Source organism: Mobula hypostoma, chromosome X1, assembly GCF_963921235.1.
Source record: "Mobula hypostoma chromosome X1, sMobHyp1.1, whole genome shotgun sequence".
NCBI classification, from domain to species: Eukaryota; Metazoa; Chordata; class Chondrichthyes; order Myliobatiformes; family Myliobatidae; genus Mobula; species Mobula hypostoma.
This window is the reverse complement of record NC_086128.1, coordinates 15,540,074-15,599,638: the sequence shown is the minus strand read 5'-3', so window position 1 is coordinate 15,599,638 and position 59,565 is coordinate 15,540,074. Positions and strand designations below refer to the sequence as shown.

The window sequence follows — 59,565 nt, the reverse complement described above, 5'->3', positions numbered from 1 at the left end:
GCTCGTAAACCAGTGTGGATAACTTTGTTCGCCTCAACACTGAAAAAACTGACTGTACAAAGTTCAAAGTAAATTTATTATCAAAGTACATATATGTCACCATATGCAACTCAGATTCATTTTCTTGCAGGCATACTCAATAAATCCATAATAGAATAATAACCATAATAGAATCAATGGAAGACCACACCAACTTGGACATACAACCACTGTGCAAAAGACAGCAAACTGTACAAATACAAAAATAAAGAAATAATAATAATAAATAACCAATATATATTGAGAACATTGGTGTATACATTCCAGTCTGTAAAGCAGCCAGTCAATATACTCTCCTCTACACATCTATAGAAGTTTGTCAAAGTTTTAGATGTCATGCCGAATCTTTGCAAAGTCCTAAGGAAGTAGAGGTGCTGATGTGCTTTCTTCCTCATTGCACTTATGTGCTGGGCCCAGGACAGGTCATCTGTTGAGGACCGGCTAATGGACCTCTGGTTTCCTCCTCCTGAAGTCAATAATCAGCTCCTTGGTCTTGCTGACATTGAGTAAGAGGTTGTTGAGATGACTCCACTCAGACAGGTTTTCAATCTCCCTGATTCATCACCACCTTTGATCTGACCTACAACAATATGAAGGTATCTAATACAGAGGCCACCGAGTGTATATGCAAGTTCTTGACTTCAACTGATTCTGTATATTTGAGCATCCTAATATTGCTTTGGGTTTCTATTTTGCCTCTTGAAGATAGCTGTGATTTTTGAGATTTTGTTTAAAGTCAGTTGCATTTCTGCACAGTCATGCATTTGAGTCACATCAGTCAAGTGTATGGTGAGTGGATGGTGATCATCTGCAGTTGTGCGCCTTCCAGATGGGGTCACTACAATAACCAGAACTGAAACTACCAAATTCATTTTATAGGCATATGCTAATCCCTTCTCAATATCTAGTTATTAATTCCTGGGATCATCTTGATCTTGACTTGTGTCTTGGTACACATTGCAACGTATTCAAAACCAGTTTCAAATCTGCAGGATGTGTCTCAAATATGGATTGTAAATGGCAACTGTTGCTTATGATTAGAGCCAAGCTTGATTATGAATGTATTTAGTTTTCTACTTATAATGACACAGAATGGTGCCACTCGTTCCATCAGGTCTAACAGCTACCATGGAAGCAATCCTATTACCTTCAGCTTTCTTTTCATTATTTCTTCATACTCCTCTCTCTCAGTTGTGTCCATCCATTCCCCTTTGATTCTTTTTGCCATTAACCTACACGAAGGGGTAATTTCATGTAAGTAGCAATCAATCGAGAGGAACTCATAAATTCAAATCAAATAAATCAGATAACCAGGTGGATGCATTTAGCAAAACAAATCAAAATCCACTTAATTTTTTTCCACTGACTAAAAGGAAGCTGCAAACAATAAGTTTTAATAAGTATTGTCAAAAAAAACACAAGAATGTGAGAAGTAGGACCATGACTGTTATCATACAACTCTTTCGTTCAATAAAATTGTGACCGATCTGATCTTTGCCCCTAATCTGCTTTGCTGCCCAATCCTCAAAATCTTTGAATCCCCTATAACCCTATCTTAGCCTTCAGTGTAGAACTGGGGAGGTGCAGCTCAGTTGATCAAGTCTAGGCCAATCATTCCAATCATTAATCCTATCCTAACTTGTTTTATTTTCCCAACAACACTCCCCAGAGTCTACAACTCACCTAAACTCTAGGAGCAATTTGCAGTAGCCAACAAACCTATCAGCCTCTATGTCAATAAGACATAAGACAAAAGAGCAGAGTTAGGCCATTTGGCCCATGAAATCTGCTCCACCATTTCATCATGGCTGATGTACTTCCCTCTCGACCCCATTCTCCTGTAACCTTTCATGCCCTGACTAATCATGAACCAATCAACCTCTGCTTGGCCTCCACAGCCACCTGTGGAACACCAGCAGTCATTGGGAGCTAATCAGAAAAGGCTCCCTTTGCCTCCTGCCAATTAGCCAATGCTCTCTCCGTGCAAGTATCTTTCCTGTAATACCATGGGCTCTTATCTTGTTAAGCAGCCTTAAGTTTGGCACCATGTTAAAGGCCTACAGAAAATCCAAGTACACAACATCCACTGATTCTCCTTTGTCTATCCTGCTTGTTACTTCCTCAAAGAATTCCAACAGATTTGTCAGGCAAGATTTCCTCTTAAGGAAACCATGCTGACTATGGCCTATTTTATCATGTGCCTCCAAGTATCCAGAAACCTCATCCTTAATAATTGACTTCCTTGGTATCCACATTTCCGAGGATCTCACCTGGTCCCTGAACCCCTCCATCTTGATCTAAAAGGTGCAACAGCGCCTTTATTTCCTGCGAAGCATCAAGAAAGCTCACCTCTGTCCCAGGATACTGAAGGACTTTTACCGCTGTACCATTCAGAGCATACTCACCAACTGCATCTCAGTGTGGTATGGCAATTGTCCCGTATCAGACCGCAAAGCAGTCCAGCGGATTATCAGCACCCAATTGCCCACCATTGAGAACATCTACCATAAACGCTGCCTGGGCAGGGTGAAGAGCATTATCAGGGATGCATCTCAGCATAACCATGGACTTTTTACTCTCCTCCCATCCGGTAGGTGCTACAGGAGCCTCCGCTCCCGCACCAGCAGGCACAGGAAGAGCTTCTTCCTTGAAGCTGTGACCCTGCGGAACCTCACATCACAGCGCTAAGCAGTATTGCACCCATAGTGTACTGTCTCAGTACTTTCATATTTGTGTGCTGTAGCACTTGCTTTTTATTCGCAGTTATTTTGTAAGTAACACTATTCTTTGCATTTCTGGTCAGATGCAGAATAGCTGATCCCCTTGTGGGCTCAACCACGAACTGCTCTAAAAAGCAATATTTTAGGTATTCTACAAATGATCTCTCTTGGGATCCAGTACCAACTGATTTTCCCAATCTACCTGCATATTGAAATCCATGCATTTTCTGCCTTCCGTTGTAACTTGTAGCTTACATCCTGGCTACTGTTTGGAAACCTGTATTAAACTCCCATCAGGATCTTTTTATCCTTGCAGTTTCTTAACTCAACCCACAAGGATTCTACATTTTCTGATCCTATGTCACATCTTTCTAAAGATTTGATTTCATTTTTCATGAAGAGCCACACCACCCCTCTGCCTCCCTACCTGTCTGTCCATTCGATACAATGTGTATCCTTGAATGTTAAGTTCTTATAATCTTCTTACAGCCACCACTCAGCGATGCCCACAATGTCGTACCTGCCAATCTCTAACCGCACTACAAGATCATTGACCTTTCTCTGTGCACTGCGTGCATTCAAATATAACATCTTCAGTCCTGTATTCATCACCCTTTTCAATTTTGCTCCATTGTTACACTCCAACTCATTCCACTGACTGCAATTTTGCCCTATCATCTGCCTGTTCTCTCTGACAGTCTCACCACACACTGCCTCTGCTTGTATACCAACAGCCCCCACGCTCAGCCCTATCACTCCGGTTCCCATACCCCTGCCCAATTAGTTTAAAAAGTCGCCAATAGCTCTGGCAAACCTGCCTGTAAGGATATCGGTCCCCAAACAGTTCAAGTGTAATGGTCCCTTTTGTACAAGTCATACTTTCCCCAGAAGAGATCTCAATGATCCAAAAATTTGAAGCCATGCCCCCTGCACCAGTTTCTCAGCAATGCATTCATCTTCCAAATTATCCAATTCTTACCCTCACTGGGGCAGCAATCTAGAGACCACTACCCTTGAAGTCCTGCTTTTCAGCTTTCTAGCTAGCTCACTATATTCTCTCTTGAGAATCTCCTCACTTTTCCTTCCAAAGTCAATAGTGCCAATATGTACCAAGATCTCTGACTGCTCACACTCCCCATTTAGAATGCTGTTGACCCGATATTATACATCCCTGACCCTGGCACCAGGGAGGCAATTTACCATTTGGGCATCTCTATTGCATCCACAGAATCTTGTAGCTACTGTCACAACCATGGACTCTGCTGTAGGGTCTACGCGCCCCCGCAGGCAGCCGCAGCAAATTTCACAATGGCACTCATGAATATGCACGTGTCAGTTAATTACTATTTCATTATGGTGGTACTTAACTCCCTTCTTTTTGTTGTAGTTTTGTCGAGACTTGAGCAAAGCACAGCAACGTTATACTGTCTGCTTACATTTGGCCTGGCCTGAGAAAGTGGGCTATCGATTCGATTGACTCTGGAGACTGGCGCTACTCGTTTTATATTTAGATATTCCTTTCAGCCACAGAGTTAGCATCTCGTTTTCCATTTGAGAGTTCTAGTAAATGGCCCTGTTTGGCCCAGCGTTTATTGCTTTCTTTCCCTTTAAGATCCTGCTTGCTTTAAAGTCTGTGAACTATCAACCCGCTTCAGTTTCTCTTTCCCTACACTTGGGCCATATCCGAACGTTTTGATATCTACTGCTCTAACTATGGAATACCCAATCACTACTACGGTCCTCTTCTCCCCCCTTGCCTTCTGAGCCACAGCACCAGAGTCGGTGCCAGAGCCCTGGTCCCCACCCTCTGGTACATCTATGTCTGTGGGGGAAGCCAGGCCACACAGCCGCAACCTGCATCATCACACAGACAACATGCAACCTCTACATAAATACTACCTTAGAAATAGGTAAAAGTTTCCTTCTATTCACCCCATCTATAATTTTAGTTGTACATATGTCCCTCAGCCACCTCTGCTCCAAGAAAATTTTTTTTTCCAAAAATATTCAGAAATATTACAAAATAAAAATAATTACATACAAGAAAAAAAACAGTCGTTGACTGTGAGTCCTAATTCAATAAAGTTATTAACAATAAAAATTTTGCGTTGACTCTCTGTTCATTTACAAATGAAAGATGTTTACAATAAACCATGCATTTAGTCTCAACCCTTAGTCAAGAGTTAAGACTTATTAACAATCAAATTATCAACAATAAAGGCAGACAATGGCTCTAATACTTTCCCAAATTAACAATTCCACCCACTCCTTGGGCACCATGTTGATTATCTGTCCACACCGCTGATGAGGGTTAGTCTCCTCCCCACCCAACCCCTCCCACTCCCACGGGTGATGAACCTTAAACTGTGGTCCTTCCCCACCGGGCCTTTGCGGTGGCCGCACCAAGTTTGAGTGCATCCCTCTGCACGTACTCCTGCAGGCGAGAGTGTGCCAGTCGGCAGCATTCTCCCATGGACATCTCCATGTGCTATCCCAATCTATCCAATCTCTCTTTTATAACTAAAATGCTTCATTCCAGGCAACATCCTGGTGATTCTCCTCTGCAATCACATCCTTACTATAGTGTGGTGACCAGATTTGCACATACCACTTGAGTTGTTTTCTAACCAATGTTTTACTAAGTTTTACAAAAACTACATTTGCTTTTACATTCAGTGGCTCCTTTATTAGGTACACCTGTACACCGGCTTGTTAATAAAAATATCCAATCAGCCAATCGTGTGGCAGCAACTCAATGCATAAAACCACATAGATATGGTCAAGAGGTTCTGTTGTTGTTCAGACCAAACATCAGAACAGAGAAGAAATGTGATCTTTGACCATGGAATAATTGTTGGTGCCAGACAGGATGGTTTGAGTATCTCAGAAACTGATGATCTCCCAGGATTTTCACGAACGACAATCTCTAGAGTTTGCAGAGAATGGTGTAAAAACACAAAAGCATCCAGTGAATGGCAGTTCTATGGGCAAAATTATCTTGTTAACGAGAGAGGTCAGAGGAGAATGGTTTAAGCTGACAGAAAGGCGACAGTAACTCAAAGAAACACACGTTATAACAATGGCATGCAGAAAAGCGTCTCTGAATGCACAACACTTCGAAGTGAAGTGGATGGGCTACAGCAACAGAAGGCCACGAACGTACACTCAGTGGCCACTTTATCAGGTACAGGCGGTAGCTAATAAAGTGGCCACTAAATGTACATGCCCTTTATGGCTGTAGCGGGACTTCTCTACTTCTGTACATCCTTCTATATGTCTACAATCCAGACCAAACCCCAAGTTTTCTTTTAATTACTTATGGTACCCGCCTGCCCGCTTGTAACTCCGTGATTCATCTCCAAGGACACACGATTCTCATTATACAGCAACAGTCTGTATTCTTGCTCCATCTTGCTCCAGAAACATTTCGAATGTTGAAAGGGTTGGACAGAGTGGATGTGGAAAGGTTGTTTCCCTTGGTGGGTGAGTCCAGGACAAGAGGCCATAGTCTTAGAATTAGAGGGTACCCAGTTAAAACAGAGATGAGGAGAAATTTTTTTAGCCAGAGGGTCCTGGATTTGTGGAATTCGTTGCCACATACAGCTGTGGAGGCCCAATCATTGAAGGTGTTTAAGGAGGAGATTGACAGGTATCTAATTAGTCAGGGTATCAAGGGATATGGGGAAAAAGCCGGAAATTGGAACTGGATGGGTGAATAGTTTAGCTCATGGGGGAGCTGCGGCGCTCCTTTGTCTTGTGATCTTGTGATCTTGTGATTTAAGCAATATTCTGATTTTCTGCTCTTCCTGTCCATTTGGATAGCCTCACATTTCCCTACATTATACTCAGTCAGCCAAGATTTTACCAACTTACCCTTTTGTACTCTGCTCACAACTGGTTTTCTCACTCATCTTTATATCATCAGCAAATTTGGCTATCATATACTTGGTTATCTTCGTCTATTGACTTAAATTTTAAATGGTTGAAGTTCCAGCATTGATTTTTATGGCACCCCACTCTTTCGTCAACCTTAAAACAACCTAGTTATCCTTACTCTCTTTTCCTTGTGATTTAGTCAATCCTTTATCGATGCTAAAGTGTATTGTCCCCAAACAATAGCCTGGATATAGGGTGCAAGTTGAATCAAGAGCTATGATTGGCATGTCGCAAAGGTAATGCTACGGTTGTTATGGGGATTTTAACATGCAGGTAGACTGGGAAAATCAGGTTGGTACTGGACCCCAAGAAAGGGAGTTTGTGGAGTGCCTCAGAGATGGATTCTTAGAGCAGCTTGTATTAGAGCCTACCAGGGAGAAGGCAATTCTGGATCTAGTGTTGTGTAATGAACTGGATTTGATAAGGGAACTCGAGGTAAAGGAGCCATTAGGAGGTAGTGACCATAATATGATAAGTTTTAATCTACAATTTGAGAGGGAGAAGGGAAAATCGGAAGTGTCAGTATTGCCGTTGAACAAAGGGGACTATGGAGCCATGAGGGAGGAGCTGGCCAAAGTTGACTGGAAAGATACCCGAGCAGGGATGACAGTGGAACAACAATGGCAGGTATTTCTGGGAATAATACAGAAGGTGCAGGATCAGTTCATTCCAAAGAGGAAGAAAGATTCTAAGGGGAGTAAGGGGCGACCGTGGCTGACAAGGGAAGTCAAGGATAGTATAAAAATATAAGAGAAGAAGTATAACATAGCAAAGATGAGCGGGAAGCCAGAGGATTGGGAAACTTTTAAGGAGCAACAGAGGATAACTAAAAAGGCAATACGCGGAGAAAAAATGAGGTACGAAGGTAAACTAGCCAAGAATATAAAGGAGGATAGTAAAAGCTTCTTTAGGTAAGTGAAAAGGAAAAAAATAGTTAAGACCAAAATTGGGCCCTTGAAGACAGAAGTGGGTGAATTTATTATAGGGAACAAGGAAATAGCAGACGAGTTGAACAGGTACTTTGGATCTGTCTTCACTAGAGAAGACACAAACAATCTCCCAGATGTAATAGTGGCCAAAGGACCTAGGGTAACGGAGGAACTGAAGGAGATTCACATTAGGAAGAAAATGGTGTTGGATAGACTGATGGGACTGAAGGCTGATAAATCCCCAGGACCTGATGGTCTGCACCCCAGGGTCCTTAAGGAGGTGGCTTTAGAAATCGTGGACACATTGGTAATTATTTTCCAATGTTCTATAGATTCAGGATCAGTTCCTGAGGACTGCAGGGTAGCTAATGTTATTCCACTTTTTAAGAAAGGAGGGAGAGAAAACAGGGAATTATAGACCAACTAGCCTGACATCAGTAGTGGGGAAGATGCTGGAGTCAATTGTAAAGGATGCAGGTCGTGCATGCAGCCTGTTACAGCTGCTCCAACTAGTTTTCTTACTTTTTTCTTCTTACTTTCTTAACTTATTTGCTGTTTTTTTTTCACGGTAATGCGTTGAAGCCTCACCCTCTCTAACATGCTGGTGGAGAGAGTTTTATTTGGGTTTTTAGCGCTGGAAATAGTTACATTCGGACACGTTTCATTAGCGGAGCAGCAGTATGGTCACATTCAAACAACAGGAATTCTGCAGATGCTGGAAATTCAAGCAACACACATCAAAGTTGCTGGTGAACGCAGCAGGCCAGGCAGCATCTCTAGGAAGAGGTACAGTCGACGTTTCAGGCCCAGACCCTTCGTCAGGACGAACTGAAGGAAGAGTTAGTAAGAGATTTGAAAGTGGGAGGGGGAGGGGGAGATCTGAAATGATAGGAGAAGACAGGAGGGGGAGGGATGGAGCCAAGAGCTGGACAGGTGATTGGCAAAAGGGATATGAGAGGATCATGGGACAGGAGGCCCAGGGAGAAGGAAAAGGGGGAGGGGGGAAACCCAGACGATGGGCAAGGGGTATAGTCAGAGGGACAGAGGGAGAAAAAGGAGAGTGAGAGAAAGAATGTGTGCATAAAAATAAGTAACAGATGGGGTACGAGGGGGAGGTGGGGCCTTAGCGGAAATTAGAGAAGTCGATGTTCATGCCATCAGGTTGGAGGCTACCCAGACGGAATATAACGTGTTGTTCCTCCAACCTGAGTGTGGCTTCATCTTTATAATAGAGGAGGCCGTGGATAGACATGTCAGAATGGGAATGGGATGTGGACATCAGTGGATAAACTGTCTCCAGAGACAGAGACAGAAAGATCTAGAAAGGGGAGGGAGGTGTCGGAAATGGACCAGGTAAACTTGAGGGCAGGGTGAAAGTTGGAGGCAAAGTTAATAAAGTCAACGAGTTCTGCATGCGTGCAGGAAGCAGCGCCAATGCAGTCGTTGATGTAGCGAAGGAAAAGTGGGGGACAGATACCAGAATAGGCACGGAACATAGATTGTTCCACAAACCCAACAAAAAGGCAGGCATAGCTAGGACCCATACTATAAGCCTACTGACTCTCACAGTTACTATAAGCCTACTGACTCTCACAGCTATCTGGACTATTCCTCTTCTCACCCTGTCTCTTGCAAAAATGCCATCCCCTTCTCGCAATTCCTCCGTCTCCGCCGCATCTGCTCTCAGGATGAGGCTTTTCATTCTTGGACGAGGGAGATGTCTTCCTTTTTTAAAGAAAGGGGCTTCCCTTCCTCCACTATCAACTCTGCTCTTAAACGCATCTCCCCCATTTCACGTACATCTGCTCTCACTCCATCCTCCCGCCACCCCACTAGGAATAGGGTTCCCCTGGTCCTCACCTACCACCCCACCAGCCTCCGAGTCCAACATATTATTCTCCGCAACTTCCGCCACCTCCAACGGGATCCCACCACTAAGCACATCTTTCCCTCCCCCCCCCACTGCATTCTGCAGGGATCGCTCCCTACGCAACTCCCTTGTCCATTCGTCCCCCCCATCCCTCCCCACTAATCTCCCTCCTGGCACTTATCCGTGTAAGCGGAACAAGTGCTACACATGCCCTTACACTTCCTCCCTTACCACCATTCAGGGCCCCAAACAGTCCTTCCAGGTGAGGCAACACTTCACCTGTGAGTCGACTGGGGTGATATACTACGTCCGGTGCTCCCGATGTGGCCTTTTATATATTGGCGAGACCCGACGCAGACTGGGAGACCGCTTTGCTGAACATCTACGCTCTGTCCGTCAGAGAAAGCAGGATCTCCCAGTGGCCACACATTTTAATTCCACATCTCATTCCCATTCTGACATGTCTATCCATGGCCTCCTCTACTGTAAAGATGAAGCCACACTCAGGTTGGAGGAACAACACCTTATATTCCGTCTGGGTAGCCTCCAACCTGATGGCATGAACATCGACTTCTCTAACTTCCGCTAAGGCCCCACCTCCCCCTCGTACCCCATCTGTTACTTATTTTTATGCACACATTCTTTCTCTCACTCTCCTTTTTCTCCCTCTGTCCCTCTGAATATACCTCTTGCCCATCCTCTGGGTACCCCCCCCTTGTCTTTCTTCCCGGACCTCCTGTCCCATGATCCTCTCATATCCCTTTTGCCTATCACCTGTCCAGCTCTTGGCTCCATCCCTCCCCCTCCTGTCTTCTCCTATCATTTTGGATCTCCCCCTCTCCCTCCAACTTTCAAATCCCTTACTCACTCTTCCTTCAGTTAGTCCTGACGAAGGGTCTCAGCCTGAAACATCGACTGCACCTCTTCCTACAGATGCTGCTTGGCCTGCTGCGTTCACCAGCAACTTTGATGTGTGTTGTTAGTATGTTCACATTGTTTATTCTAGGGACCAGCTGATTGAGTTTATGCCGGCCGGTTTAGTGAACAGAGCGGCGGACACCCCTGCTGAAATCTGGAGGAAAACACACAGAGGATGCAGAGGGGGATCACAAAGGCGAGGAAAGAGGACCAGGTCGAGACAACAGAGACTTATGGAGAAGAGGAGTTATAAGCCGTGTCTTCTCTTTCTCATTATGGGCAATGTGGGATTGCTGGGTAATAAAATGGACGAGTTCACGGCACTAGCCAGGAGTCAGAGAACATTTCGGGAGTGCAGTGTTATGTGTTTTACTGAAACGTGGCTGCACATGGACATACCCGACCAAAACCTTTCCATGGAGGGCTTCCAGACCGTTTGGGCTGACCGGAGGTGCACTGAGAGCGGTAAGCATAAAGGAAGGGGGGCTTGCTGTTCTGGTTAACAACAGATGGTGCAATCCTGGTCATATTACAATCAAGGAACGTGTTTGTAGCCCGGATATTGAACTTTTTGCTGTTGGACTCCGGCCATATTCCACCGAGATGCAACACTGGTTGTTCCTGCCTCTGGCCATCGGACTTTGCAGCTCCTCCCGTGGAGGGTCAGACACCCTGAGCCAATGGGCTGGTCCTGGACTTATTTCCATCTGGCATAGTTTGCATATTGTTGTTTGATTGTTTGTGGTTTTGTATTGCTATATTTATGCTCTATTCTTGGTTGGCGCAGCTGTAATGAAACCCAATTTCCCTCGGGATCAATAAAGTATGTCTATGTCTATGTCTAAATAGCAGCACATTTGGATGGCAGTAACAGGATTGGTCAGAGTCAGCATGGATCTACGAAGGGGTAATCATGCTTGACTAATCTTCTGGAATTTTTTGAGGATGTAACTATGAAAATGGACAAGGGAGAGCCAGTGGATGTAGTGTACCTGGACTTTCAGAAAGCCTTTGATAAGGTCCCACATGGGTACTGACATGGATAGAAAATTGGTTGGCAGACAGGAAACAAAGAGTAGGGATTAACGGGTCCCTTTCAGGATGGCAGGCGGTGACTAGTGGGGTACCGCAGGGTTCAGTGCTGGGACCACAGCTGTTTACAATATATATTAATGATTTAGATGAAGGGATTAAAAGTAACATTAGCAAATTTGCAGATGACACAAAGCTGGGTGGCAGTGTGAAATGTGAGGAGGATGTTATGAGAATGCAGGGTGACTTGGACAGGCTGGGTGAGTGGGCAGATGCATGGCAGATGCAGTTTAATGTGGATAAATGTGAGGTTATCCACTTTGGTGGCAAGAACAGGAAGGCAGATTACTATTTGAATGATGTCAAGTTAGGAAAAGGGGAAGTACAACGAGATCTTGGTGTCCTTGTTCATCAGTCATTGAAAGTATGCATGCAAGTACAGCAGGCAGTGAAGAAAGCTAATGGCATGTTGGCCTTCATAACAAGGGGAGTTGAGTATAGGAGCAAAGAGGTCCTTCTGCAGTTGTACAGGGCCCTAGTGAGACCACACCTGGAGTATTGTGTACAGTTTTGGTCTATAAATTTGAGGAAGGATATTCTTGCTATTGAGGGAGTGCAGCGTAGGTTCACAAGGTTAATTCCCGGGATGGCAGGACTGTCATATGTTGAAAGATTGGAGCGACTGGGCTTGTATACTCTGGAATTTAGAAGGACGAGAGGGGATCTGATTGAAACATATAAGATTATTAAGGGATTGGGCACGCTAGAGGCAGGAATCATGTTCCCAATGTTGGGGGAGTCCAGAACCAGAGGCCATAATTTGAGAATGGGGGTAGGCCATTTGGAACGGAGTTGAGGAAAAACTTTTTCACCGAGAGTTGTGGATCTGTGGAATGCTCTGCCTCAGAAGGCAGTGGAGGCCAATTCTCTGGATGCTTTCAAGAAAGATTTAGATAGAGCTCTTAATGATAGTGGAGTCAAGGGATATGGGGAAAAGGCAGGAACAAGGTACTAATTGCGGATGATCAGCCATGATCACAGTGAATGTCAGTGCTGGCTCAAAGGGCCGAATGGCCTACTCCTGCACCTATTGTCTATTGTCCCCAGTTAGCCCGGAACATCATTTCCCTCCATGGATACAACCTGACCTGCTGAGTTCCTCCAGCATTTTCCATGTGCTGCACCTGTTCCTGTCTGAATGAGAAACCTTTAATTGTTAGAGAGAGATGCTTTGAGGTTTCTTTAAATATAATTGAACACCAAAATCTTTAAAATATTATCAAAAGTGTTATCAATACAAGTCACATCTTCTTCCGCAAGGCCTATGGAAGTTTAGTTAATGATTATATTCAAGACAAAGGTCCATTCATTTTTGGATGTTAAAGAATCTAGGATTACCGTGCAGAGATGTGGTACAGAGGTATATGATTGACCATCATGTTACTGAGTGATGGAACAAGTGTGAGAAACTAAAGAACCCAATCCCACTCATATTTTCTATTCAAACTTTACTACCACATTCCATGTATTTTTCTTGAGGAGAAGGAACCAGGTAGCTTTGCTTTCTATGAACTGTAATCTGAGAGTGATATTGATGTTCATGGGTGTTTACAGTATGGCTTTAACCTTGTTTCTTCAAGTAAACTAAGAACCCTCAAACCCTTTACTGTTTGGTTTCTTACATAATGACAGCCATATAAAGAACATTCCAGGAATCATTGAATAAAAGAAATATATGTATATACTAATTATGAGGTGAAAAATCAGAAATTGTGACACATGTTAAAGGTAAGCTACAATCTAAAATGGGAGCTGAAAAAAACAGGGAAAAAAAAATTTTGCTCTGCATGATTTTCAGTTCAGGAAATGTGGTAAATAAAAAACAACAAATTTTGATGGAAGAAAAGACATCTTTCATGTTTGATTGAAAATGATGTGAGCAATAAGGAGATAAAGAATCATGAAACAGATCCATTTGAAGGTAGTCTTGTTTATTTCTTATTTTAAAGCAACCAACAATTCAAGTGATAACATATTGAAAAGTTTATTCTGAAACCTACCTCTACACATTTGCATCTTGTTGTCAATCTCTCAGAACCAAAGTGACAGCAAGTCAAGCATTTACTAAATCATTCACATCTTAACACTATAATATACCGCTTCTTAGCTATTCAAAATTTCATCCAATATATTGTTACTGAAATTACATTGCACAATTCATGTGAATCTATTGGTTTGTATAGCCTGTGTTTATCTAATAGATTGATCAATAATGAAGAATATCAGCATATTGGACCAGTCACTCCCTAACAGAGATCTCAAGACATATGCAAGGGATTTTACAGTGCCAGCATTTAAAAAATGAACAATTCTCTAAATTTGCAAAGCTAGAATTAACAGAACTGAACTCTCAAATAAAGATGGCAAATGAACAAGAGAAGGAAATAAAATGGTTTAGTTGCTCAAGACTCATAATTCATTATTGCAAAGCACTTATTGTTGATGAAACTGTAACACCATCCAACTGCTCCACTGTTTTCACCAGTATGTTCTTAGAGGATTCTGTTCGTTGTCCTGCGATGCGAGACGTTTCCATTGCACCCAGACCACTCTGATAAGCGGAGTTGCCATAGTTACCTATATTTTAAATATTCAAATTTAACACTTATGATTCTTTCATGAAAATTATTCAATATCCTTCATACATTTGCAACAGCACTTTGAAAACTGCAAAGAACTTATCCAAAACAGTATGAGAAGAAATGGCTTCTTCAGCCATCGCTAAACAGTTGTTGATCTTGTCATTAAGTATAACTGCCTTAATAATAGGGTAGCACAGTAGTCTAGCAGTTAGCGCAATCAGTGCCAGCTCTCACTGATCGGGGCTCAATTCCCATTGCTGTAAGGAGTTTGTACGTTCTCTCTGTGATGCTGATGGCTTTTCATCTGGTATCCTGGGTTTCTCCCACACTCCAAACACATTACAGTTGGAGTTAGTAAGTTGTTGGCGTGGCATGTGGGCGCCACAACCATGGCAAAACTTGTGCCCTCAGCACAATCCTTACTGATGTGATTTGACACAAACGATGCATCTCTCTCTCTGTTTTGATGTATATGTGACAAATACAGCTTATTTTTAAGATTCAAAGGTTTACGTGATATTTCCTTCAAGGGTGCTGAATTAAAATTTCAGACTGCTGTATGTACAGAATTTTTATCTGTTTTAATAATAATTGATAAAAGAAGCCAGACAATGCTGGAAATACTGATCAGAACCAGAAACCTCTGAAAAATAGAACATAATGAGTTCAAGATTGAAAAACAATCAATCAGTATTCACAACTAATGGAAAGGTGAGAATGTGAAATGCCAGCCTTTCTTTTCTCATTACAACTGAGGAGTGATCAAAGTCCAACCAAAAATTGCCATTTTTATTTTGCGTTTTGTGTTTTGGTCAGTAGTTAAAATCTCAAGCAAGGATTATACGTTCTCTTACCTTGCTGTGAAACTTGTTGGACGCTGAGGGTTTTGACGCCTTCTACCATCCTGTTGATAAAGGAAACACTTGTGTAACAACAGCCATTTCTAGGATGTTCAGAAATATATCTTTTTCAAGTTACCAAGGGTTTCCTTCTGAAAGCAGCAATGAGCTGCATGGGTGAAGTTGATGGGCACATTGACTCTGTCGAGCCTTGCCCGAGACACTGATTCTGTAAGTTCCAGTGCTGCTGGTGAACAGCAGTAGCCTCGTCAGTGTGCGCAGGGAGCTATTCGTCAGCCTGCTTATGTTGTACAATGCTTCATCCACTGCAGCATCAGGGGAGAGTTCACCTAGTGGTGACTGAATCACTGACTAGATGTTCATTCGGAGAGTGAGTCTGATGTATTTCTGGGGTCAGATGAAAACCAGCCTTTAAACAAAAGTAAGTGCCGCTCCCTGGACCAAATGCCCCATTAAAGACAAAGACTCTAGGAATGAAGAGTGCAATAAAGAGCCTGTACAGATTGTAATCTGCAAGTACGCAGGACTGTGGCATCAACCCAGTGTGATATCTGCAACTTGGAAAAGACCAAAGCCCTACCTGATTTCCTCTTGCGCCAGTAGTTTACTGTAGGTGTTAATTTCGATATCCAGAGCCAGCTTGACATTTATCAGCTCGTCGATTTCACGAGTTTGCTTGGCAATCTCCTGTTTTGCTTTCCTGATGGCTTCTTGCAGATCAACGATATTTTGTTTACTGTCTTTGAGAGACATCTCGCCACGTTCCTCTGCTTCAGCGATCGCAGCCTCCAGTTTCAAACGCTGAGTCACACAGAGGTTAGTGTGGACATTTTTGCAGATTATAACATGAAGCCTTGCCAACATCCCCACCCTGCTATCGGAAAGAGCCATACTGAGAGTAGAGTATTGCAGATTGGCTTAGGAGTAATCGAGTTCACCAGGGTTACAGTGGAAGGAACCAGCCAGGTTGTTACTACTGAAAGTTCCCCAGTGTATGATTTAGCTCAGATTGACCTGTGTTTCAGCTGTCTCTTGGTCATTTGCTTTGGGCTGGGAAGAGAAAAGTGCAGATGCAAGAGACGGCAGATGCTGCAGTCTGGAGTAAGAAAATAGCAGAACTACTGCAGAAGATCAGCGGGTGAAGTAGCATCCGTGAAGGCAAAAAGAATTATTGACCATTTGGGTCGTGTCGCTGCATTAGAACTCGGGACTTGAGAGGAAAGACATTTTGCTACCGTCGTTAGGCCGCAACCAAGATCTCTTGTTTGCTTTCACTTCCTGACTTACCTGCTGCTTCAGATACTCGATGTCCCCAGTCAGCTTACGGATGCGATTCTGCAGATCATTACACTCCGATTTGATCACTCGCACTTCTTCCGCATGACCTCCAGGCATTGTGCTGAGTTCCACCATCTGCAAGGAGACACTGGTAGACGTCAGTAAGGGTTTCTCCTCCCAGCACAGAGGTCAGAGCTATCAATGCACTTCTACGTGGGGCTGGAGCTGGAGCTCACCTTCGCCTTTTTCCAGTTCTCGGCATCATCACGGCATTTATCTGCCATACTTTGGTATTGGGCCTTGACTTCACTGATGATCTGGTCTATGTTCAGGTTGCGGCTAGTGTCCACCTGCACGCTGACAGCAGTGTTCTGAATCTGTGACTCCAGCTCACGGATTTCCTAAAGATGGGCAGAGCAAAACTAGTGTAAGGAGATGGAATTGAACAGCAAAAGGACCAGAAGGCTCTTGCACCATGTAGCATATTTACCTCTTGGAAGATTGTCTTCAGGAATTCAATTTCATCAGTCAGGCTTTCTAGTTTTGCTTCCAATTCCACCTTGTTCATGTAGGATTCATCAACATCCTGGAGAGAGTAGGGCACAAGGTTTGTAAATCTATTGAAGACCACTGATATGGTCCTGCAGAGAGCTAGAAAATAGTGCTCACCTTCTTCACCATGACAAACTCGTTTTCCATTTCAGTTCTCTTGTTAATTTCATCTTCGTATCTGAAATGAACCACTGACGTTACTGGCAATCCCTTGGAAATCAACATTTCTGTCCCATTTCTTCGACAGGGCCATGCTGGTTGTCGGAACTCCCTGCTCCCTGCTGCTTAGCCATGATTTCCTCACACTTCTATTTATCCCCGTGTGTGCACCGCTCTTCCTGACATTTGATTCCGCAAGACACAGCATCCCGCTACGCCAGACAGGTCGACCGTGCCGCGCCTCGACGGAATGAAACAACATACGCTGCCGTCCCTGAACTGACGGCTATTTCGGTGACTCCCTGAGCTCTGAGTGACACCTCTCTATCCAGACCTCAGTCTTAACGGAGCTCTCCCCGACGGGCACTTGCCCGACCCAGCTTCCAGACCTCCACTAGCTGCTGTTAGGTTACAAAGAAACCCAATGGAAAATAGCTGATTGTAACCGGGAATTGTTCGAACGTTTACCCCGCCCACGATTTGCCCGATTCCGCTCTTTTTTTTTCTCTGAACCAGTGAACAGATACGGGACGAGTTGGGAAATCCTGGTGGGAGACAGTACACTTACTTGCCCTTAAAGTCCTCAACTAGACCTTGCATCTGCACAAGGTCCGATTCGAACTTCAGCTTCTCCTGCCCAAGAGTTTCCAGTTGCCTCTTGAGGTTGTCAATGTAAGTTTGGAACATGTTATCGATGTTGGAGGTGTAGGTCCCCTGCCTCTTCAGAAGCTCCAGTTTGACCTTCAGCTGAGCATTTTGCTGTTCGAGAAGGCGAACCTGCGGGTGAGGAATGAACACACGCTTAGATTTTTGCATTGAGCTGGCGAGGAAGTGAAAAGAGACATTTGCACAATGCTGCCAAGACAGGCGCAGCAGCGGGTTACAGACAGAGCTGGATACGGTACGGTACCTGGTTTATGAAACTTGCGAACTGGTTGTTGAGCGTAGTCAGCTCCCTCGTTTCCTGCATACGAACTTGTTGCAGACTGGTGTCATTTTGTGGTAGTGGGGCGCTTAGATCAAGGGCCGGCATCATCGAACTAGAACTGAAATTTGACCTTAAACCTGAACCGTAACCTGAACCGTAACCTGAATTGTAGCCTGAACTAAGCTTGATCGATGAGCCAGAAAGCATACGTCTTGACCCTCCGATACCTGTTCCAATTCCAGCTCCAGACACACTCATCGCCTTTCTGCTACTAATTCTTCGCGACGACCCCACGGAGCCGGCAACACTAGACCGCATCGATGGGCCGCCTGAAAGCTGCGTGGTCTGTCTAAAGGACCTTTGGGTGTAAGGGACGCTCATGGTGAAATTAGAGTTTTGTTCTCTGGTTACGAGTTTGCTGGAGCGATCAGTCCCGATCTGAACTGCTGGCGCAGGTGAGAGCGGCTTTGAGCTGCTTTTATGAGCAGTGCGGATCTGGGCTTGGTCGGGGTGTCAGCTGACAGAAATGGGCATGGTGACATCGAGATAGAGGAGGAGCTCGGCACACCCTCTCCCATGGGTTCCAACCTGTCCGCTTGTGCACGGTAACCGCTCTCGGTGCCTCGGGCCAAACTGGCGTCAGCAAGAATGAGCGAGTCCGGGAAACAAGAAGAGCTCCCTCCAGTTGCTCAAGCAACGCCGATCAAGAGCGGAGAAACGACCATTAAGTGTCAGTTTGACTGCCCAACCCACCTGACCCACGGTGGTTGAGATACATTGTACAGGTAGGTGGTAGATTCAGAGTATCTCCAGCATTGCAAGGCATGCTGGGACATTTTGGAAGCAGCTCCCGGTTCCCGGTCATTTTACTTGCCCTCCGAATTCCCATACCGACCTGACTGCCCTGGACTCCTGAATTGCTAGGATCATGCTAGAGGAACAGCACCTCATATTCCCTATGGGTAGTTTAAAACCATAAGATATAGCAGCAGAATTAGGGAATTTGGCCCATCGAGTCTGCTCCGCCATGTCATCATGGCTGATCCAATTTTCCTCTCAGCCCCAGTCTCCTGCCCATCTGCCCCCAAATCCCTTCATGCTCTGACCAATCAAGAATCTATCAACCTCTGCCTTAAATATACGTAAACTCTTGGCCTCTACAGCTGTCTGTGGGAAAGAATTCCACAGATACACCACTCTAGTTAAAGAAATTCCTCCTCACCTCCATTCTAAAAGGACACCCCTCTATTCTGAGGCTGTGTCCTCTGGTCTTAGACTCTCCCATCATAGGAAACATACTCTCCACGTCCACTCTATCAAGGTCTTTCGCCATTTGATAGGTTTCAATGAGGTGACTCCTCGTTCTTCTGAATTCCAGTGAATACAGGCCCAGGCCATCAAACATTCTTCATATGACAAGCGTTTAATCCTGAAATCTTTTGTGTGAGCGATCTTTGCATCCTCTCAAGTTTCCGCACTTCCTTTCTAAGATAAGGGGCCCAAAACTGCTCGCAATATTCCAAGTGAGGCATCACCAGTGCTTTATAAGGTCTCAATATTACAACCTTGCTTTTATAATCTCGTCCTCTTGAAATGAATGCCAACATTGCATTTGCCTTCCTCACCACAGACTCAGCCTGCCAGTTACCCCTCAGGGAATCCTGCACAAGGACTCCCAAGTCCCTTTGCATCTCAGTTTTTTCTATTTTCTCCCCATTTAGAAAATAGTCAACCCTTTCATTTTTTCCTGCCAAAGTGCATGACCATACACTTCCCCAAACTGTGTTCCATCTGCCATTTCTTTGTCTATTCTCCTAATCTGTCTGTCCTTCTGTAGCCTCTCTACTTCCTCAAAACTTCACACATTTCATGCTCCCTGACACCTGGAACTTCCACCATACTGCCCTCCCCACCTCCCTTATTCGGTTCCATGTTTCACCTTCATCTCCTATCAGATCCCACCATCTGCAACCCTCTGTCATGTCCACATGTCTCCTCCCAGTCTCTGTCACTACAGGGTCACAATTCTACAGTATCATGGCTGCCTGATCTTGGCCTCAGCTCCACTTTCTCATCCTCTTCCCATCCCATATGTTTGACCGAGTCAGTGGATGCTGGAGCTGGTCTGCACTTCACATTCATCTCTTGCGCAGTGTCTACGTACCACGCAGCTCACTAGTCCTGGCAGTCTCCCTTTTGTAGCTGTTACGTAAGATGGAGCAGGCCACAGGATGTAGACAGTGGAAACAAAGGCCCTGCCAGAGAACCACCCTGATGGCGTTTTGGCTACTGATGTTTCCAAGGGCCCTTAAAACTTTCAGATATTGGTGGTAGTTAGGCATCTAAATAATTCAAAAGAATAAATGCTGTTCTGAAAATATATTTATTTCCTGTAGGATGTTCACTTTCTGTAAATGAATGAAAAAAAATACAAATATTCACTAAAGTAAGCAAAGTTGTCATTTTAATGAAGGGAAGCAGCACAATTAAAATGACTGCGGTCCTGCTAGGTGAAACCTCTATGCTCGTGTAGGCTGAAAGGCCAGAGTAGCTTTGGAGTAAGGACTGGTGCATGTAGCCTTAGCTGGGGCCTATGAGTGTGCCCTTGACTACACCTTTGCTTGTGGAAAGTGGGAGGAATCAAAAGAGAAGTTATTAAGGGTAAGGACATGCTCTGCCAGGCAGAGGAACAGTGTTGACAGAGGACTGCACACACAAAATGCTGGAGGAACTCAGCAGGCAGCATCTGCGGAAAGGAGTAAACAGTTGATATTTCAAGCTGAAACCCTTCTTCAGGATTTCCAGCATCTGCAGATTTTCTCACGTTGACAGAGAGTAACTGGTTGCATCATTATTCCGGAGAAATGCTAAGGGCCCAAAGACCATTATGCGGTAATTCTCTTAGATGTATAGAATTTTCAGCAAACATTATTTTCTGCTGTCTCAAAAGGATTATCTTGTTAACTGATGCAATACCATCATATATTTACCGTACTTGATGGTTTTGTGGCACAGGGGTCGGAAAGAATGTGAGAAACCTCCTGGACTTCATGTCCTCATTCAGGTCGGTCTGAAACCTGGGTTTCAGAGGAACCCACTCGTTGGTGCAAGAACTCAGCTGCGTGTGATGAAAATTGCTAACTACAGAAAAAAAATTGTTTCTCCTGACGGGTGCAACACTACAAATGCTTCATTTGCTGTAAATTTATGCTGAAATACTCCAATACGACTGATCAGTGTTAATGCTTAATCGCATCAATTTATGTGTCAGAATATAGGTAGTGATTGTCTAATGAAAGGGATTTGACCCTGAAAAGCATTTTTTCAAGCAACATTTCATAAATGGAGATGGCTGTGTGAATTCCATTAACTTGAACTTGAAATGGTGCAATTTGTTATTATGCACCATGATTGACACATCAAGGAGATATAAAGATTTCTAAACAGAAAGCACATACCCTAGAAGGTCAATACATTTTTTTTAAGTTGTTAATCAACATTGTTTGTATAAATATATTTGAAACTGTAAAAAACATTGCAACCCATGTTTACAAAGTATCTCGGGTTCCAAAGAAATGTTTGGAGTTTTCTACCAGGACAGAGGTCTTCCAGGTTAGTGCATTATTCATGATACCGCACAAAGATGTTCACAATTCTTGCCTATTATATGTTATTGTCTTTGTCTCTCTGTGTCCATCAGAATTGTTGCCTTTTATTACCCTCTTGCTACAATTTGGAAAAGCTATGCCAATTGGCTAATGTAGCATATATCTTCCCTCACAAGCTTTCCCTGTGCTTTAATTACCGATTTGGCGAAGCAGTTGACTGAGGTCACAAGTTGAACATGCTTCATATTTGCCTCTATATGTGTTGCAAAACTGTCTAATATGCCTCCAATGACATTTCTGCTTGGATTTGATCAAGGGCACCTGATGTCCAATAGATCTAACAACAGATCTTGGAGAATTCCGAAAGTGTGATTTTCTTTTTGTGCGATCACAATGCCACTTTCTTTGTGGGAAGTAAAGACAATGTCTGGGTGTCTGTGTTTTCTCCAACCATGCTGAGCTGCTTGGCGTCAAATTCTCTTCAGATGCACAATGCAGCAGGTCCTCTCCAATTTGGTCTCATTTGGAAGCTAATAATAGTCATAGGCATAGTCATACTTTATTGATCGCAGGGGAAATTGGTTTTTGTTACAGTTGGACCATAAATAATAAATAGTAATAGAACCATAAATATTTAAATAGTAATATGTAAATTATGCCAGTAAATTATGAAATAAGTCCAGGACCAGCCTATTGGCTCAGTAGCTTCCAATATGAGCTGATGGTAGTACACGTGCAAGTTATTGGTTTGATATTGTCACATGTACTGAGAAGATATAGAGAAATGCTTTTGCTTTGCACGCCATCCAGACAGGGTATCCAAACGTAATAATTTCGAGGTAGTACAAAAGGAATACAGAATTGTTGAGGCGAACGGGTGAACCCAAATTCAAGGCACTGACACAGAGAGACAGAGTTGACACCGGCAGACAACAGCGTGGAAAGAAAATCTAGAATACACAATTGGAAGCGGCCTAGGACGTGAACTAGCACACTGGCTGAAGCAACGATCTGGCGATGAGTGGATGGAAAGCCGGGGTACTTATTCTGCAGGTTAGATGAGATTCAGGTACGCCGCAATCAGGAAGCCCGGGAGAACAAAAGGAACGCCACGCCCACCGTGCCGACACACAATCTCACACACACACACACACACACACACACAAACATACACAAACGCCAAGAACATTTACTTATTTCCTCCACTATCAACTCTGCTCTCAAACGCATCTCCCCCATTTCACGTACATCTGCTCTTACTCCATCCTCCCGCTACCCCACTAGGAATAGCGTTCCCCTGGTCCTCACCTACCACCCCGCCAGCCTCCAGGTCCAACATATTATTCTCCGTAACTTCCGCCAACTCGAACAGGATCCCACCACTAAGCACATCTTTCCCTCCCCGGCCTCTCTGCTTTCTGCAGAGATCGCTCCCTTCGTGACTCCCTTGTCCATTCGTCCCCCCCATCCTTCCCCACTGATCTCCCTCCTGGCACTTATCCTTGTAAGCGGAACAGGTGCTACACGTGTCCTTACACTTCCTCCCTTACCACCATTCAGGGCCACAGACAGTCCTTTCAGGTGAGGTGACACTTCACCTGTGAGTCGGCTGGGGTGATATACTGCATCCAGTGCTCCCGATGTGGCCTTCTATATATTGGCCAGACCCGACGCAGACTGGGACACCGCTTTGCTGAACACCTACGCTCTGTCTGCCAGAGAAAGCAGGATCTCCCAGTGGCCACACATTTTAATTCCACATCCCATTCCCATTCTGACATGTCTATCCACGGCCTCCTCTACTGTAAAGATGAAGCCACACTCAGGTTGGAGGAACAACACCTTACATTCCGTCTGGGCAGCCTCCAACCTGATGGCATGAACATCGACTTCTCTAACTTCCGCTAATGCCCCAACTCCCCCTCGTACCCCATCTGTTATTTATTTTTATACGCACATTCTTTCTCGCATGCTCCTTTTTCTCCCTCTGTCCCTCTCACTATACTCCTTGCCCATCCTCTGGTTTCCCCCACCCCTTGTCTTTCTCCCCGGACCTCCTGTCCCATGATCCTCTCATATCCATTTTGCCAATCAACTGTGCAGCTCTTGGCTCCATCCCTCCCCCTCCCACTTTCAAATCTCTTACTAACTCTTCCTTCAGTTAGTCCTGACGAAGGGTCTCGGCCTGAAATGTCGACTGCACCCCTTCCTAGAGATGCTGCCTGGCCTGCTGCGTTCACCAGCAACTTTGATGTGTGTTGCACACACACAAACACACACACACAGACGGGGAGCTGGAGAAACACGCGGGAAAAGGGAATTTGGAGAACATCAGGAATAAATAGAAGGGACGGCCGGGACCGTGACATGAATATTACAGAGCAAGTGCAATACAGGTTGACAAATCAGGTTCAAGGTTGACAATACATTTTCACCTAGCAAACACATGGAATTTGTACACATTTATTGTATGTATTTTGCCAATCTCAATAATGAAAGTATTGTTGTTGACATTTAGATAGCAGTGGCACTTTATTTTCTATGCTTAATTCAGAAGATGAAACCAGGCTTAGGATATTGTTGGGAAATCAGTAGTGTGTAGTTGGAGATTTTGGTACAAGGCCCTAGAATCACTATCCTGGTTTTCTCAAGGCATCAGCTTTATTTGTGCTCAGGATTATGCACGTTACTTCATGATCTGCAGTATTTCATCTCTTGCTGTCAAGTTGCATAATCCATGGTGAGATTCCAACAGATGATCTGTTTGCCCTCAAAAAGCCACTTACACTGCCATTAGTGAATTATTGGCAGAGAAGATCACAGAGAAGCTGATGGTGGGGGACGATCAGCTGCATATATAGCTTTAACCATGCTCAAGATGGCAACTACTAACTTGCCAAGCTCACCTACTTCTGGCTTAGCCATCGATCCTCAGCAAATTGCTGAGAACAGAACCTTACATTAATGACAGCAGGGATATTGACTCCCTCCTTCACGCCCAAGGACAAAGCTGGGAACTGGGCCATGTATGCAGCTGGATGTGGGCAGGAAACATCGATATGAACATGGTCCTGCAACGTGCAGTCAGAAAATGGCCGGGAGGTAAATGGGTGAATGGGGTATGATTAAGCACCTGGCCAGAATCGAGTTTATAAATATGGCTGAGGTATGACTCAGAGAGGCACCAAATGTGCAAGCTGGAGCAGAGTTAGATGTGCAATAGCTACTCCAGTTAAAAGCAATCGTATGCAACTTCCACTCTGTGTACTTTACTAAATTTAGGGCACTGGAACCTTTGATAATGCTGCAGTCACATCCCAATAATGTGTTTGATCTTTCAATGACTTCAAGAAGTGGGGTGGAGAACACACCCATGTCTATCAATGGTGCTGTAGTGGAGATGGTTGGGAGTTTCAAATGACCAGGTGTTCTTATCACCGACAATTTGTCTTGGCTCAGCTACGTGGATGATACAGCCAAGAAAGCACATTAGTGCCTCTACTTCCTCAGAATTCTAAGGAACCTCAGCATGTCCCTGATGACCCTCACCAATTTGCACAGATTCTGTATGTAAGCCCCCCTGGCAAGCCTTAGGGTCGCTCAACTTTCTGTCATCTCGGGAAACAGCCCTCGGCCCCGCCAAACTGGGTAATTAAGTTTTCGTGGATGCTGTGTGATGTACCCCACCCCGCCAAATAACAGACAATACACCATATATGATAAAATGAATGACAGTTTATAGAGATTACTGGAACTATATAATGAATAGACATAAAATATAAAAAGGAAATAAAAGGCGCCACACTTATCAAAGTTCAATCTCTTCATGCACAAACAGTTGGAGCTCTAGTAACGATCCTCTCTTCACCATTCGTTCCCCTCTGACCACTCCGACGTGCCGCCTGGGACCAACCACGGTGGTCGACCAGACGCTCCACACGAGTCTGTCGCCGTCTCCTCTCCTCACCGAAGACCCCCGACCTTGGACTCCTGCTCGGGTCCGACCCCGTTAGCCAGCTCACAGCAGATTGTCCATCCTCTCTGTGTCCATCGCGCCTTCTCCCCAAAAACCCACGCATCATAATAACTTACAGACACACTAGAAAGAATAACGTGGATGCCCACTGGTTCATTTGTTCTCTTATCAACATGATAACCCAAACAAGCTGTGAGCGAGAGAACTTTCTCAGCATTTAACATAACAAAGAAGCCATTTTAATTATAACATAACAAAGAAGCCATAAAAGAAGACATAAAAGAAGAAACCCCTTACATATAAAACATACTATCTGGATGCTCTGAGTTATCAAGAATCTATGAACCCCCACCTTAAATACACCTGATGACCTGGCCTCCACAGCCAATTATGGCAACAAATTCCACAGATTCACCACCCCCTGGCTATAGAAATCTCTCCTAATCTTCATTCTAAATGGACGTCCCTCTATCCTGAGTGTATACCCTCTGCTCTGAGACTCACGCACTATGGGAGGCTACTTTTGATATCGTTTTTGATATTGTTGGCTAGCTTACCTTTGTAGCTCATTTTTTAGCTCCTTATGGCTATTTTAGTTGCCTTCTGTTGATTTCTGAAAGCTTCCCACTCCTCAAGTTTCCCACTAATTTTCCTTCTATTATATGCCCTGTGTTTTGCTCTTATGTCGGCCTTGACTTCTCTTGTCAGCCACTTGCCTTTAGAATATTTCTTCTTTGGGATGTATCTGTCCTGTATCTTCCAAATTGCTCCCAGAGGCTCTAACCATTGTTGCTCTGCCGTCATCCCTGCTAATGTTTCCTTCCGATCAGCTTTGGCCAGCACCCCTCTCATGCCTCTGTAATTCCCTTTACTCCACTGGAATACTGATACATCTGACTTTAGCTTCTCCCTCTCAAATTGCAGGGTGAATTCTATCATATTATGATCACTGTCTCATAAGGGTTCCTTTACTTTAAGCTTCCTCATCAAATCTGGTTCATTACACAAAACCCATTCCAGAATAGCCTTTTTCCCTAGTGGGCTCAAGCACCACATTCTTTAAAAGGGCCATCTTGTCCGCAATCTACAAATCCTCTCTTGGAATCCAGCATCAACTTGATTTTCCCAATCTATCTGCATATTGAAATCTGACTATTGTCACTTTGCCCTTTGAGATGCCTTGTTTATCTCCCGTTGTAATTTGTTTTGTTAGTGATTTCCAATTTTCAATTCATCCTATCTTCCTGCAAATTGTCTACATTCCCTGCCTGTTCACGTGGCTGCATAAGTGGTTCTAAAATGTTCATATCCTGTCTACTTCCAACAACCAGTGTTTCAGCACATTCTAGGCATCCACCACTCTCTGTATAAAGAACCTGACTTGTACATTTTCTTTAAACTTTCCTACTTTCACCTTAAATCTACGTATGTCCTCCAATATTTGACATTTCCACCTGGTAAAAAACTCTGATTAGTTACCCGATCTTTACCTCTCATAATTTTATATACTCTTTATCATGTCGCCCCCTCAGCCACCAACACATCGAATACTCTCCAATCCATACAGCATCCTGGCGAATCTCTTATACATTCTCGGTCCAAAGTCCTTCCATTCTTCCTGCAGTGCAGAAACCAGAATGGGACAAAATACTCCAAATGTGGCCTAGCCAAAGTTTTGTGTAGCTACAACTGATTTGCCAACTTTAACTCAATACCCTGACCAATGAAGGCAAGCATAACCTACACCTATTTTATTACCCTAATCTCTTGTACTATCACTTTCTATGGATATGCTTTGTAGTTCTTCTTGTAAACTGGAGATTGGAAATTGCAGGCCTATACTAACTTGAAACAGGTGAGAGACTGTTTCATCCAGGACGCTCACTGCCCATAGATGAAGGTTACTTTCCTCATTCAACTTGGACTGTTTCCCATGGGATTGTTCTGATCCTTTGTGTCTCTCACTATACCTTTCAACTGGGCAGCCTTTACGATGCTCAGAACTCTTGAGAGAAAGGAGAATATTCATGCGATTAAAATTTTTTTATCAGATTCCAATGGCACTGTAGTGCAGTTGTTAGCACAATGCTTTACAGTGTAGACAACTGAGGTTCAGTTCCCGCCACTGCCTGTAAGGAGTTTGTATGTTCTCACTGTGACCGCGTGGGTTTCCTCCGGGTGCTCCAGTTTCCTCCCACAGTCCAAAGACGTACAGGTCGGTAGGTTAATTGGTCATTGTAAATTGTCCCATGATTAGGCTAGTGTTAAAAATTGGGCAATATGGCTTGAAGGGCTCAAAGGGCCTGTTCCGCGCTGTATCTCAATAAGTCGATAAATATGTTCTCTAAGACAATGTAAAAGTAACTTCTTTGGTGAAGGAGGAGCTAGCTGGCTGCTATGCTTGGACTTGTGTGATAGTTTTAGACATATTTTATGTTTTTTTCAGTAACCTTCCTCTAACTTACAAATTATTTCAAAGTTCTTGAATTTCTGACAAAGGTATGATGGTTTCTCTTTTCAGTACTTGAATAATGTGCTTAAGGAAAGAAAGAGTCCAGATTGGCAGATTCAAAAATTTCAGTTTATTCAGTATTACAGAAATGCCACAAAAGATAAATCCCCAACATAAAGTGAGTCAAAATCACAAATCAGAGCACCACATCTAAAACTTTGATTAATTTCCTATATTCAAAGGCCCAAGAAGTAAAGGATGAACTTTCCACTTTTCCCACAAACCCAAGTTACAGACTAACTTGACGTTTGCTGTGTATCAGTTAATTTCATGTTGCTTAACGATGTAAAATTGAGTAGAATTCCAAGATCAGGCAGAAAGTTAATCTAAACAAGTTAACCACTTCACTGAACAGGCTATGTGAATGAAGTATAAAAACTGGCAAGAGAGTCACCAGAGACATAACTGACAGTAGTTTATAACTGATTGATTGAAGATCCACTTCTGCTTGTAGAGGTCTGCTGCACTGAGCTCAGAATTACTGCTCTTTTTCCACCAGTTTCCATCTCACTGCCCCCTTTGAGGTAGCCAGACATACCACTACTTGCGCTGCTGAAATCCCCAAAACTTCCTGTAAAAGGGAGAGGAAAGGAAAAAGACACTTTAGAATATGGATCCTGAAATTGAGAAAACAATTGCAATGACATCAAGCAGGTCGCAATCTTAACAGAGAAAGACAGCCCCAAGTGCTTCAGGTAACTTTTAGTAAGCAAATGCTTGACTCTAAGATTTTATGTATACAGATATATCAAAGCATTTTGAAATGATAAATTTTACAGGAAAGAGAAAAAAGGTGGAAATGAAATTTTGAGAAAGAAATCACTGAAATGTAGGAACTACTTATCCATGAGTGGCATCCCATCAGTCATGGCTCAGGGTGTGCAGAGTCGTTTACAGAGATAGGGAAGATCAATGCTATGGAAAGATTTGAAGACTCAGATCCTAAAACTGAGGTATATCAGTTTAGGAGCCAATATTTATAGCATTTATCTGGCATTTATAGCGACAGGATTCGAGTACAGGAGCAGGGAGGTACGACTGCAGTTGTACAAGGCCTTGGTGAGACCACACCTGGAGTATTGCGTGCAGTTTTGGTCCCCTAATCTGAGGAAAACATCCTTGCCATAGAGGGAGTACAACGAAGGTTCACCAGATCGATTCCTGGGATGGCAGGACTTTCATATGAAGAAAGACTGGATGAACTGGGCTTGTACTCGTTGGAATTTAGAAGATTGACGGGGGGATCTGATTGAAACGTATAAGATCCTAAAGGGATTGGACAGGCTAGATGCAGGAAGATCGTTCCCGATGTTGGGGAAGTCCAAAACGAGGGGTCACAGTTTGAGGATAGATGGGAAGCCTTTTAGGACCGAGATTAGGAAAAACTTCTTCACACAGAGAGTGGTGAATCTGTGGAATTCTCTGCCACAGGAAACAGTTGAGGCCAGTTCATTGGCTATATTTAAGAGGGAGTTAGATATGGCCCTTGTGGCTACGGGGGTCAGGGGGTATGGAGGGAAGGCTGTGGCGGGGTTCTGAGTTGGATGATCAGCCATGATCATAATAAATGGTGGTGCAGGCTCGAAGGGCCGAATGGCCTACTCCTGCACCTATTTTCTATGTTTCTATAAGTCAGTGAGCACAAAAGATGATGGGGGGTAGAATAATTTATAAAATGGACAACATACATTCAGTGGCCTCTTTATTAGGCACACCTTGTACACCTGCTGGCTCATGCAAATATCTAATCAGTCAATTATGTGGCAGCAACTCAGTGCACAAAGGCATGCAGACATGTTCAAGAGGTTCAGTTGTTCAGATCAAACATCAGATGGGGGAAGAAATGTAACCGAAGTGACGTTGACCCAAATGATTGTTGGTGTCAGACGGGATAATTTGAGTATCTCAAGAACTGCTGGTCTCCTGGGATTTTCGTGCACAACAGTCTCTAGAGTTTACAGAGAATGGTACACAAAACAAGGACAATCAGTGAGTGGAAGTTCTGTGAGTGAAAAAGCCTTGTTGATGAGAGAAGTCAGAGGAGAAAGGCCAGACTGGTTGAAGCTGACAGGAAGACGACAGTAACTCAAATTACTACGTGTCACAACAGTGGTGTGCAGAAGAGCATCTGAAAGGCACATAATGGTTAAACCTTGAAGTGGATGTGCTACAGCAACAGAAGACCATGAGCAGGTACCTAATAAGAGTGGCCACTAAGACTACGGTAGCTTTGATTGAAAATAAACTTATTGCAGGAATTGTTAAAGACTTTCATGTGTTTCTAAAATGACTTCTACCATGACCTGTACTTTCTCCTCTACCACAGTCAATGGAGTTTTTGGCCGTAGTTCATCTATTTCCTGCATCTCTGCTCTCCATCCCTCACCTGTCAGACAGAGCAAGGACAGAGATCCTCTAGTCATTATCTTCCACCTCACCAGCTCAGTGTTTAACAGCTCATCCTTTACAATTTGCACCAGCTTCCACAATATTCCACAACTGGATACGTCCATACCTTCCCTGCCTTTCATCATGTAAACGAGACTGTTCCCTTTGTGATTCCCTGGGCAACTGTCTTCTATCCCAATGTCACTGCGTGTTTTGTGAAATTACAGGAGATGCTACACCTGTCCGTTCACCTCTTTCCTTCCCAGTGTCTGGGGATGCAAACAGTCCCTCAAGTTGGAGCAACAATTCACTTGCACTTCTTTCAATCTAGTGTCTTGCACTCAGTGTTCACAGTGTGGTTTCCTCCACCAGCTGCAGACGGAGTGACAACATTGCAGAGCACCAGGAGTGACCAAAGCTCCCTTTTGTTGCCTATTTAACTCTCCATCCATCTCCCACTCTGACCTCTGTCTGTGGCTTCAATTTCTAATATTCAATTTATAATATGCTGATATAAGGAGGACCAACATGCGCTTTGCAACTCATTTTCTGTCTGGGCCATGTTGCTGCCTTCTCCACTTGAAACTGAGTACGGCGACATAAGGGAACTTAATTCCTCTATTTGCACACTGATTTACCTCACTTTAAAAGTAGGCCTGGCCGACTGGACACGTCAGACAGCCTGACATTTCACACCTTGTCAAGCTCCTCTCTTTGTATTCTCACTCTCTAACTGCCCCGATTAACCCGTCGACTGGGTGACGCCAACAACTTATCTAAATAGCAATCTTGGCTTCCCCCTATCTGAGATACTCCCTTGGTCCTATTGACCTGTCCCCCACCTTCCTGGCAACTTAAAACTCTTACTTTCTTTCTTTCTCAGTTCTGATGAGCGACTTTTGACATGAAACATTGACTCTATTGCTCTTCCCTTGGATGCTACCTGGCCTGCTGCGTATTTCCAGTGTAATTTTTAAATTTCATATTTGTAGCATCTGCATTTTTTCACAGTATCAGAGGAATGCGATGCTCGGTTTTGGATGCTATCACTGAGATCATGATCATAGGTGAGAAATAGGCCTTTGCAGACTTTGGATTATAGGAAATAATCTGCCTACCAAATGAGAACAGGGAAGGACTATTCAAAGGTGAAGCATTGTTCAAGTTCAAGGTTATTGTCATTCAATCGTACACATGTATACCGCCAAACGAAACAGTACTCCTACCAAAGTGCACAACATGGTATATACAACTGGCACAGAACACATAAAGTAATATAGCCACAAATAAATTAACAAATAATAAGGGTGCATTGACAACACAAGTTAAAAAGTAAACAGTATAACGCTACTGGTGCTTCATGTGTGATGAGACCTGAGAGGTGGCAGGGAATTCATTCGTCTTATGGCCTGGGGTAAGAAGCTGTTTCCTATCATTGGACGATGATTAAACAAGCAATGGCATCTTTTGTTGCAGACAGGTAAAGAAAGGACAAAGAGGCATTGCTGACCATGGTCACAATCGTATGGGGTGTCAGGGTGTCATTCAACCCCAATTTAGGACGCAACGGGACATTTGAGGACTGAAGGCAACAGAAAGATGTCAAAGAGGGTGTTGATTTATAAGAAGGAAATGTTAAATGTGAGCCTTTTTTGGGAAGAGTAATTTTAGAGCATGTGAAAGGGAGAAGAGAGCAACAAAGGACAGTGAACCATTGATGATATCAATTCAGGAAAATCATTTGGAAAACATTCATAAGAAATACAATCACAGAAATGAGTACCACTGCTCTGAAAATGTACAACAGAATGATTTGTAAACAGAACAATGAGGTATCAAGACTTGGAGAAGAACGAAGAATATTTCCAGAATATTCCATTTTTCATTTTGCGTTTTGTGTTTTGGTCAGTAGTTAAAATCTCAAGCAAGGATTATACGTTCTCTTACCTTGCTGTGAAACTTGTTGGACGCTGAGGGTTTTGACGCCTTCTACCATCCTGTTGATAAAGGAAACACTTGTGTAACAACAGCCATTTCTAGGATGTTCAGAAATATATCTTTTTCAAGTTACCAAGGGTTTCCTTCTGAAAGCAGCAATGAGCTGCATGGGTGAAGTTGATGGGCACATTGACTCTGTCGAGCCTTGCCCGAGACACTGATTCTGTAAGTTCCAGTGCTGCTGGTGAACAGCAGTAGCCTCGTCAGTGTGCGCAGGGAGCTATTCGTCAGCCTGCTTATGTTGTACAATGCTTCATCCACTGCAGCATCAGGGGAGAGTTCACCTAGTGGTGACTGAATCACTGACTAGATGTTCATTCGGAGAGTGAGTCTGATGTATTTCTGGGGTCAGATGAAAACCAGCCTTTAAACAAAAGTAAGTGCCGCTCCCTGGACCAAATGCCCCATTAAAGACAAAGACTCTAGGAATGAAGAGTGCAATAAAGAGCCTGTACAGATTGTAATCTGCAAGTACGCAGGACTGTGGCATCAACCCAGTGTGATATCTGCAACTTGGAAAAGACCAAAGCCCTACCTGATTTCCTCTTGCGCCAGTAGTTTACTGTAGGTGTTAATTTCGATATCCAGAGCCAGCTTGACATTTATCAGCTCGTCGATTTCACGAGTTTGCTTGGCAATCTCCTGTTTTGCTTTCCTGATGGCTTCTTGCAGATCAACGATATTTTGTTTACTGTCTTTGAGAGACATCTCGCCACGTTCCTCTGCTTCAGCGATCGCAGCCTCCAGTTTCAAACGCTGAGTCACACAGAGGTTAGTGTGGACATTTTTGCAGATTATAACATGAAGCCTTGCCAACATCCCCACCCTGCTATCGGAAAGAGCCATACTGAGAGTAGAGTATTGCAGATTGGCTTAGGAGTAATCGAGTTCACCAGGGTTACAGTGGAAGGAACCAGCCAGGTTGTTACTACTGAAAGTTCCCCAGTGTATGATTTAGCTCAGATTGACCTGTGTTTCAGCTGTCTCTTGGTCATTTGCTTTGGGCTGGGAAGAGAAAAGTGCAGATGCAAGAGACGGCAGATGCTGCAGTCTGGAGTAAGAAAATAGCAGAACTACTGCAGAAGATCAGCGGGTGAAGTAGCATCCGTGAAGGCAAAAAGAATTATTGACCATTTGGGTCGTGTCGCTGCATTAGAACTCGGGACTTGAGAGGAAAGACATTTTGCTACCGTCGTTAGGCCGCAACCAAGATCTCTTGTTTGCTTTCACTTCCTGACTTACCTGCTGCTTCAGATACTCGATGTCCCCAGTCAGCTTACGGATGCGATTCTGCAGATCATTACACTCCGATTTGATCACTCGCACTTCTTCCGCATGACCTCCAGGCATTGTGCTGAGTTCCACCATCTGCAAGGAGACACTGGTAGACGTCAGTAAGGGTTTCTCCTCCCAGCACAGAGGTCAGAGCTATCAATGCACTTCTACGTGGGGCTGGAGCTGGAGCTCACCTTCGCCTTTTTCCAGTTCTCGGCATCATCACGGCATTTATCTGCCATACTTTGGTATTGGGCCTTGACTTCACTGATGATCTGGTCTATGTTCAGGTTGCGGCTAGTGTCCACCTGCACGCTGACAGCAGTGTTCTGAATCTGTGACTCCAGCTCACGGATTTCCTAAAGATGGGCAGAGCAAAACTAGTGTAAGGAGATGGAATTGAACAGCAAAAGGACCAGAAGGCTCTTGCACCATGTAGCATATTTACCTCTTGGAAGATTGTCTTCAGGAATTCAATTTCATCAGTCAGGCTTTCTAGTTTTGCTTCCAATTCCACCTTGTTCATGTAGGATTCATCAACATCCTGGAGAGAGTAGGGCACAAGGTTTGTAAATCTATTGAAGACCACTGATATGGTCCTGCAGAGAGCTAGAAAATAGTGCTCACCTTCTTCACCATGACAAACTCGTTTTCCATTTCAGTTCTCTTGTTAATTTCATCTTCGTATCTGAAATGAACCACTGACGTTACTGGCAATCCCTTGGAAATCAACATTTCTGTCCCATTTCTTCGACAGGGCCATGCTGGTTGTCGGAACTCCCTGCTCCCTGCTGCTTAGCCATGATTTCCTCACACTTCTATTTATCCCCGTGTGTGCACCGCTCTTCCTGACATTTGATTCCGCAAGACACAGCATCCCGCTACGCCAGACAGGTCGACCGTGCCGCGCCTCGACGGAATGAAACAACATACGCTGCCGTCCCTGAACTGACGGCTATTTCGGTGACTCCCTGAGCTCTGAGTGACACCTCTCTATCCAGACCTCAGTCTTAACGGAGCTCTCCCCGACGGGCACTTGCCCGACCCAGCTTCCAGACCTCCACTAGCTGCTGTTAGGTTACAAAGAAACCCAATGGAAAATAGCTGATTGTAACCGGGAATTGTTCGAACGTTTACCCCGCCCACGATTTGCCCGATTCCGCTCTTTTTTTTTCTCTGAACCAGTGAACAGATACGGGACGAGTTGGGAAATCCTGGTGGGAGACAGTACACTTACTTGCCCTTAAAGTCCTCAACTAGACCTTGCATCTGCACAAGGTCCGATTCGAACTTCAGCTTCTCCTGCCCAAGAGTTTCCAGTTGCCTCTTGAGGTTGTCAATGTAAGTTTGGAACATGTTATCGATGTTGGAGGTGTAGGTCCCCTGCCTCTTCAGAAGCTCCAGTTTGACCTTCAGCTGAGCATTTTGCTGTTCGAGAAGGCGAACCTGCGGGTGAGGAATGAACACACGCTTAGATTTTTGCATTGAGCTGGCGAGGAAGTGAAAAGAGACATTTGCACAATGCTGCCAAGACAGGCGCAGCAGCGGGTTACAGACAGAGCTGGATACGGTACGGTACCTGGTTTATGAAACTTGCGAACTGGTTGTTGAGCGTAGTCAGCTCCCTCGTTTCCTGCATACGAACTTGTTGCAGACTGGTGTCATTTTGTGGTAGTGGGGCGCTTAGATCAAGGGCCGGCATCATCGAACTAGAACTGAAATTTGACCTTAAACCTGAACCGTAACCTGAATTGTAGCCTGAACTAAGCTTGATCGATGAGCCAGAAAGCATACGTCTTGACCCTCCGATACCTGTTCCAATTCCAGCTCCAGACACACTCATCGCCTTTCTGCTACTAATTCTTCGCGACGACCCCACGGAGCCGGCAACACTAGACCGCATCGATGGGCCGCCTGAAAGCTGCGTGGTCTGTCTAAAGGACCTTTGGGTGTAAGGGACGCTCATGGTGAAATTAGAGTTTTGTTCTCTGGTTACGAGTTTGCTGGAGCGATCAGTCCCGATCTGAACTGCTGGCGCAGGTGAGAGCGGCTTTGAGCTGCTTTTATGAGCAGTGCGGATCTGGGCTTGGTCGGGGTGTCAGCTGACAGAAATGGGCATGGTGACATCGAGATAGAGGAGGAGCTCGGCACACCCTCTCCCATGGGTTCCAACCTGTCCGCTTGTGCACGGTAACCGCTCTCGGTGCCTCGGGCCAAACTGGCGTCAGCAAGAATGAGCGAGTCCGGGAAACAAGAAGAGCTCCCTCCAGTTGCTCAAGCAACGCCGATCAAGAGCGGAGAAACGACCATTAAGTGTCAGTTTGACTGCCCAACCCACCTGACCCACGGTGGTTGAGATACATTGTACAGGTAGGTGGTAGATTCAGAGTATCTCCAGCATTGCAAGGCATGCTGGGACATTTTGGAAGCAGCTCCCGGTTCCCGGTCATTTTACTTGCCCTCCGAATTCCCATACCGACCTGACTGCCCTGGACTCCTGAATTGCTAGGATCATGCTAGAGGAACAGCACCTCATATTCCCTATGGGTAGTTTAAAACCATAAGATATAGCAGCAGAATTAGGGAATTTGGCCCATCGAGTCTGCTCCGCCATGTCATCATGGCTGATCCAATTTTCCTCTCAGCCCCAGTCTCCTGCCCATCTGCCCCCAAATCCCTTCATGCTCTGACCAATCAAGAATCTATCAACCTCTGCCTTAAATATACGTAAACTCTTGGCCTCTACAGCTGTCTGTGGGAAAGAATTCCACAGATACACCACTCTAGTTAAAGAAATTCCTCCTCACCTCCATTCTAAAAGGACACCCCTCTATTCTGAGGCTGTGTCCTCTGGTCTTAGACTCTCCCATCATAGGAAACATACTCTCCACGTCCACTCTATCAAGGTCTTTCGCCATTTGATAGGTTTCAATGAGGTGACTCCTCGTTCTTCTGAATTCCAGTGAATACAGGCCCAGGCCATCAAACATTCTTCATATGACAAGCGTTTAATCCTGAAATCTTTTGTGTGAGCGATCTTTGCATCCTCTCAAGTTTCCGCACTTCCTTTCTAAGATAAGGGGCCCAAAACTGCTCGCAATATTCCAAGTGAGGCATCACCAGTGCTTTATAAGGTCTCAATATTACAACCTTGCTTTTATAATCTCGTCCTCTTGAAATGAATGCCAACATTGCATTTGCCTTCCTCACCACAGACTCAGCCTGCCAGTTACCCCTCAGGGAATCCTGCACAAGGACTCCCAAGTCCCTTTGCATCTCAGTTTTTTCTATTTTCTCCCCATTTAGAAAATAGTCAACCCTTTCATTTTTTCCTGCCAAAGTGCATGACCATACACTTCCCCAAACTGTGTTCCATCTGCCATTTCTTTGTCTATTCTCCTAATCTGTCTGTCCTTCTGTAGCCTCTCTACTTCCTCAAAACTTCACACATTTCATGCTCCCTGACACCTGGAACTTCCACCATACTGCCCTCCCCACCTCCCTTATTCGGTTCCATGTTTCACCTTCATCTCCTATCAGATCCCACCATCTGCAACCCTCTGTCATGTCCACATGTCTCCTCCCAGTCTCTGTCACTACAGGGTCACAATTCTACAGTATCATGGCTGCCTGATCTTGGCCTCAGCTCCACTTTCTCATCCTCTTCCCATCCCATATGTTTGACCGAGTCAGTGGATGCTGGAGCTGGTCTGCACTTCACATTCATCTCTTGCGCAGTGTCTACGTACCACGCAGCTCACTAGTCCTGGCAGTCTCCCTTTTGTAGCTGTTACGTAAGATGGAGCAGGCCACAGGATGTAGACAGTGGAAACAAAGGCCCTGCCAGAGAACCACCCTGATGGCGTTTTGGCTACTGATGTTTTCAAGGGCCCTTAAAACTTTCAGATATTGGTGGTAGTTAGGCATCTAAATAATTCAAAAGAATAAATGCTGTTCTGAAAATATATTTATTTCCTGTAGGATGTTCACTTTCTGTAAATGAATGAAAAAAAAAACAAATATTCACTAAAGTAAGCAAACTTGTCATTTTAATGAAGGGAAGCAGCACAATTAAAATGACTGCGGTCCTGCTAGGTGAAACCTCAATGCTAGTGTAGGCTGAAAGGCCAGAATAGCTTTGGAGTAAGGACTGGTGCATGTAGCCTTAGCTGGGGCCTATGAGTGTGCCCTTGACTACACCTTTGCTTGTGGAAAGTGGGAGGAATCAAAAGAGAAGTTATTAAGGAGTTTTCTACCAGGCCAGAGGTCTTCCAGGTTAGTGCATTATTCATGATACCGCACAAAGATGTTCACAATTCTTGCCTATTATATGCTATTGTCTTTGTCTCTCTGTGTCCATCAGAATTGTTGCCTTTTATTACCCTCTTGCTACAATTTGGAAAAGCTATGCCAATTGGCTAATGTAGCATATATCTTCCCTCACAAGCTTTCCCTGTGCTTTAATTACCGATTTGGCGAAGCAGTTGACTGAGGTCACAAGTTGAACATGCTTCATATTTGCCTCTATATGTGTTACAAAACTGTCTAATATGCCTCCAATGACATTTCTGCTTGGATTTGATCAAGGGCAGCTGATGTCCAATGGATCTAACAACAGATCTTGGAGAATTCCGAAAGTATGATTTTCTTCTTGTGCGAGCACAATGCCACTTTCTTTGTGGGAAGTAAAGACAATGTCTGGGTGTCTGTGTTTTCTCCAACCATGCTGAGCTGCTTGGCGTCAAATTCTCTTCAGATGCACAATGCAGCAGGTCCTCTCCAATTTGGTTTCATTTGGAAGCTAATAATAGTCATAGGCATAGTCATACTTTATTGATCGCAGGGGAAATTGGTTTTTGTTACAGTTGGACCATAAATAATAAATAGTAATAGAACCATAAATATTTAAATAGTAATATGTAAATTATGCCAGTAAATTATGAAATAAGTCCAGGACCAGCCTATTGGCTCAGTAGCTTCCAATATGAGCTGATGGTAGTACACGTGCAAGTTATTGGTTTGATATTGTCACATGTACTGAGAAGATATAGAGAAATGCTTTTGCTTTGCACGCCATCCAGACAGGGTATCCAAACGTAATAATTTCGAGGTAGTACAAAAGGAATACAGAATTGTTGAGGCGAACGGGTGAACCCAAATTCAAGGCACTGACACAGAGAGACAGAGTTGACACCGGCAGACAACAGCGTGGAAAGAAAATCTAGAATACACAATTGGAAGCGGCCTAGGACGTGAACTAGCACACTGGCTGAAGCAACGATCTGGCGATGAGTGGATGGAAAGCCGGGGTACTTATTCTGCAGGTTAGATGAGATTCAGGTACGCCGCAATCAGGAAGCCCGGGAGAACAAAAGGAACGCCACGCCCACCGTGCCGACACACAATCTCACACACACACACACACACACACACACAAACATACACAAACGCCAAGAACATTTACTTATTTCCTCCACTATCAACTCTGCTCTCAAACGCATCTCCCCCATTTCACGTACATCTGCTCTTACTCCATCCTCCCGCTACCCCACTAGGAATAGCGTTCCCCTGGTCCTCACCTACCACCCCGCCAGCCTCCAGGTCCAACATATTATTCTCCGTAACTTCCGCCAACTCGAACAGGATCCCACCACTAAGCACATCTTTCCCTCCCCGGCCTCTCTGCTTTCTGCAGAGATCGCTCCCTTCGTGACTCCCTTGTCCATTCGTCCCCCCCATCCTTCCCCACTGATCTCCCTCCTGGCACTTATCCTTGTAAGCGGAACAGGTGCTACACGTGTCCTTACACTTCCTCCCTTACCACCATTCAGGGCCACAGACAGTCCTTTCAGGTGAGGTGACACTTCACCTGTGAGTCGGCTGGGGTGATATACTGCATCCGGTGCTCCCGATGTGGCCTTCTATATATTGGCCAGACCCGACGCAGACTGGGACACCGCTTTGCTGAACACCTACGCTCTGTCTGCCAGAGAAAGCAGGATCTCCCAGTGGCCACACATTTTAATTCCACATCCCATTCCCATTCTGACATGTCTATCCACGGCCTCCTCTACTGTAAAGATGAAGCCACACTCAGGTTGGAGGAACAACACCTTACATTCCGTCTGGGCAGCCTCCAACCTGATGGCATGAACATCGACTTCTCTAACTTCCGCTAATGCCCCAACTCCCCCTCGTACCCCATCTGTTATTTATTTTTATACGCACATTCTTTCTCGCATGCTCCTTTTTCTCCCTCTGTCCCTCTCACTATACTCCTTGCCCATCCTCTGGTTTCCCCCACCCCTTGTCTTTCTCCCCGGACCTCCTGTCCCATGATCCTCTCATATCCATTTTGCCAATCAACTGTGCAGCTCTTGGCTCCATCCCTCCCCCTCCCACTTTCAAATCTCTTACTAACTCTTCCTTCAGTTAGTCCTGACGAAGGGTCTCGGCCTGAAATGTCGACTGCACCCCTTCCTAGAGATGCTGCCTGGCCTGCTGCGTTCACCAGCAACTTTGATGTGTGTTGCACACACACAAACACACACACACAGACGGGGAGCTGGAGAAACACGCGGGAAAAGGGAATTTGGAGAACATCAGGAATAAATAGAAGGGACGGCCGGGACCGTGACATGAATATTACAGAGCAAGTGCAATACAGGTTGACAAATCAGGTTCAAGGTTGACAATACATTTTCACCTAGCAAACACATGGAATTTGTACACATTTATTGTATGTATTTTGCCAATCTCAATAATGAAAGTATTGTTGTTGACATTTAGATAGCAGTGGCACTTTATTTTCTATGCTTAATTCAGAAGATGAAACCAGGCTTAGGATATTGTTGGGAAATCAGTAGTGTGTAGTTGGAGATTTTGGTACAAGGCCCTAGAATCACTATCCTGGTTTTCTCAAGGCATCAGCTTTATTTGTGCTCAGGATTATGCACGTTACTTCATGATCTGCAGTATTTCATCTCTTGCTGTCAAGTTGCATAATCCATGGTGAGATTCCAACAGATGATCTGTTTGCCCTCAAAAAGCCACTTACACTGCCATTAGTGAATTATTGGCAGAGAAGATCACAGAGAAGCTGATGGTGGGGGACGATCAGCTGCATATATAGCTTTAACCATGCTCAAGATGGCAACTACTAACTTGCCAAGCTCACCTACTTCTGGCTTAGCCATCGATCCTCAGCAAATTGCTGAGAACAGAACCTTACATTAATGACAGCAGGGATATTGACTCCCTCCTTCACGCCCAAGGACAAAGCTGGGAACTGGGCCATGTATGCAGCTGGATGTGGGCAGGAAACATCGATATGAACATGGTCCTGCAACGTGCAGTCAGAAAATGGCCGGGAGGTAAATGGGTGAATGGGGTATGATTAAGCACCTGGCCAGAATCGAGTTTATAAATATGGCTGAGGTATGACTCAGAGAGGCACCAAATGTGCAAGCTGGAGCAGAGTTAGATGTGCAATAGCTACTCCAGTTAAAAGCAATCGTATGCAACTTCCACTCTGTGTACTTTACTAAATTTAGGGCACTGGAACCTTTGATAATGCTGCAGTCACATCCCAATAATGTGTTTGATCTTTCAATGACTTCAAGAAGTGGGGTGGAGAACACACCCATGTCTATCAATGGTGCTGTAGTGGAGATGGTTGGGAGTTTCAAATGACCAGGTGTTCTTATCACCGACAATTTGTCTTGGCTCAGCTACGTGGATGATACAGCCAAGAAAGCACATTAGTGCCTCTACTTCCTCAGAATTCTAAGGAACCTCAGCATGTCCCTGATGACCCTCACCAATTTGCACAGATTCTGTATGTAAGCCCCCCTGGCAAGCCTTAGGGTCGCTCAACTTTCTGTCATCTCGGGAAACAGCCCTCGGCCCCGCCAAACTGGGTAATTAAGTTTTCGTGGATGCTGTGTGATGTACCCCACCCCGCCAAATAACAGACAATACACCATATATGATAAAATGAATGACAGTTTATAGAGATTACTGGAACTATATAATGAATAGACATAAAATATAAAAAGGAAATAAAAGGCGCCACACTTATCAAAGTTCAATCTCTTCATGCACAAACAGTTGGAGCTCTAGTAACGATCCTCTCTTCACCATTCGTTCCCCTCTGACCACTCCGACGTGCCGCCTGGGACCAACCACGGTGGTCGACCAGACGCTCCACACGAGTCTGTCGCCGTCTCCTCTCCTCACCGAAGACCCCCGACCTTGGACTCCTGCTCGGGTCCGACCCCGTTAGCCAGCTCACAGCAGATTGTCCATCCTCTCTGTGTCCATCGCGCCTTCTCCCCAAAAACCCACGCATCATAATAACTTACAGACACACTAGAAAGAATAACGTGGATGCCCACTGGTTCATTTGTTCTCTTATCAACATGATAACCCAAACAAGCTGTGAGCGAGAGAACTTTCTCAGCATTTAACATAACAAAGAAGCCATTTTAATTATAACATAACAAAGAAGCCATAAAAGAAGACATAAAAGAAGAAACCCCTTACATATAAAACATACTATCTGGATGCTCTGAGTTATCAAGAATCTATGAACCCCCACCTTAAATACACCTGATGACCTGGCCTCCACAGCCAATTATGGCAACAAATTCCACAGATTCACCACCCCCTGGCTATAGAAATCTCTCCTAATCTTCATTCTAAATGGACGTCCCTCTATCCTGAGTGTATACCCTCTGCTCTGAGACTCACGCACTATGGGAGGCTACTTTTGATATCGTTTTTGATATTGTTGGCTAGCTTACCTTTGTAGCTCATTTTTTAGCTCCTTATGGCTATTTTAGTTGCCTTCTGTTGATTTCTGAAAGCTTCCCACTCCTCAAGTTTCCCACTAATTTTCCTTCTATTATATGCCCTGTGTTTTGCTCTTATGTCGGCCTTGACTTCTCTTGTCAGCCACTTGCCTTTAGAATATTTCTTCTTTGGGATGTATCTGTCCTGTATCTTCCAAATTGCTCCCAGAGGCTCTAACCATTGTTGCTCTGCCGTCATCCCTGCTAATGTTTCCTTCCGATCAGCTTTGGCCAGCACCCCTCTCATGCCTCTGTAATTCCCTTTACTCCACTGGAATACTGATACATCTGACTTTAGCTTCTCCCTCTCAAATTGCAGGGTGAATTCTATCATATTATGATCACTGTCTCATAAGGGTTCCTTTACTTTAAGCTTCCTCATCAAATCTGGTTCATTACACAAAACCCATTCCAGAATAGCCTTTTTCCCTAGTGGGCTCAAGCACCACATTCTTTAAAAGGGCCATCTTGTCCGCAATCTACAAATCCTCTCTTGGAATCCAGCATCAACTTGATTTTCCCAATCTATCTGCATATTGAAATCTGACTATTGTCACTTTGCCCTTTGAGATGCCTTGTTTATCTCCCGTTGTAATTTGTTTTGTTAGTGATTTCCAATTTTCAATTCATCCTATCTTCCTGCAAATTGTCTACATTCCCTGCCTGTTCACGTGGCTGCATAAGTGGTTCTAAAATGTTCATATCCTGTCTACTTCCAACAACCAGTGTTTCAGCACATTCTAGGCATCCACCACTCTCTGTATAAAGAACCTGACTTGTACATTTTCTTTAAACTTTCCTACTTTCACCTTAAATCTACGTATGTCCTCCAATATTTGACATTTCCACCTGGTAAAAAACTCTGATTAGTTACCCGATCTTTACCTCTCATAATTTTATATACTCTTTATCATGTCGCCCCCTCAGCCACCAACACATCGAATACTCTCCAATCCATACAGCATCCTGGCGAATCTCTTATACATTCTCGGTCCAAAGTCCTTCCATTCTTCCTGCAGTGCAGAAACCAGAATGGGACAAAATACTCCAAATGTGGCCTAGCCAAAGTTTTGTGTAGCTACAACTGATTTGCCAACTTTAACTCAATACCCTGACCAATGAAGGCAAGCATAACCTACACCTATTTTATTACCCTAATCTCTTGTACTATCACTTTCTATGGATATGCTTTGTAGTTCTTCTTGTAAACTGGAGATTGGAAATTGCAGGCCTATACTAACTTGAAACAGGTGAGAGACTGTTTCATCCAGGACGCTCACTGCCCATAGATGAAGGTTACTTTCCTCATTCAACTTGGACTGTTTCCCATGGGATTGTTCTGATCCTTTGTGTCTCTCACTATACCTTTCAACTGGGCAGCCTTTACGATGCTCAGAACTCTTGAGAGAAAGGAGAATATTCATGCGATTAAAATTTTTTTATCAGATTCCAATGGCACTGTAGTGCAGTTGTTAGCACAATGCTTTACAGTGTAGACAACTGAGGTTCAGTTCCCGCCACTGCCTGTAAGGAGTTTGTATGTTCTCACTGTGACCGCGTGGGTTTCCTCCGGGTGCTCCAGTTTCCTCCCACAGTCCAAAGACGTACAGGTCGGTAGGTTAATTGGTCATTGTAAATTGTCCCATGATTAGGCTAGTGTTAAAAATTGGGCAATATGGCTTGAAGGGCTCAAAGGGCCTGTTCCGCGCTGTATCTCAATAAGTCGATAAATATGTTCTCTAAGACAATGTAAAAGTAACTTCTTTGGTGAAGGAGGAGCTAGCTGGCTGCTATGCTTGGACTTGTGTGATAGTTTTAGACATATTTTATGTTTTTTTCAGTAACCTTCCTCTAACTTACAAATTATTTCAAAGTTCTTGAATTTCTGACAAAGGTATGATGGTTTCTCTTTTCAGTACTTGAATAATGTGCTTAAGGAAAGAAAGAGTCCAGATTGGCAGATTCAAAAATTTCAGTTTATTCAGTATTACAGAAATGCCACAAAAGATAAATCCCCAACATAAAGTGAGTCAAAATCACAAATCAGAGCACCACATCTAAAACTTTGATTAATTTCCTATATTCAAAGGCCCAAGAAGTAAAGGATGAACTTTCCACTTTTCCCACAAACCCAAGTTACAGACTAACTTGACGTTTGCTGTGTATCAGTTAATTTCATGTTGCTTAACGATGTAAAATTGAGTAGAATTCCAAGATCAGGCAGAAAGTTAATCTAAACAAGTTAACCACTTCACTGAACAGGCTATGTGAATGAAGTATAAAAACTGGCAAGAGAGTCACCAGAGACATAACTGACAGTAGTTTATAACTGATTGATTGAAGATCCACTTCTGCTTGTAGAGGTCTGCTGCACTGAGCTCAGAATTACTGCTCTTTTTCCACCAGTTTCCATCTCACTGCCCCCTTTGAGGTAGCCAGACATACCACTACTTGCGCTGCTGAAATCCCCAAAACTTCCTGTAAAAGGGAGAGGAAAGGAAAAAGACACTTTAGAATATGGATCCTGAAATTGAGAAAACAATTGCAATGACATCAAGCAGGTCGCAATCTTAACAGAGAAAGACAGCCCCAAGTGCTTCAGGTAACTTTTAGTAAGCAAATGCTTGACTCTAAGATTTTATGTATACAGATATATCAAAGCATTTTGAAATGATAAATTTTACAGGAAAGAGAAAAAAGGTGGAAATGAAATTTTGAGAAAGAAATCACTGAAATGTAGGAACTACTTATCCATGAGTGGCATCCCATCAGTCATGGCTCAGGGTGTGCAGAGTCGTTTACAGAGATAGGGAAGATCAATGCTATGGAAAGATTTGAAGACTCAGATCCTAAAACTGAGGTATATCAGTTTAGGAGCCAATATTTATAGCATTTATCTGGCATTTATAGCGACAGGATTCGAGTACAGGAGCAGGGAGGTACGACTGCAGTTGTACAAGGCCTTGGTGAGACCACACCTGGAGTATTGCGTGCAGTTTTGGTCCCCTAATCTGAGGAAAACATCCTTGCCATAGAGGGAGTACAACGAAGGTTCACCAGATCGATTCCTGGGATGGCAGGACTTTCATATGAAGAAAGACTGGATGAACTGGGCTTGTACTCGTTGGAATTTAGAAGATTGACGGGGGGATCTGATTGAAACGTATAAGATCCTAAAGGGATTGGACAGGCTAGATGCAGGAAGATCGTTCCCGATGTTGGGGAAGTCCAAAACGAGGGGTCACAGTTTGAGGATAGATGGGAAGCCTTTTAGGACCGAGATTAGGAAAAACTTCTTCACACAGAGAGTGGTGAATCTGTGGAATTCTCTGCCACAGGAAACAGTTGAGGCCAGTTCATTGGCTATATTTAAGAGGGAGTTAGATATGGCCCTTGTGGCTACGGGGGTCAGGGGGTATGGAGGGAAGGCTGTGGCGGGGTTCTGAGTTGGATGATCAGCCATGATCATAATAAATGGTGGTGCAGGCTCGAAGGGCCGAATGGCCTACTCCTGCACCTATTTTCTATGTTTCTATAAGTCAGTGAGCACAAAAGATGATGGGGGGTAGAATAATTTATAAAATGGACAACATACATTCAGTGGCCTCTTTATTAGGCACACCTTGTACACCTGCTGGCTCATGCAAATATCTAATCAGTCAATTATGTGGCAGCAACTCAGTGCACAAAGGCATGCAGACATGTTCAAGAGGTTCAGTTGTTCAGATCAAACATCAGATGGGGGAAGAAATGTAACCGAAGTGACGTTGACCCAAATGATTGTTGGTGTCAGACGGGATAATTTGAGTATCTCAAGAACTGCTGGTCTCCTGGGATTTTCGTGCACAACAGTCTCTAGAGTTTACAGAGAATGGTACACAAAACAAGGACAATCAGTGAGTGGAAGTTCTGTGAGTGAAAAAGCCTTGTTGATGAGAGAAGTCAGAGGAGAAAGGCCAGACTGGTTGAAGCTGACAGGAAGACGACAGTAACTCAAATTACTACGTGTCACAACAGTGGTGTGCAGAAGAGCATCTGAAAGGCACATAATGGTTAAACCTTGAAGTGGATGTGCTACAGCAACAGAAGACCATGAGCAGGTACCTAATAAGAGTGGCCACTAAGACTACGGTAGCTTTGATTGAAAATAAACTTATTGCAGGAATTGTTAAAGACTTTCATGTGTTTCTAAAATGACTTCTACCATGACCTGTACTTTCTCCTCTACCACAGTCAATGGAGTTTTTGGCCGTAGTTCATCTATTTCCTGCATCTCTGCTCTCCATCCCTCACCTGTCAGACAGAGCAAGGACAGAGATCCTCTAGTCATTATCTTCCACCTCACCAGCTCAGTGTTTAACAGCTCATCCTTTACAATTTGCACCAGCTTCCACAATATTCCACAACTGGATACGTCCATACCTTCCCTGCCTTTCATCATGTAAACGAGACTGTTCCCTTTGTGATTCCCTGGGCAACTGTCTTCTATCCCAATGTCACTGCGTGTTTTGTGAAATTACAGGAGATGCTACACCTGTCCGTTCACCTCTTTCCTTCCCAGTGTCTGGGGATGCAAACAGTCCCTCAAGTTGGAGCAACAATTCACTTGCACTTCTTTCAATCTAGTGTCTTGCACTCAGTGTTCACAGTGTGGTTTCCTCCACCAGCTGCAGACGGAGTGACAACATTGCAGAGCACCAGGAGTGACCAAAGCTCCCTTTTGTTGCCTATTTAACTCTCCATCCATCTCCCACTCTGACCTCTGTCTGTGGCTTCAATTTCTAATATTCAATTTATAATATGCTGATATAAGGAGGACCAACATGCGCTTTGCAACTCATTTTCTGTCTGGGCCATGTTGCTGCCTTCTCCACTTGAAACTGAGTACGGCGACATAAGGGAACTTAATTCCTCTATTTGCACACTGATTTACCTCACTTTAAAAGTAGGCCTGGCCGACTGGACACGTCAGACAGCCTGACATTTCACACCTTGTCAAGCTCCTCTCTTTGTATTCTCACTCTCTAACTGCCCCGATTAACCCGTCGACTGGGTGACGCCAACAACTTATCTAAATAGCAATCTTGGCTTCCCCCTATCTGAGATACTCCCTTGGTCCTATTGACCTGTCCCCCACCTTCCTGGCAACTTAAAACTCTTACTTTCTTTCTTTCTCAGTTCTGATGAGCGACTTTTGACATGAAACATTGACTCTATTGCTCTTCCCTTGGATGCTACCTGGCCTGCTGCGTATTTCCAGTGTAATTTTTAAATTTCATATTTGTAGCATCTGCATTTTTTCACAGTATCAGAGGAATGCGATGCTCGGTTTTGGATGCTATCACTGAGATCATGATCATAGGTGAGAAATAGGCCTTTGCAGACTTTGGATTATAGGAAATAATCTGCCTACCAAATGAGAACAGGGAAGGACTATTCAAAGGTGAAGCATTGTTCAAGTTCAAGGTTATTGTCATTCAATCGTACACATGTATACCGCCAAACGAAACAGTACTCCTCCAGACCAAAGTGCACAACATGGTATATACAACTGGCACAGAACACATAAAGTAATATAGCCACAAATAAATTAACAAATAATAAGGGTGCATTGACAACACAAGTTAAAAAGTAAACAGTATAACGCTACTGGTGCTTCATGTGTGATGAGACCTGAGAGGTGGCAGGGAATTCATTCGTCTTATGGCCTGGGGTAAGAAGCTGTTTCCTATCATTGGACGATGATTAAACAAGCAATGGCATCTTTTGTTGCAGACAGGTAAAGAAAGGACAAAGAGGCATTGCTGACCATGGTCACAATCGTATGGGGTGTCAGGGTGTCATTCAACCCCAATTTAGGACGCAACGGGACATTTGAGGACTGAAGGCAACAGAAAGATGTCAAAGAGGGTGTTGATTTATAAGAAGGAAATGTTAAATGTGAGCCTTTTTTGGGAAGAGTAATTTTAGAGCATGTGAAAGGGAGAAGAGAGCAACAAAGGACAGTGAACCATTGATGATATCAATTCAGGAAAATCATTTGGAAAACATTCATAAGAAATACAATCACAGAAATGAGTACCACTGCTCTGAAAATGTACAACAGAATGATTTGTAAACAGAACAATGAGGTATCAAGACTTGGAGAAGAATGAAGAATATTTCCAGAATATTCCATTTTTCATTTTGCGTTTTGTGTTTTGGTCAGTAGTTAAAATCTCAAGCAAGGATTATACGTTCTCTTACCTTGCTGTGAAACTTGTTGGACGCTGAGGGTTTTGACGCCTTCTACCATCCTGTTGATAAAGGAAACACTTGTGTAACAACAGCCATTTCTAGGATGTTCAGAAATATATCTTTTTCAAGTTACCAAGGGTTTCCTTCTGAAAGCAGCAATGAGCTGCATGGGTGAAGTTGATGGGCACATTGACTCTGTCGAGCCTTGCCCGAGACACTGATTCTGTAAGTTCCAGTGCTGCTGGTGAACAGCAGTAGCCTCGTCAGTGTGCGCAGGGAGCTATTCGTCAGCCTGCTTATGTTGTACAATGCTTCATCCACTGCAGCATCAGGGGAGAGTTCACCTAGTGGTGACTGAATCACTGACTAGATGTTCATTCGGAGAGTGAGTCTGATGTATTTCTGGGGTCAGATGAAAACCAGCCTTTAAACAAAAGTAAGTGCCGCTCCCTGGACCAAATGCCCCATTAAAGACAAAGACTCTAGGAATGAAGAGTGCAATAAAGAGCCTGTACAGATTGTAATCTGCAAGTACGCAGGACTGTGGCATCAACCCAGTGTGATATCTGCAACTTGGAAAAGACCAAAGCCCTACCTGATTTCCTCTTGCGCCAGTAGTTTACTGTAGGTGTTAATTTCGATATCCAGAGCCAGCTTGACATTTATCAGCTCGTCGATTTCACGAGTTTGCTTGGCAATCTCCTGTTTTGCTTTCCTGATGGCTTCTTGCAGATCAACGATATTTTGTTTACTGTCTTTGAGAGACATCTCGCCACGTTCCTCTGCTTCAGCGATCGCAGCCTCCAGTTTCAAACGCTGAGTCACACAGAGGTTAGTGTGGACATTTTTGCAGATTATAACATGAAGCCTTGCCAACATCCCCACCCTGCTATCGGAAAGAGCCATACTGAGAGTAGAGTATTGCAGATTGGCTTAGGAGTAATCGAGTTCACCAGGGTTACAGTGGAAGGAACCAGCCAGGTTGTTACTACTGAAAGTTCCCCAGTGTATGATTTAGCTCAGATTGACCTGTGTTTCAGCTGTCTCTTGGTCATTTGCTTTGGGCTGGGAAGAGAAAAGTGCAGATGCAAGAGACGGCAGATGCTGCAGTCTGGAGTAAGAAAATAGCAGAACTACTGCAGAAGATCAGCGGGTGAAGTAGCATCCGTGAAGGCAAAAAGAATTATTGACCATTTGGGTCGTGTCGCTGCATTAGAACTCGGGACTTGAGAGGAAAGACATTTTGCTACCGTCGTTAGGCCGCAACCAAGATCTCTTGTTTGCTTTCACTTCCTGACTTACCTGCTGCTTCAGATACTCGATGTCCCCAGTCAGCTTACGGATGCGATTCTGCAGATCATTACACTCCGATTTGATCACTCGCACTTCTTCCGCATGACCTCCAGGCATTGTGCTGAGTTCCACCATCTGCAAGGAGACACTGGTAGACGTCAGTAAGGGTTTCTCCTCCCAGCACAGAGGTCAGAGCTATCAATGCACTTCTACGTGGGGCTGGAGCTGGAGCTCACCTTCGCCTTTTTCCAGTTCTCGGCATCATCACGGCATTTATCTGCCATACTTTGGTATTGGGCCTTGACTTCACTGATGATCTGGTCTATGTTCAGGTTGCGGCTAGTGTCCACCTGCACGCTGACAGCAGTGTTCTGAATCTGTGACTCCAGCTCACGGATTTCCTAAAGATGGGCAGAGCAAAACTAGTGTAAGGAGATGGAATTGAACAGCAAAAGGACCAGAAGGCTCTTGCACCATGTAGCATATTTACCTCTTGGAAGATTGTCTTCAGGAATTCAATTTCATCAGTCAGGCTTTCTAGTTTTGCTTCCAATTCCACCTTGTTCATGTAGGATTCATCAACATCCTGGAGAGAGTAGGGCACAAGGTTTGTAAATCTATTGAAGACCACTGATATGGTCCTGCAGAGAGCTAGAAAATAGTGCTCACCTTCTTCACCATGACAAACTCGTTTTCCATTTCAGTTCTCTTGTTAATTTCATCTTCGTATCTGAAATGAACCACTGACGTTACTGGCAATCCCTTGGAAATCAACATTTCTGTCCCATTTCTTCGACAGGGCCATGCTGGTTGTCGGAACTCCCTGCTCCCTGCTGCTTAGCCATGATTTCCTCACACTTCTATTTATCCCCGTGTGTGCACCGCTCTTCCTGACATTTGATTCCGCAAGACACAGCATCCCGCTACGCCAGACAGGTCGACCGTGCCGCGCCTCGACGGAATGAAACAACATACGCTGCCGTCCCTGAACTGACGGCTATTTCGGTGACTCCCTGAGCTCTGAGTGACACCTCTCTATCCAGACCTCAGTCTTAACGGAGCTCTCCCCGACGGGCACTTGCCCGACCCAGCTTCCAGACCTCCACTAGCTGCTGTTAGGTTACAAAGAAACCCAGTGGAAAATAGCTGATTGTAACCGGGAATTGTTCGAACGTTTACCCCGCCCACGATTTGCCCGATTCCGCTCTTTTTTTCTCTCTGAACCAGTGAACAGATACGGGACGAGTTGGGAAATCCTGGTGGGAGACAGTACACTTACTTGCCCTTAAAGTCCTCAACTAGACCTTGCATCTGCACAAGGTCCGATTCGAACTTCAGCTTCTCCTGCCCAAGAGTTTCCAGTTGCCTCTTGAGGTTGTCAATGTAAGTTTGGAACATGTTATCGATGTTGGAGGTGTAGGTCCCCTGCCTCTTCAGAAGCTCCAGTTTGACCTTCAGCTGAGCATTTTGCTGTTCGAGAAGGCGAACCTGCGGGTGAGGAATGAACACACGCTTAGATTTTTGCATTGAGCTGGCGAGGAAGTGAAAAGAGACATTTGCACAATGCTGCCAAGACAGGCGCAGCAGCGGGTTACAGACAGAGCTGGATACGGTACGGTACCTGGTTTATGAAACTTGCGAACTGGTTGTTGAGCGTAGTCAGCTCCCTCGTTTCCTGCATACGAACTTGTTGCAGACTGGTGTCATTTTGTGGTAGTGGGGCGCTTAGATCAAGGGCCGGCATCATCGAACTAGAACTGAAATTTGACCTTAAACCTGAACCGTAACCTGAATTGTAGCCTGAACTAAGCTTGATCGATGAGCCAGAAAGCATACGTCTTGACCCTCCGATACCTGTTCCAATTCCAGCTCCAGACACACTCATCGCCTTTCTGCTACTAATTCTTCGCGACGACCCCACGGAGCCGGCAACACTAGACCGCATCGATGGGCCGCCTGAAAGCTGCGTGGTCTGTCTAAAGGACTTTTGGGTGTAAGAGACGCTCATGGTGAAATTAGAGTTTTGTTCTCTGGTTACGAGTTTGCTGGAGCGATCAGTCCCGATCTGAACTGCTGGCGCAGGTGAGAGCGGCTTTGAGCTGCTTTTATGAGCAGTGCGGATCTGGGCTTGGTCGGGGTGTCAGCTGACAGAAATGGGCATGGTGACATCGAGATAGAGGAGGAGCTCGGCACACCCTCTCCCATGGGTTCCAACCTGTCCGCTTGTGCACGGTAACCGCTCTCGGTGCCTCGGGCCAAACTGGCGTCAGCAAGAATGAGCGAGTCCGGGAAACAAGAAGAGCTCCCTCCAGTTGCTCAAGCAACGCCGATCAAGTGCATTAAAAGACTGTGGACTGCTGTGCCCACTTGACCGGTGTTTGATATTTATCGTACAGAGAAGTGGGCTGAGCAGCAGACGAGCGATCCTTTGTGGATTGAAATTTCTTTTGGCCAGTGTTACAAATTAAGCAATCTCCTTTGTCCATGAGCAAATCTGCAGCCTCTTTCCGGTATTCAGTTCAAGTACAACAGAGCTGATGATGCTGCTGAGGTGGAAGAATATGGAGCTCGTCCTTCAATGTCCCTTGAAATTGCTTGCGTGTTTCTGTTTGTCTATGTGTAATATACAATCATTTAAAACTCGAACTCTTGTAAATGTGGAACATTAAAATCATCTCCTTTACATTACTTAGAAAATCACGGTGCAGAGAGAAAAATAAACTATCGGGGCTGGCTTGTGAAAAACAGAAAAGAATATCGCAGCAGGAGCCATGATTTGGGAAGAATACATTAAAACTTGAGTTTAGGGGAGTGAAAGAGAACGAAGTTAAACCAGAACACTTGTTTATTCCGTTGTATGGGCATTTTGACACTTGTTGCATATTTCATTGTAATTGGGCAACATTTAAGCCTATTCGTACATTGATCCAATTGGAATTGGAACGTGTGCTTTAGTTGCATGATTCTGTGCCAAGCCAATTAAATAGTTTAATTGATTTTTGACCATGAGTGTCATCACCACCACCAAGATTCTTTGGAAGATAACCCAACCCAGGCTGTTTGAAGTTCATATGAAGATTTAATTCTCATTTTTTTTTTAATTAAAAGAGTGAAAATATATCTTAAAAAGGCAAAACAAAAATACCCTGTAAAAGCTGCGTTGTTGATCTTGGACATCAGAGACACCTCTGTTGTCGCTGAATATTTGCAGTAGCCCACTGTTGGAGAAGTAATAACAATAGTTTGCATTTATATAACACAATTCATAACACATGACACTTCACTGGTGTGAAACCATGAATCAGAGCCATTTTAAATAGATCAAGTAGGCAGCTATTACAGAGTGCTTTAGAGAGGCTGATGGAGAGATGGTTGAAGGCTGATACAAGAGTGCAGATGCTTTAATCTGAACCGGAACAAAAAACTGCTAGATTTGCTGAATGGGTCAGGCAGCATCTGTGGAGACAAGAGGACAGTTGACATTTTGGGTCAAGATCCTTCATCTGGATCGGAATCATCGGCTATCCCTCTGCCTCACAGATCCTGCCTGACACACTGAATTCCCCCAACAGTTTTTTTGACACACTGAATTCCCCCAACAGTTTTTTTGTTTGGCTGCAGGCAGGGGATGCATTGTGGGGTGAAGGAAGTTATGGATGCAAAACAAAAAGGTCACAACTGAGGGGAAAAAAGCAAGAGGTCCTGGAGGGTTGTCAGCTGGAACATGTTATGTAGGTTGAAATCATCATTATAGAGACATCGAGTAGTACAGCATGGAGACAGGTCCTTGAGCGCAACTCAATTTTGGTGCCAACTAAGTCATGTGTGCCCTGCATTTGACCCATATCCCTCTAAATCTCTCTTATCTATGTGCTTATCCAAATATCTTTTAAATGTTATTATTGTACCTGCCTCAATCACTTACTCTGGCAACTCATTCCATATACCCACCATATACCCACTGATGTCTCCACTGTTGTTGGCAGATTCTCAGATAGTGATAAAGAGACATACAGGAGTGAAATAGATCTGTTTGAGTGGTGTCGCATCAACAACCTCACACTCAACATTAGCCAGACCTAGGAATTGATTCTGGACTTCAGGAAGGGGAAGTTGGGCAAACACACAGCAGTCATTGAAGAGCCAGTGGTGGAAAGGGTGAGCAACTTCAAGTTCCTGGACATCAGTGTTTTAGAAGAACTACCTGAGTCCCAACACATTGATGCAGCAGTTCTACTTTATTAGGAATTTGAGAAGATCTGGTATGTCATGAAAGACAAACCAGAAATTTCCCATCAGGTCCCTTTTAGGAGTTTCATCTCTCAACTTCAACCTATTTCCTCCTGATTTTAGTTCCCTTTCCCTTGGAAAAAGACCATGTGCATTCTCTAAATGATTTTATATACTTTGTCATCCCCCAGTCTCCTATGTTCCAAGGAACAAAGTCCTAGACTACCCAACCTCTACCCATAGCTCAGGCCCTCAAGTCCTAACAACATCCTTGTAAATCTTCTCTACACTCTTTACAGTTTAATAAAGTATTTCATTTAATGGAGAGACCAAAACTGAATACCATACACAAAGTCATAAAAGGATTTGAACTCAAGGACAAGGCTTTTATATTTGAGATCATGTACGTTCCCTTTGAGCCAAACCTTTGAGCTGGAACGTTCAAGGATATCTTCATAGGAGCTTGAGGAGATAATGGCATGTCACCAGAGACTCTTGCAAATTTCTACAGAGATACAGTGGAGAGCATTCTGATTGCTTGTGTAATAGCCTAGTATGGAGGCTCCAATGCCCAGGATTACAAGAGGCAACAGAAGTTTGTAGACTCATCCAGTTCCATCACAGGCACAAACTTTCCTGCCATCAAGTGGTAGGTTGCTTAGGACTGAGATGAGGTGAAATTTCTTCACTCAGAGTGTGAAACACCTTTGGAGTTCTGTGGATGCACATCCACTTAGAACAACGATGGATGAAATTCTGGATTTCAAGGAATGTGTGGATAGTGCTGGAAAATGACACTGTGGTAAAGATCAGTCTTTTACCTCAACTGGCTTGAAGGGCCAGATGGCCTACAGATGCTACTATTCTTTATGTTCTTACAACTATTCTGATGATTATTGCTTTCCAGATACCAATTTGCCTGTCTACACAGGTTGTTCACTCTACCCTTTTCAGTTTCTCAGTTTTAATGAGGCATGAAACACTTGAATTCCTGCAACAGGAATACATGAAGAGCAAATGTGAATAGTGGAATGGGTGCACAGTATCCCAAGCTAGCCACCTACTTGCCCTACCTCTGACAGAGTCTCCTGATCCCACATAGGGCTCTTCAACCACATCAGAACTCATAGAACTGGACTGAGAGCTCGTCATCCTCCTCAAAGCCGAAAAGAAGATGAAGAAGAAAGTGGATGAATTCGACCTGGAAGTTGTAAGATGGGAAACTGAGGACGAGAACATTAAAGTAGTTGTCTAGATGTGACAAATGCATGGATAAGAGTTTCAGCAGCTGAGGTGATGAGCCAGAGATGGATTTGGATTATGTTACAGAGATGACACTACATGAAAAGCTGTGTTTGAAAAATGTAAGTCAAAAGTTGCTTGTAGTCCTTTGCTTGGGAAACAGGTTACTGCTAAAAGGAAATAAATAAACATTTTTTATAATGCAGCACATTGCAATCTGATGGCTTGGGAACACTCTAGTGCAGTACAGGTCATTCCAGAATTACTCGCACCCATTTTATGGACACCCTTACATCCAAACAAACTCCCATAAATTTATTAAATTAGAATGGCTGATGTGCACACATACGTTTTCCTTCAGAAAACAGCAGAACTAGCTTTCCTCTTCGTAGAAATTGTTCTTTCTTATCAGTCTTATGTGCTTTTGATGCCATTTATTAAAATACCGTGGAGGTATAGTTACTGTATTGATTTTTGTGTATTTTCCACTTGATGGACAAAATTGACTTTTAGACATCAGTACAAATGGAAGCCGATCGCTACCCAGGGTTGGACTATATTGAGGTAGCACTCCAGAGTCACTGTGCTACACTAAACCAGGACTCAGTCTGCCCTCTCGTGGACATAAAGATCACAAAGAACAATTGAATGAAGAGGAAGGAGATTGTTCAGGACTCCTGGGCCAATATTTCACCATCAGTTAGTGTTATTAAAGCTCATTATCTGGTCATTATCAACTCTTCTGTTTGTAGGAGCTTGCTGTGTTGGTTATTGTACTGTCTGCACTAATTCAAATTGCTTTATTGGCTTTGGGAGACACTGATGTTGGGAAATTAAATAGTATTTTCTTCTGTTAATAGCCATCCAGCCACAATTTGAAAAGTGACATAATTTGTGACTAGAAAGAGGATTACTTTTATCTGGATTGTAAAAGCAATGTTATGACATAAAAGCCAAAATTGGCTGGTTGAATGATGTTCCAACAACAACCTTGCACTTAACATCAGCAAGGCCAAGGAATTAGTTGTGGACTTCAGGAAGGAGATGTCAGGAGAACCCACACCAGTCCTCGTCGAGGGATCAGCAGTAGAAAGGGCGAGCAGCTTCAAGTTCCTGGGTGCCAACATCTGATGAGGATGTATCCTGAGCTCAACTCATTGATGCAATCATGAAAACACACTGGCAACGATACTTCATTAGGAGTTTGAGATTTGCTATTTCACCAAAGATTCCAGCAAATTTCTACAGATGTACAGTGGAGACCATTCTGACTGGTTGCATCGCAGCCTGATATGGAGGCTTCAATGTACAGGATCGAAAGAGGCTGCAGAGGATTGTAAACAGAGCTAATTTCAACATGGTCACAACCCTCCCCACCATCGGGGACGTTTTAAACCGGTGGTGCCTCAAGAAGGCAGCATCCATTGTGAAGGACCCTCACTCTCTGGGGCATGCCAGCTTCTCATTAAAGGTGCCAAGGTACAGGAGCCTGAAGACCCACGTTCGACATTTTAGGAACAGCTTCTTCCCCTCCGCCATCAGATTTATGAACACTCCATGAACCTATGAACACCACCTCACTATTCCTCTTTTGCGCTGCTTATAGTGATTCTTATGTCTTACATTGTAGTGCTGTCACAAAACAATAATTTTCACAACATACGTCAGTGATAATAAACCTGATTCTGATTCTGCTGGACCGCCCACAAAAACTTGCTTTTCATTTGAAGTTATATCGTGACCCCTGCAGGCTACAAGTTGTTGATGCAACCCCTGGTGTCGCACAATCTCTGTGCTTATAATGGAGCAGTTACATTTATTTTGATGAATTAATATTCTAATATTTTTTGAGAATATCTGTTGACTGTGAAGAACTATTTTGAGATGAAGGAGTCTGGCAGTATTTTTTCCTTTGTGAAAGGTATTACAAAGATTTTGAGAACCTTTTATCATCCTTGTTGACTTTTATTACTTATTGCAGAATGTAATGTTGCTTTAAAATGTTTAACAATCCCTCCTTGAAGATCTATCCATTTTGCCAGTTACTCCTGCAATTTAATTTGAGACAATATTATGGATTAATTTTTTCTATACCATTTTGTTGCTTCTTTATATGATTTTATAGGCTTCTAGGTTGAGGAATTCATGCAAAAAGTTGAGAGACAGATTTAATTGCTTCAACCTAAAGGGTTCTATATTGAAGCAAACCCATACGAATAGGTATACAAGCACACTTGTATTCCCAGTCAAATACATGCATCTGCGTCAATACACAAATGTGTTCACACACACACACACACACACAAACATACATATACACTTTTTCACACATATATATTTGCATTTCTAAACATTCATGCCGAGATATACAAGTATATGCACTCAGTGCTTGTTAATGCAAATTATCTAATCAGCCAATCAGGTGGCAACAACTCAATGCATAAACACATGCAGACATAGTCAAGAGGTTCAGTTGTTACTCAGAAAAAAACATCAGAGTGGAGAAGAAATGTGATCTAAGTGCCTTTGACCATGGAATAATTGTTGGTGCCAGACAGGGTGGTTTGAGTATCAGAAACTGATGAACTCGTTGGGGTATTGATGCATAACATTCTCTAGAGTTTGCAGAGAAAAGTGAAAAAAAAAACAACAAAAAACATCCAGTGAGCGGCAGTTCTGTGGGTGAAAATGCCTTGTTAATGAGAGAGGTCAGAGGAGAATGGCCAGGCTGGTTCAAGCTGACAGGAAGGTGACAGTAACTCAAATAACCACACTTTACAACAGTGGTATGCAGAAGAGCATCTCTGAATGCACAACATGCTGAACCTTGAGCTGGATGGGCTACAGCAGCAGAAGACCACAAACATACACTTATTAGTCACTTTATTAGGTACAAGATGTACACTGAGTGTATATGTAGATACACATAAGTTTACATTCATACATTCATGCATATTTACACACTCATACCTCCCTTTTCTCTGAGGCATTCCCTTGAATTCGATGATTCTATGCCTGTTTGAGAGGGAGAATATAGCTACGGCTGTGAAGATCCTTGCCACACCCAGTGACCCTGTGATCTCTATCTTGGAGGTCAATATTAGGCTATCTTTAAGGAGGGTGAACTCTCGCAAAGTGGTAGGCCCCAACGGAGTACCTGGTAAGGCTCTGAAAACTTGTGTCAACCAACTAGTGGGAGTATTCAAGGACATTTTCAACCTCTCACTGCTACTGTTCCCACCTGCTTCAAAAAGGCAACAATTATACCAGTGCCCAAGGAGAATAATGTGAGCTGCCTTAATGACTATCACCCAGTAGCACTCACATCTATGGTGGTGAAATGCTTTGAGAGGTTGGTCATGACTAGACTGAACTCCTGCCTCAGTGAGGACCTGGACCCATTGCAATTTGCCTATTGCCACAATAAGTCAATGGCAGATGCAATCTCAATGGCTCTTCACATGGCCTTAGATCACCTGGACAACACAAACACCTACGTCAGGATGCTGTTCATCGACTATAGCTCAGCATTTAACACCATCATTCCTACAGTCCTGATTGATAAGTTACAGAACCTGGACCTCTGTACCCCCCTCCATAATTGGATCCTCGACTTCCTAACCGGAAGACCACAACCTATATGGATTGGTGATAATATCTCCTCCTCGCTGATGATCAACACTGGCACACCTCAGGGGTGTGCGCTTAGCCCACTGCTCTACTCTCTATATACCCATGACTCTGTGGCTATGTATAGCTCAAATACCATCTATAAACTTGCTGATGATACAACCATTGTTGGTAGAACCTCAGATGGAGATGAGAGTTCGTACAGGGTGAGATATACCAGCCAGTTGAGTGGTGTCACAGCAACAACCTGCACTCAATGTCAGTAAGATGAAAGGGCTGATTGTGGACTTCAGGAAGGGTAAGATGAAGGAACACATACCAATCCTCATAGAGGGATCAGAAGTGGAGAGAGTGAGCAAGTTCAAGTTCCTGGGTGTCAAGATCTCTGAGGATCTAACCTGGTCCCAACATATCGATGCAGCTATAAAGAAAGCAAGACAGTGGCTATATTTCATTAGGAG

At 44.0% G+C, this 59,565-nt stretch overlaps 3 protein-coding genes across 3 annotated transcripts; all 3 read right to left on the bottom strand.

Annotated features, from left to right (window-relative positions):
- Positions 1–13,418: 13,418 nt before the first annotated feature.
- On the bottom strand, positions 13,419–18,338 carry LOC134340125 (keratin, type II cytoskeletal 8-like). The gene is made up of 9 exons (XM_063037004.1): positions 17,846–18,338; positions 17,504–17,712; positions 16,894–16,954; positions 16,715–16,810; positions 16,461–16,625; positions 16,234–16,359; positions 15,527–15,747; positions 14,941–14,990; positions 13,419–14,081 (listed from the first exon to the last, which is right to left on the bottom strand). The coding sequence occupies exons 1-9, from the start codon at positions 18,242–18,244 to the stop codon at positions 13,924–13,926; spliced, it is 1,485 nt and encodes a 494-aa protein (XP_062893074.1). The 5' UTR covers positions 18,245–18,338; the 3' UTR covers positions 13,419–13,923.
- Positions 18,339–27,990: 9,652 nt separating this feature from the next.
- LOC134340080 (keratin, type II cytoskeletal 8-like) lies at positions 27,991–35,679 on the bottom strand. Its single transcript, XM_063036909.1, has 9 exons — positions 35,200–35,679; positions 34,858–35,066; positions 34,248–34,308; positions 34,069–34,164; positions 33,815–33,979; positions 33,588–33,713; positions 32,881–33,101; positions 32,295–32,344; positions 27,991–28,530 (listed from the first exon to the last, which is right to left on the bottom strand). The coding sequence occupies exons 1-9, from the start codon at positions 35,584–35,586 to the stop codon at positions 28,376–28,378; spliced, it is 1,470 nt and encodes a 489-aa protein (XP_062892979.1). The 5' UTR covers positions 35,587–35,679; the 3' UTR covers positions 27,991–28,375.
- Positions 35,680–44,410: 8,731 nt separating this feature from the next.
- Positions 44,411–52,091, bottom strand: LOC134340085 (keratin, type II cytoskeletal 8-like). The gene is made up of 9 exons (XM_063036913.1): positions 51,624–52,091; positions 51,282–51,490; positions 50,672–50,732; positions 50,493–50,588; positions 50,239–50,403; positions 50,012–50,137; positions 49,305–49,525; positions 48,719–48,768; positions 44,411–44,950 (listed from the first exon to the last, which is right to left on the bottom strand). Exons 1-9 carry the CDS (start codon positions 52,008–52,010, stop codon positions 44,796–44,798), a joined length of 1,470 nt encoding a protein of 489 aa, XP_062892983.1. The 5' UTR covers positions 52,011–52,091; the 3' UTR covers positions 44,411–44,795.
- Positions 52,092–59,565: the final 7,474 nt, after the last annotated feature.

What these genes read in the sequence shown, in the direction of transcription:
- LOC134340125 (XM_063037004.1), bottom strand. Translation starts at nt 18,244, where the DNA reads ATGAGCGTCCCTTACACCCAAAGGTCCTTTAGACAGACCACGCAGCTT. An exon ending in GTTGAGGACTTTAAGGGCAA is followed by an intron (nt 16,955 to 17,503) that starts GTAAGTGTACTG and finishes GGTTCATTTCAG; the next exon opens with ATACGAAGATGAAATTAACA. An exon ending in AGTTTGTCATGGTGAAGAAG is followed by an intron (nt 16,811 to 16,893) that starts GTGAGCACTATT and finishes TACTCTCTCCAG; the next exon opens with GATGTTGATGAATCCTACAT.
- LOC134340080 (XM_063036909.1), bottom strand. Translation starts at nt 35,586, where the DNA reads ATGAGCGTCCCTTACACCCAAAGGTCCTTTAGACAGACCACGCAGCTT. An exon ending in GTTGAGGACTTTAAGGGCAA is followed by an intron (nt 34,309 to 34,857) that starts GTAAGTGTACTG and finishes GGTTCATTTCAG; the next exon opens with ATACGAAGATGAAATTAACA. An exon ending in CCAACAAGTTTCACAGCAAG is followed by an intron (nt 28,531 to 32,294) that starts GTAAGAGAACGT and finishes TCCCTTTTACAG; the next exon opens with GAAGTTTTGGGGATTTCAGC.
- LOC134340085 (XM_063036913.1), bottom strand. Translation starts at nt 52,010, where the DNA reads ATGAGCGTCTCTTACACCCAAAAGTCCTTTAGACAGACCACGCAGCTT. An exon ending in TGAAGACAATCTTCCAAGAG is followed by an intron (nt 50,404 to 50,492) that starts GTAAATATGCTA and finishes GCCCATCTTTAG; the next exon opens with GAAATCCGTGAGCTGGAGTC. An exon ending in TCGAGTATCTGAAGCAGCAG is followed by an intron (nt 49,526 to 50,011) that starts GTAAGTCAGGAA and finishes TGTGTGACTCAG; the next exon opens with CGTTTGAAACTGGAGGCTGC.